Source organism: Natator depressus, chromosome 14 (assembly GCF_965152275.1).
Source record: "Natator depressus isolate rNatDep1 chromosome 14, rNatDep2.hap1, whole genome shotgun sequence".
Taxonomy (NCBI): domain Eukaryota; kingdom Metazoa; phylum Chordata; order Testudines; family Cheloniidae; genus Natator; species Natator depressus.
Genome location: NC_134247.1, coordinates 32804838 through 32875612, shown reverse-complemented (window position 1 = coordinate 32875612; position 70775 = coordinate 32804838). Strand labels below are relative to the sequence as shown.

At 49.7% G+C, this 70775-nt stretch overlaps 2 protein-coding genes across 10 annotated transcripts; one reads left to right on the top strand and one right to left on the bottom strand.

The window, feature by feature from the left end:
- The first annotated feature begins 16078 nt into the window (after window positions 1-16078).
- Window positions 16079-24970, top strand: LOC141998712 (uncharacterized). Its single transcript, XM_074971676.1, has 4 exons — window positions 16079-16327; window positions 20104-20230; window positions 20840-20953; window positions 22049-24970. The coding sequence occupies exons 2-4, from the start codon at window positions 20104-20106 to the stop codon at window positions 23419-23421; spliced, it is 1614 nt and encodes a 537-aa protein (XP_074827777.1). The 5' UTR covers window positions 16079-16327; the 3' UTR covers window positions 23422-24970.
- An 18296-nt stretch (window positions 24971-43266) lies between these two features.
- On the bottom strand, window positions 43267-64565 carry LOC141998720 (zinc finger protein RFP-like). 9 transcript variants are annotated; one of them, XM_074971696.1, is made up of 11 exons: window positions 64282-64565; window positions 63588-63774; window positions 63027-63086; window positions 61014-61691; window positions 58298-58393; window positions 51454-51684; window positions 51200-51222; window positions 50308-50423; window positions 47747-47818; window positions 46213-46388; window positions 43272-45100 (listed from the first exon to the last, which is right to left on the bottom strand). In XM_074971696.1, the coding sequence occupies exons 4-11, from the start codon at window positions 61428-61430 to the stop codon at window positions 45071-45073; spliced, it is 1161 nt and encodes a 386-aa protein (XP_074827797.1). In that variant the 5' UTR covers window positions 61431-61691; window positions 63027-63086; window positions 63588-63774; window positions 64282-64565; the 3' UTR covers window positions 43272-45070. The 9 variants fall into 9 exon arrangements, with proteins under 9 accessions (XP_074827788.1, XP_074827796.1, XP_074827790.1 ...); XM_074971687.1 differs by having other exon boundaries at window positions 43267-46388; XM_074971695.1 differs by having other exon boundaries at window positions 43267-46388; window positions 47759-47818.
- Between the last annotated feature and the right edge of the window lie 6210 nt (window positions 64566-70775).

Sequence of the window (70775 nt, the reverse complement as noted above, 5' to 3'; positions counted from 1 at the left end):
TTTAGGCTGAGTGGTACAAATTCAATTCCCAGTCCATTGGTTGAATTTAGCAAGGTGCACATCCAGCAATTTGTAGCACCAGCAGCTGAGGCGATGGTTTGGATTGCTCCCCGAAGAGGATGTTCTGGTATTGCCAAGGTGACTGGAGCCAACAGAAGGATCATGAGGGCTTGCAGGAACACATCTCTGGTGGGTCGTGTTCTAGCAAAAAAACTTATTTTAAAACCAAAAGCAAAAATTACACCTGCTATTATAAGTAATGGCAAATATATCAACAGTCCATAGTAGTCTCTGGTGATCAAACAGGTCTGCTGCATGGTCCATTTTGCTGACAGGTTAGCTGGCAGGTTGCTCGGAACCATGGGACCATTCCTGCAATAAATCACATGGTCAGCCGGTCTTGGATACGATCCAAGCCTCTGTAATGGTTATTAGCCTTTTATCAGCATTTAAGGCACTCCATACACCTTTCTCTTTATAGGCGTGCAAAACGCAGGTAAAGGTTCCCAGGGCTGGGTGTTTAATCACAACAGTGTCTCCGGGAGCATACTTGGAACTGTGCAGTGGTATTCTGGCAGGGGAGATAGCTTTCCCTGTAGGGAAGAATCCCCTGCTGATTGGACTTCCTGTAGGAGTCTGTCTGTTGTTTAATCTCTGCACCACTTCGTCCAGTCTGTCTCCCCATGTGCCATCAGTAGGCTTCAAGTGATTCTTTAGCAACCCATTCCAGCGCTCGACCATGCCATTAGATTGAGGTCGATATGGAAGGTGGAAGGTCCATTGGACTCCATGGTTAAGGGTCCATTCCCTTACAAGTTTATTCTTAAAATGCGAACCATTATCTGATTGGATTTTTTGAGGCATTGGGACAATTGCTGTTAAGCGGTTTAGTCCCATAACTGTGGACAACCCTGTTGCCAATCGGGTTGGATATGCAAAACCAATCCCTGAAACAATTTCTACCCCAGTCAAGATGTATTTCCACCTCTGCCTTGTAGTGGGCAGTGGTCCGACATAGTCGACCTGCCAGGTTGCCCATAGTGTTTTCCCATCTCTTAGCCTGGCAAACCTTTGTCCTTCTGCTATATGTTTTCTAGTCTCAGCACAAATAGCGCAGGCTTGCACCAGGTCTCTAGCCTGTCTGTGGGTGATAGGCCACCCTCTGATATGTGCTTGCCGCACTAACTCATCACTTCCTGTGTGTCCTAAATTATCATGTAACCATGAATATAAGCGTTCCCATTCTACTTGTGTGGTAAAGAGCTGGGCAGCTGCATCGGCTAAATTGTTTAACTGTGCAGCTGGGGTATTATTCCTCTGATGAGCTGAGACATGTCCTATAGACAGGGGTTGTTGCAGGGCATGCTGATATAACCACTTCCAGTATTCCAGTCCCCATACTGGTTTACCTCCTATTTCCCAGTGATTATTTTTCCAGTTAGTGATCCACTGAGTGGCACCTGCCCATACCGCATAGGAGTCCGTATATACTGCGGTGGCTCCTGCTTCACAGGCCAGTTTAATTGCAGCCAGTTCTGCAAGTTGTGCTGACCCATCAATTTCAGCAGTTAGGGGTGCTGCAGAGGTGTCTGCAGGCACTGCTGCAGCTTTTCCCTTCCATTTTCCTTTAACCAGCCTGGCACTGCCATCAGTGAACCATACTCCCTCAGGCTTAGAAGGATCAAATGGGGCAGCATCCTTAATGGGAGACTGCTGTGGAGGTAGGCGGTATTCATCAGGCATTCCTACTTTCCATAGGGATTCCTGAATCATAGTGGGGTTTTGTTCAGTGTCTGCACTACCTACCCTGTGGTGTCTGTAAAGTGCCCATCTTTGGATAGTCATTTTTTGTGCTACACCAGGTGGTAACTCTTTCCCTTCCAATATAGGTTTAATGATTGGAAGAGGAGTGTGAATTGTGATGTCCTTATCCTGAGTTAATTCCTCAGTTTCTCTCAAGGCTGTGTAAGCTGCCAGAAGCACCTTCTCATAAGGCGTGGAGTTAGCCTGTGACCCTTGCCATGACTTGGAACCAAACTGAATTGGTCGTCTGGGAGCAGTGTCACTTTCTTGCCAGAGAGCATAAGACATTCCAGTGGCTCCCACAGTTAGGTACAAATGGAATGGGGCTTCAGGATGTATGGGACCCAGAGCCTGATAGGTGTGTATCTCCCCTATCAGTTGCCTGAGGGCTTCCTCATGGGCAGGAGCCCATTCCCAGGCAGCACTTTTCTTTAACAAATTGTACAATGATCTGGCTATAATGGCAAAGCCAGGTACATGTTTTCTCCAAAACCCCAGGGTTCCCAAAGTCTGTCTCAATTGATCTTTACTTTCAGGGGAGGGTGCCTGATTTAGCTCTTGCACAGTGTCATTAGGCACAGACCTCCTACCTCCCATCCATACAGTACCTAAGAATTTTATCTCTTGGGAGGGACCTTGGCACTTCTCAGCTGGTAACTCTAAATTAAGGGCTTCTAGTGCTCCTTTGATTTGATTCATAGCCTCCTGTACCTCTTCTGAGGTTTTCCCACCTATTAAGATGTCATCAATGTATTGCACAGTTTGTACATTGGGTGGCAGTATAAGGTCATCTAGGACCTTTGCCAGTGCCCCATGGCAAATAGTGGGTGAGTGTTTAAACCCTTGTGGCATTCAGGTAAAAGTATATTGTACACCTCTCCAAGTAAAAGCAAATCTTTCCTGGTCAGCTGGTTGCAAAGGGACCATGAAGAACATGTCCTTTACATCTAATACTGCTAGCCAGGGTTTATCCCAGGTTTGTATGGTGTTTACAATATCTGTTATGCTAGGGCCTGCTGCAGTTAATAGAGCTGTTTTTACCTCATCTATGTTGGTCCAGTGCATTACTGTGGGTTCATCTCGGTCTGCTGGGTAAATTCCTCTTGCCCATCGACAAGCCAGAGACCAAAGTGTTTTAGGGGTGTTCCCCTCTGAATGTTCCAGGAATATTCCTGCACCTAAGTTAAGGCGCTCAGTTTCTTGGGCTGTCAGGCGTATATATCCACCCCCAGTGTCCCAGAGGCGGACCAGCCACTCTATTATACCTTCCTCAGGCTTTTTAGCAAAATCTCCCTGGATTGTTTTTAACTCCATGGGAGTATATTGGCGGGTGGTAATTTTGGTAAAGTGTGTTGGAGCTTTACTCCCTTTTCCCTTTTTACCTCCCTTCTTTGTTTTTGAAGAGGTGGATGGATCATTGTCATCCCCTTCTTCATCCAGCTCTGCCCTACTCAAATTTCCCTCATGTTCTTCTGATTTGTGATGTGTGATAGCTGCTCTTAATTTTACAGAGGGACCTTCCTCCTCAGAGGAGGGGGACTCATCTGCTGAATCCCAAATGTCTCCATCCCATTCCTCAGGGTCTAGCCAGAGAGCAGTCTCAACTTTAGCCCGGTTGATTCTGCGTGTTTTAGTCTCCAGCTTTTCCCTTCATTCTATCCCTTCTTTCTCAATTAAGGGAAGTAATCTTTTCTGAAGATGTTCCATATCCCTATTCAGTGTTCTTACTCTGGTATCTAAATTCTGGCATTCCTTGCGCAGTGTGTCCCTTTCCTGTTGTAGCCTATTTAATTCTATTGCCAGACTATGATAATCCTTAGAGGCAGCTTGCCAAATGTTAGTAAGCAGCCATATACAAGCACCTTTTCCTTTCCCTTTCTTCATCTTGCAGGCAGTTCTCCAGTTACAGAAATGCTGCCAGATCTCTGCTGGTTTTCCCCAATATTTCTCCAGCAGTTCTTTGCTCCACAGAGGATTTCCCCATCCCTCTTGGGTCAAACTTTTCTCTAGCTCAGGGAATTCTGTGGTGTTTATCATGACTGGTTTCATTGTGTTACTGTAGTGCAGCCTATATCACAATCCTGTTCGTGACGCCAAATCTGTTAGCCGATGGCCAGGGATGTTTGGTGAGGTGCCAGCTATGCCCGTTTTATACCATCCGTGACTTTAACCGCTAGGACGCACTGTCCCTTTGCGGCGGGCAGCCCGGGCTAGGCTGACGGATGCCCCAAGGTCCTAAACACCCGTGACTTTAACTGCTAGAGCTCAGAGCTCCTTCGCAGTGGGCAGTCAACACTGACTGACAGGTGCCCCAATGGCAGCACTAAGAGCCTCTCCACACCCGTGACTTTAACTGCTAGAGCTCAGAGCTCCTTCGCAGCGGGCAGTCAGGATTGACTGACAGGCTCCCCAAGAGTTTGCCCCGTGGAGGCGGCACAACTCAACGCTAGGGTCTTAGTACTCTCACCTAATGGCCAGGCTTTATAGCCAAAACGGCTGAGGTTCTTTAATTGTGTTGGCTGCTTTACAGTAAACCAGAGAAACAAGTCAGGTTTATGCATAAATGGTTACCAAAATTTATTAAACTAGATTCTAATCATGTGGTTACAAAATTGCTAGTGCCTACTTATTTAAATGTAGAGATGTTACACACACAAACAAGTTACAAAACTGAAGCCACAATCCCAAAGTATAGAGCTCTATTTCAAAATATGTGTACACTAAAGATAGGAGATCAGGTGTGGGTGCTTCTTACCCTCCTTGCATCTCTCGATTCCAGCGGTGCCAAGCCAGGATCGGTCACTCTATTCCGCGGAAAGACGAATAAGGGACAAGGCTTAGGGACCCTCTTAGCTGCAGAAGCCTTGGGAGGCTGTCACTTATCTGACCAGCAGATAGATAGTGAAAAGCACTCAAAAATCATGGTGCTGTAGGTCCCCTACTTATACCTCTGTACTCCTTTATTCTCTTTCTCCTTTCTTATGCCAAATTGGGGCTGGTCTGTCTGGGCGACGCCAGCTCTCGCAAGAGTAGTTTACACTTGCAAGGGAGAGAAACAATAAATTTCGACTACTGGACATTCCTTTTATTAGGGTAAATATTTTCCCACCTAGGATGTTGGGGTGTGTGCATCACGCTATTTAGTAGGGGCTAAGAGCCATGTCTGTCACAGGTTCTCTGTCTGCTGTGAGCCTAATCATTGTATATGTTCCCAGAGGCACATTGTAGCAGCACACCTGTGCTTCTCTCAGCTTCAAAGGCTGTGCTGGAATTTATGTTAAGTGCCCTGTTGTTTTGGCTCCCCTGTGTTCCCAGCCATGCTGGTCTGAGCGGGGGAGGGGGGGGGGGCTGGCTGGCTGGCTGCAATGTCCCAGCTGCATTTGTTGGGGGCAGAGTCATGGGATTTGCTTCCTGACTTGGTTGTGTCTCTCCAGCACCCAAAGGGAATATTGTGCCTCTAGGAAGCCTCTGGGTTTTACTGTGATGTTTCACTAGCCAACCTGTGCTCTGTCTTTTGCCCTGTACATCAGAAATTCCTCAGCTGTGCTCTGCAGAGAGCTGACTGGTTACACAGGGTGCAATCCATGAAGGGACTTAGGCATTGCAATGCTGAGCATCATGGGGCCTAATTTTTAGGCAGCTAGAAAATCACAGGAACAACAGTGTGATCCGCAATGCTGAGCAAGGTGTCTAAACTCCCCATACAATGCATGGGCGACATAGGCACCTTACAATGAGATTCATAAAAGCCAACTCAGTAGGCAGGGAGACATCTAAACTAGTCAATGGGAGTGGCTGACAAGGGGAGAGGGGTATCCTAATCCCTTTCCTCGCTCACACAGAGGTGCCTAAATTTGGCCTGCAAAGGAGCATCAATCTCCACTTAGCAATTCAATACTAACACACAGGTGACCCAGACTGATATCCGGCCATGCATTTGTCAGTGAGGCCTATGGGTCTGGGCATGAGCTGGTGCTGGGTCTGCCAGCATCACATCCAGCATTGCTTGTGAGGGAGAAAGGATCAGAAGAAGTGCCCCCTGCTCCCCTTCAGGCAAGCATGCTGTCATTAAACTTTGGAATATTCTGATGTGAGGTTCCTTCCATCTCTCCTTTTGTAGTTGTTCCACTGTGGCTAAATAATGAAAGACTGATTGAAGCAGTGGTTTGGATGTCCGCGGTGTCCTGCCTCCGAGATGGGTTCCCTAACCACTGGACACTCATAAAAATAACATTATTACAAATAAATAATTAAAAGGTGTGGAATTACATTTCCAGGGGATTTCATGAAACAGAGGCCAATTCAGGCAAGCAGAGCAGATAAGACAAATTTGTGAGCTGCTATTGATACCAAAGAAACTCCATTTTAAAGTCCCAGATTCCATTTTGTATCCCTGGCTTCCATCTGAGAGAAAGATATTAGCAGAAGTGACTAGAAAGTTCTGACAGAACAGTATAAAGGTCTATGTGTCAGCTGACAGTTGAGAGAGGGGCAGTTGAGAGAAGACAGACAGCTGAGAACCAATGGTTGAGAGTGCTCACAGAGAGAGAAGAACAGCAGCAGAGGGAGCCCTGCCCTGTCACTTGAGCAGAGGGAGAAGAGACAGAGAGAGTGCGTGCACAGGAGAGACAGTACAGCGTGGTCAGTACAGCGTAGTCTGTCTGACAAAGTTATAGTTATAGTGTTTGTGTATATGTGTGTGCATGTGTTACTAAAGATGTGTGTGTGTGTTGATTGTGAATGGAATTTATACATGTAGGACCTCAAGAATATTTAAAAACTGCTGTGGGCAACCTGTGAATGACTGATCACCGTAAGCAGGACGTACCACTTTAAATTGTAAGGCAATATGGTTTGGGGTGCTCTCAAACTTGTTGTAAGGGATTTGTGCTTTACATCAATAAGGGATTTGTGTCTTATAACATCAGGATCTTTAGTTTGCTGTGAGGGATAATATCAATAAAAGGTGCCTTGTTTTGAAACTCTGCTTGTGTCAATCATTTATCAGAAGGCTGTATCCATATCCTTAATACCCTGAAAAATGGATTTTGAATCATAGAATCATGGTTGGAAGGGACCTTAGGAGGTCATCTAGTCCAACCCCCTGCTCAAAGCAGGACCAATCCCCAATTTTTGCCCCAGATCCCTAAATGGCCCCCTCAAGGATTGAACTCACAACCCTGGGTTTAGCAGGCCAATGCTCAAACCACTGAGCTATTCCTCCCCCCATTTTGGGATGTCCCTAAAATGGTTTACAGTGATGTTGACCCACACAGGGTGTCTGGAAATGGGGATCAGACTTGGGACCTTTGGAACCCTGAATGTTGACCCACACAGGGCATTGACACTGACCTATACAAAGGCGTCAGCAACAGGGAACCTCATTGATTACCCATCTAATATCCTGTCCACCATTCCCTAGTAATAACTTGTGTATCACCTCCTTAGTCTGTTCTTCCGAAGTCATGAGTTTCCGGGGTTGTTAAGGAAACACTAAAGGACACAGATATAACCTTCTGATAAAGTGATTCATAGAATCATAGAAGATTAGGGTCAGAAGAGACTTCAGAAGTTCATCGAGTCCAACCCCCTACTCAAAGCAAGACCAGTATATTGACACAGGCAGTATATTTTAACAAAAAACCCAAAGTGTATTTTTATTAAAGTAACTAATAACCCCTACTACAATATAATCTAAAAATAGTAATTAGACATGAATCTCTTATTGTAAGTTAACTACAATAGCATACAGTTTAAATTATTCAAAGTGAGTCATTTTGCTACAAATAGCCAGTTTGTAACAATTTGCTGACAGCAGTTCTTAACATACTCTAAATTTTACATACATAAATTGCAATTAACACACACACACAATTCAAGCATACACATATTTAATACTAGACTAGACTACACTACATTAAAGCTATATTTGAAAACTGGCAGGCTTACTTTATAAATGCTGTAGTATCTTTCTTTTAATCGCCTGCTGCTGCTGCTGCTCAGCTACTGTTGCCGTCTATTTTCAGTCAGCTCTATTCACAGTTTCTACAGTTACAGCTCCCTCCTGGAAGCTCCTTTTGTCGGTTGGTTATTTTGTTTCACCATTGCTGATATTATGGCTGCTGCTGAAGCTGCTTTAAGTGCTTTTCTTCGGCAGAGCTCTCCTCGGAAGTCTAATCTGTCTCTCCAGCAGGTCTTCCAGCAGCTCTTCTTTCTGACTTCCAATCTCTTCATCTGTCTTCTCCTGATTACTGCTTTAAGCTGCTGAGTGTCTAGCTTTATATACTGTGCGGAGGCTGCTTGACCTTTCTCTCACCCCATTGAGAACACATTGGTCTGTTCTCGGGGTAACGCTATGAGATGAAAGGCAGACACATTACAGCAAAGAAAACTGACCAGGAATTCTTTGAAACAGCGAAAACACTTATAAAAAGTATCAGTTTGTTTTATGATGGGGAGTGCATGTGTAAACTATTTCCCTGAATCAAGCCTCCTTTGGCAGATCTATCACTTCATCCAGAGAAGGGCATTGGACCACACCGGGCCTTTTAACACCACAGCCCTGGAGAGGGGGTGCTGGAATGGACCATCCAGTGAGGAACACAAGTCCTTCTACCACCTACACCCTATTTTGGAGCTGCTGCCAATTGCTCACCCTATCTGTGGTAACTTTTATCCCTTCTGCCTCTCCCTATCTCCTTATTCCCTTCTGCCCCTACCTGGCAGTGCAGCTCCCCTTTTCAGAACTGCAGATCCTGCAGCCTGTCCCAAGTTTTGTCCCTCTGCCCCTGTCCTTCCCCTCCCAGAATCTGTTGTACCCTCCTCTGGACACATTTTGGCCCTTGCACAAATTCTGCCCATCCCATGCTCTGATTCCCCCCTTAAGCCACCTATGATTGCAGGGAGCAGATTCTGATGGTGAGCAAGGGCAGTGGCTTGGGGATGTTACCGAGCATGTCATCATGGGAGCCCTCTCAGGAACAGTGACGTAGCAAATTCTAATGGGAAGCAGCTTCCGATACAAGGGGAGCTCCTCTTCCTCCTCCCCTCCTACGACTATGAGCAGCACAGCTCCTCTGCTCCTCCCTATCCCTCCAACACCCAGCCTGTGAATGGGGAGAGGACTCCCCTACAGCAGCCTATCCCAGGCCTGGGATAAGGGAGAGTAAAGAACCTCAGGAACTGCAGAGGTGAAGCTGGGGTCAGGGTGGAATTGATGGCAGTGATGGGTGCAGAACTGAGGTGGGGACTAGGAGTTTGGGGCCCTGCAGGTGTTGTGGCTGGGAGTAGAAATTGACAGAGCCCTTTGGTGCAATCTTCTTTGTTTACAAGTGTGACGTTATCTGAGGCCCTGTCTACACTGGCAAGTTTCTGCGCAGAAAAGCAGCTTTCTGCGGTGTAACTCCTGAGGTGCACACACGGCCAAGCCACTTAGTGTGCAGAAACAGCGCAGTTGCAGCGCTTTAAAAAAACCACCCCAACGAGAGGCGTAGAGCTTTCTGCACCGGGGCTGCAGCGCTGCGGTGCCAATGTAGACATCATGGTCGATTACAGCGCTGCGATTAGCCTCCGGGAGGTGTCCCACAATGCCAGTTCTTGCCTCTCTGGTCATCGGTTTGAACTCTACTGCCCCGCCCTCAGGTGACCAACCACCATCTCCACCCCATAAATTCCTTTAAAATTTTGAAAGTCCCCTTCCTGTTTGCTCGGTTATGCATGCAGTGGTCTCAGTGCATCTTCCCAGGTGACCATGCCTGCTCCACGCACCGGGCAATCCCCCGTTTGGACCAATGCCAAGCTACTGGAGAGAGGAGGCTGTCCAGTCCCAGCGGCACTTCAGCCGTAGGAATTATTATACATACGGACAGATTTCACGATGCAAGACAGAAAGGGGCCATGACCAGGACACACTGCAGTGTAGGGTTAAAATGAGGAGCTGCAGAACACCTACCACAAGGCGTGGGAGGCAAACTGCTGCTCCGGTGCTGCGACCACGAGCTGCCAGTTCTACGAAGAGCTGGATGCGATACTTGGTGGTGACCCCACCTCCACTGCAAAGACCACTGTGGATACTTTGGTGGCTCACATGACAGTCAAGAGTGGAACGAGCCAGGACGAGGAAATCTTGGACGAGGAGTGGGAGGGAGACCCGGAGGCAGAGGATGACTTGGAGGCCAGAGATGCATGCAGCCAGGAGCTCTTTTCTACCCTGGAGGAGGATAGCTAGTCACAGCCAGGGATTTCCCTACAACCCCCGCCCCCGAATTTCTCCAACACCCATTCACCCCCAGTTTTGTGAACTAGTTGCATGCAGTGTTGCCAATGTAATGATTGTTTGGACATTTGAATTGAAATTTAAACACTAATACACACTTTAAAAGCATACACAGTGTATGATAAAATACGTGTATCTAAAAAAGTAGAATACATTTGAAAAGTATGAACATAGACTAGCTTCCTTATACAGCTGTTGTTTTTTACGACAATGTCAGTGCATTCATTTCGGTGATGTTGGCCAACTTAATAATTTCAAATTATGATTTGTAAGCAAAGTCTAAATGAGCTCTCCCTGACAGCTAGTGATGAGCTGGAGGCTGGGGGGAAAGGCTTCAGGAGCAGATTGTATTTACATCCACACCTAATCTACCTAGGTATCCAGCAAACAGAGCTGTGTTGCCCAAGCAATAGATTTTGGCTGGGGTTGGGTTACAAATCACTTGAATGGAGAGGGTTATGAAATGTTATTATTCTTATTGTACGAGTAAAGGGCAGTAGAACTGTACTTAGCCTGTGCTGATTGAGGGTATCAAGAGAGAGGGTGGGGACAGGTGTTTTGCTTGATGGTCTGCCTGAGTCACAAGTACGATCTGACCTGCCCCTCTCCACTGTTTAAAGACAGAGCTGAGTAGGTTCCATAGATAGTCTTTTGTTTTGTTAAGTGACCACTACAGTTGAAATCACTGATAATCAGGTCTAAGTGCTTAGAACTTTTGTGGGACAGTGTTTCTGTGGAAGAGATGGCCCAGTCTGCACTAGCAGCGAGGTTCCCCCACTGAGAGCTCAGCTGAAATCACTGAGAGCTGGATGGAACCTGAAGAGACCAACTTGTAGAGGTCACAGTGGCAGGTGACGGCGCAGGGCCATTGGCAACAGAGCGATGGAGTGAACGGTGGCACAACAAACAACAGTGGACAGAGCGAACAGTGAGCAGCTGGAGGAATGAGCAAGGTGCTTTTTGCCCCCCACCTCGGAGGTGAACTCATGTGAAAGCACCTCTGAACTCGGAGTCTCCACTGACCAAGGACAACACCGGTGAGTGTTAATGAGGCTGTTAAGAATGCTGGAGGCACACCACAGTTCATGTGAAAACACATGGCTGTGGCACCATACTTTCTATTTAGGCAAGAGATACCACACACTACAAACTGGAGGCCAATGTTAAGTTCATTATCACTTGTTCAGTTGGACCCCAAACAAATGGCTGCTTGTGCATTTGATGGAGCTGCACACTCCTCTGAAAGACACGACGGAGTACAAGCTTTGCTCAGAGAAAAGTGTAACGCTAATCTCTCCTATACACACTGCGGAGGCCATCTACTCCAACTAGTGCTAGTACAAGCTGCAGACTCCGCAAAAGACATTTAAAAAGCTAAAAATTTAATGTCTTCATTATATTCTTTTTTCAGCAAGAGTCTAAAAAGACTGAATATCTTGGAAAATATAGAAGAGACACTGGGACTGATGTTTAAATTAGTCCAACCTGGAAAAACCCTCTGGCTTTCTCATGAGAGATCCTTGGCTGTTGTCTTAAAATTACTCCAGCCGTTATTACTGACTTTGGAAAGTATCTACCAAGACGGGATGGATCTAAGTAGTGAGGCTGGTGGATTACTTTTGCTACTAAGTTCAGAGAAGACTATTGCCATTCTCTCTCTTGTAAGTCTACTGTTGAAACCACTTGGATCATTAAACAATGCCATCCAGGCATCTGCTGCAACAGGAGTAGATCTTTGTCTAGCAATAGAAGCTACATTTGGATCAATCAGAGAGTTATCCATTGAAAAAGTACTGAAAGAAGCAAGGGCTTCAGTCCAGAAGTTGACTAATGAAGGCATTTATATTGAATCCTTAAGTGATGAGGACAAGAAGTGTTTGTTAAGACAACTGAAAAAGTACACAGACTTGATTCTTAAAAATCTACAACAGCGACTTCTAGATTCTACTCAACCTCTATGTAGCTTTTACAGATCCCTGTCCTATAAAACACCAACAGTTGAGTGGAGTGAGGTACTACCAGCAATGGGCTTGCCATGTACTCAGGACAGAATGGAGAATTTGAACACAGAGTGGAATATCATACGACGAATGAATGAAGATTTGACTTCAACTTCTTTTTTATCATCACTAGTGGCACAACATGATCTTTGTGTTCTGTTTCCTGGGCTGAAAGAAGTAGGAATTCATCTCTTGCTACTCCCAGTCACAACAGCTACAGTTGAGTGTTCTTTTTCATCATTGAATAGAATTTTGGGTTCTGAAAGAAGTCGCCTTCTGCCTGATCATGTGAATGAACTAGTGAGCACATGAATGGAAGGAATGGAAGTACCAGACATATGAGAAGCCACTGAAGATGAATGCATTGCATTCAAGAAGTTCAGTAACAGAGTTGTGCAAAATTATAACAAGAAATCAAGAAGGATGTAGATGTAGTGCTTCACAGAAGGCTTGAGTACCAACTTTAATTTGTGTGATGATTTTAAAACATGAGTTAAATCTAATAAAATGGCCATGAAACATTTTTCAGATTTTACTATGGTGCCATATAGTCCACCTTCACCCTCACGGTCTCACCCCTCATCGGCCCTCACCCCCCCCGCCCCATAAATTCAAACACCCCCCTAATTTCAATTCCCGGGGAAAACACTGGTCACAGCTGTCGGATGTTGGCGAAGCGCAAACAGGAGAGGAGGCCCATGGTAAGTGGATTTGATTTTGGGAATCACTGAAGTGAGTTGTTGGGGGCAGAAGGGTTGTAGAAAGCAGGCTTGTATCCCACCTCATGCCTAGTCTGAGCATCAGGGGGCAGTGATGTGGAGCACGGCGGAGGGAGGCGTTGGGGCCCGCGGTTGCAGAGGACGCCTGCAGAGGTAGGTGCTAACGCAGCTGCGAATGGCCTGTCCCCCTGCCGAGAGCAATAGTGTAAAAAAAAATTGGGGGGGGGCACCGCTTTTTGGCACCCCCAAATCTTGGCGCCCTAGACGGCTGCCTAGTTCACCTAGTGGTTACATGGCCCTGGTCAGACCAAGGGTCCATCTAGCCCAGTATCCTGTTTTCCAACAGTGGCCAGTGCCAGGTGCCCCAGAGGGAATGAACAGAACAGGTAATCATCAAGTGATCCATCCCCTGTCACCCATTCCCAGCTTCTGGCAAACAGAGGCTAGGGACACCATCCCTGCCCATCCTGGCTAATAGCCATCGATGGACCTATCCTCCATGAATTTATCTAGCTCTTTTCTGAACCCAGTTATGGGCTTGGCCTTCACAACATCCTCTGGCAAGGGGTTCCACAGGTTGACTGTGCGTTGTGTGAAAAAAACCTTCCTTTTGTTTGTTTTAAACCTGCTGTCTATTAATTTCATTTGGTGCCCCCTAGTTCTTGTGTTATTAGAAGTAGTAAACAACACTTCCTTATCTACTTTCTCTATACCAGTCATGATTTTATAGACCTCAATCATATCTCCCCTTAGCCACCTCTTTTCCAAGCTGAAAAGTCCCAGTCTTATTAATCTCTCTTCCTACGGAAGCCGTTCCATACCCTTATCATTTTTGTTGCCCTTTTCTGAACCTTTTCCAATTCCAATATATCTATTTTGAAATGGGGCGACCATATCTGCACACAGTATTCAAGATGTGGGCGTACCATGGATTTATATAGAAGCAACATGATATTTTCTGTCCTATTATCTATCCCTTTCTTAATTATTCCCAGCATTCTGTTCGCTTTTTGACTGTCAGTGCACATCGAGTGGATGTTTTCAAAGAACTATCCATAATGATTCCAAGATCTCTTTCTTGAGTGGTAACAGCTAATTTAAACCCCAACATTTTACATGTGTAGTTGGGATTATGCTTTCCAATGTGCATTACTTTGCATTTATCAACACTGAATTTCATCTGTCATTTTGTTGCCCAGTCATCCAGTTTTGAGAGATCCTTTTGTAGCTCTTTGCAGTCTGCCTGGGTTTCAACTATCTTTAGTAATTTTGTATCATCTGCAGATTTTTCCACCTCACTGTTTACCCCTTTTTCCAGACCATTTATGAATATGCTTAATAGGACTGGTCCCAGAACTGACTCCTGGGGGACACCACGATTTACCTCTCTCGACTCTGAAAACTGACTGTTTATATCTACCCTTTGTTTCCTATCTTTTAACCAGTTACCAATCCATGAGAGCACCTTCCCTCTTATCCCATGACAGCTTACTTTGCGTAAGAGCCTTTGCTGAGGGACCTTGTCAAAGGCTTTCTGAAAATCTAAGTACACTATATCCACTGGATCCCCTTGGTCCACATGCTTGTTGACCCACTCAAAGAATTCTAGTAGATTGGTGAGGTATGATTTCCCTTTACTAAAACCATGTTGACTCTTCCTCAACAAATTATGTTCATCTATATATCTGACAATATTGTTCTTTATTACAGTTTCAACCAGTTTGCCCAAATACAGGATGTGGCCTGCAGGTCCCTTGTGTTACAGCCAAAAATATTCTAATATAAATCTATAAACCTATAATACCTGTTATAATAAAACAAATAGTCAAACTCACAAGAGAATTAGAAACCAGTAAGAAAAGCAAGCAAGCAGGCTAGCCCTATAGGCTGCAATGCCTCATATCCATCACAACTTTCTACCTCTGGATAAGAGATAGGGAAAAGTAGAGGATTGGGAAAGGTGAGAGGCAGCAAATTGTGTTGGGAATGTCCCCATCCATCACAACTTACTGCCCTGGGACTGTAGGTTGGGGAAAGGCAGAAGCAGCAAATTGTGACAGGGCAGCAAAGGAGAGGATACACAGATGTTAATAACTGCTACCAGAGGCAAATTGTACAGGCAATGTTAACTGGCATGGTGAGGAGCAGCGGGTAGCCCTGCGGGAGAAGGAGGGAGAACTGGAGGGTTTTTTCCTACAGCACAGGGATGCGTTAATTTGACTCTTCAAATAACCAGAGGAACCTGGTGGTACAGCACGGATAACTCCATGGTCCGGACTAAGGGAGCAGACTTCACAGCTCAGCCCAGCACGAGCAGACAGTGAACATGCTGTGGAGAAAAATGACCACATCTTACAAATAGCTTCCTGGATCAATCTCTGATCAGAGTGAACCCCACCCAAAGTCTGTGTCACCGTGAAATAGGTCCCCGGCCTCTCTGTAGGACCAGGAACCCATCACCCCCATGTCCCAAGTCTCTGTAGGCATCCAGTCTGCATGTCTCCTCTCTGTCCACTCAGTGACAGGGTGCCTATGCATAATGCCTCCTTAATGCTGAGAGGAGCTGCCTGTTCCTAGCGGAATGTGGTTCCCCGGAGAGGGAGGGTCTGGGCCAGTGCAATCCTTTTTATTTATTTATTTGGTTAATTTGCATAAAGGAAGAAACAATCATCCCATTTATTGATTGATTGATTAATTTGCATGAAGAGAGAAACAGAAAACACAATAAAAATATAAAAAGGAAAATGACTGACAGCTTGACTGAAATTACCGAATACCACCCGTCTCACAGGACAGCCAATAACATTATTCACTCACATAACTTCACAAAGCTGCCAAACTAGACTGTACAAAATCCGACACTATTACACAGACAGAACATGCTGGGGGAAGCCAGGCCCTACAACAGCAATTCCCCGCCCCAGGGCAGGACAGTCAGGGTGCCCCTAGAAAGGGATGGCTGAGGTTTACCATGCTACTTTTTATCCTCTGGGTAACACATTAGAACCCACTCTGAGTACGTTGTGGCGTTGTTTCATCTAGTTAACTTTTTTATCTTAATTTTTATTTAAAAAATACATAATTCTCCCATCTGCCCTGGGACCTTTTAAATCACCGGGCCCCTGGGCAATTGCCCCGCCCGTCCTTGGCGGGCCTGGGGGATGAGGATACAATAAATAATAATAACAGACAGAGACACAGGCCAGACCCAGTGCAAATGTTCTCCCTAGGACCCAGGAGGCGCCGGGAGGAGCCATTCCCGGGGTCACGCAGCCTGGCAGCAGGAAGCGGATTGCTGTCGCTGCAGTGACTCTGTTGCGCTGCAACCCACGTTGCTTGCAAGACCCCAGGACCTCGGCTGCTGCCGCTGGGGCCCCCAGAGCCCTGGCTGCAGACGGGGGAGGAACATTCCCGCTGCTCCCCGAGAGACTCTCTCAGTGCAGAGACCCCAGCCTGTCCCGCCTTCCATCACCCCCACCTTACTGGGACCCAGAGCCCTGCTTCTAGGCAGAGCCCCATGTGGAGAGAAGGTGAGACCGGCGCCCATCCTCCCTCCCCAGGGAGCGCTGCTCCCGGAGCAGCCTGTCTGCAGGGGCAAGGGGATGCCCCAAGCTGCTCCCAGCTGGGCTGGCTGCGAGTCCCTGCACTGGGCAAAGGAAAGCTGGCTGCCAGCTCCCGTGGTTTGCAGTGAGTGTGAGGGACATGTTGGGATCCAGAGGCAGGGTGGGAGCCAGCACCTGAAGGAAACTGAAGACGGGCTGGGCGGTCCGAGAACCGCAGGGCATTGAGGGGTGAACGGGGATGTGTGAGGGGGCAGGATGGGGCCATGGGGATGTGGGGCTGCTGAAGGGACGCTGAGAGAATACACAGGAATCGGGGCGGGGGAGGGTTCAGGGCAACAGAGCTGGAATAGAGGGAAACTCTGAGTGGGGGGATAAAGGGAAGGAAGAGGGGATGTGGGGAGAGGGGACTGTGGGGAGGCTGGAGGTAGAATATGAGAGCAAGTGGAGACAGCTGAGGAAGGGAGAGCTAGAGAGTGGGGAGAAGGGAGAGGGATGGTGAGAGATACAATGGCAGATCCACCAGCCCATGGGGTAGGAGAGGGAGAGGGGGCTGCCCTGCCCAGCAGCCAGTGGGGAATCTTTTCCCCTAGAAATGGTCAAACAAGCATTGGAGATGGCTGGGCAGGGGAATTCCCCTTAAGGGCTCAGAATTTACAAGGCAAATATCCCCCCTCCCCACCATACACACTCTACTCCCAATTTAGTCTTTGATATTTTTAAGACAATGTCGTTATTTGGGGGTCTGACTCCTGAATGTTAAATGTTTAGGGTTGACAGGACTGAACCGGGCCCTGTTCTGATTGCTCTGCAGGATTCTGGGTCATACCAGAGTCACTGAGAGCAACAGCAGGCAAGGAGTCCAACTGGTATTTAATTTGGGGTTTTTTCTGTTCAGTTCGGGTTCAGTCAGTAAAACAAAACTTTGGTTCAGGTTTGGTTCCGGGTCACATACGAAATCCCTGTTTGAACTGGTTCTCTGGTTCCAGCGTGAGTCCAGATAGCAAATGAGATCAGCATTGGCCTGACTGTCTCTGGGGGCTGCAGGGACAGCACAGGGAGGCTCAGTCATTAGCTGCCCCCAGCAGAGAGTTCTGGTAATTGCTAAGGCAGAGGAGGCTGGTGTCAGTCTCTCTTTGTGCTCAGGATACTGGAGCCCTGGAGCTAGCTGGGCTTCCTGGGGTAGATGCTGCTGCCTCCATTGTGATCTGGGAGCTCGGGCTGAGCAGCTGCTGCTGCCCAGCGGCGCCTGTGCTGGGACAGACCATCACTAACACTCCCTCTATGCCCAGCCGAGGGGGGACTTTCTGCTGTGACTGGAACCAGTCCCCTAGGGCAGCCCCGGGCTGTGCTGCCACCAGCTCCTGAGCTGGAGACTCCAGGTGATGAGAGAGAATTTGGAGAAAGTGCTGGGGCCGGACAGGAAAGTGACTCCACAAGCGGCCCCTCCTCACTCCATCTCTGCTCCCTGTGTGTCCTTGACTCCCAGAACTGCTGCCCTCACTGATGCAGCCAGGCTCACATTCCTGTTAGCAGTGGCAGTAGCTAATGGAGAGGAAACACCCACAGGAATGGCAGGACAGTAACCAGTTCTTCCATGCCAAAGGGGGAGTGGAGAGACAGAAAAGGGCAGCAGGAGCAATAGCTGGGGAGGGAAGTTCCCTGGTCCCAGTCTTGCCCAGCCCCATTCCCTGCAGCACCCCGGGGCAGATTGACTTTCCTGGGACAAGGTGAGGAGCAGAGAGAGGAAAAGCCAGTTCCTGCCTCTGCCTAGTCCCCATGATGCTGGGGGAATGTGCTGCCCTGGGAAGGAATCCTTACCCAGCGAGGTCAGGGGAGGTGTCAGGGGAGATCCCACAAAGTTACTCCTTTGATTCTGCTCCTTTCTAGCATTTGGCTCAGAGACTCTGTTCCAGGAAGGTTTAAAAATGTCTTGTAGGTTTAGTCCCGGTGGGAGGGGTCAGGTCTGTGTTGTAATAATGTAGCTGAGGGTTTTCCCAGCATGGCAGAGTCTAGAGTGTCTGTCTGCAAGGAAAGAGCCTGGGAGGAATCAGGATGTGAAATGGACTAACGCTAATTCAGAAACCTCCCCAATTGACCTTCTCACCCTGACAGGCTGCAGAATAACAACCCCGTTTGTTAGGGGGCTTATTCCTTCACCCACTTACTTCCCTGGTCCTTCTCGCATGAACAGAGAGCAACAATACCCGAAGTCCAAAGGTGCGAACAATTCAATGTTTATTGGGGTGAACTTCCAGCAAGCATGATTCCAGTTTCCTTCCTTAGTGTCCCCCTTTCCAGCTCTGACACCACAGAGCCTTATACCTGTGTCCCTGTTCCCATTCCTGCCCTTAGCCAAACATGATTCCAATTTCCCCACCCCCATTCCCTGTTCCCATTTCCCCCTTTAGCAAAACATGATTCCAGTTTCCCCACCCCCATTCCCATTTCCCCCATCCACCCACCCACTTCCTGATTGACTGCAGACTATACAGTAAAACTTGAGTTCTGCTTAGCTATACCTTAACCAATCATTTTCCTGAAATTTAACTAACCAATCCTAACATGTTGTAACATGATTATTTAACCAATTATATCCCACCACCTTAATTAGTTTACACCCAGCAAAATTAATTATATAGCAGACAGAAACAATCACAGAACCAGACAGAGATTATACAGATAAACAATAGGGAAATCGGGACTACAGTGAAAGAACAAACACAGAAGTGAGGATTTCACATCCCAGGTATTGATAAGTGAGTTCTTGCCAGACAGGATGCTATCAAGCTAAGTTTCCTTTTACATCTTCTAGGCACTTCCCTTTCTCTGCAGGCGATAGGCATTATCAGGACCTAACAGCCCAATAGCACCTTCTTTCAATGTGACTAGGTTGGAATGTGAGGATGTGACCTTTCGCTTCCCAGCTTATGGCTGCCTCTGCTGCTTAGCCAAAGGCCTTAGCCTAAGAACAGGGCCTCAGACTGTCACAGTAAGAGAAGGCCCTTACACCCGCAGACAGTGATTTTGATTCTTTCTTTTATACCTCTATAACTAGCCAAGTGATAAGAATACACCTAAATTCTTAGAGTATAGGCCTTTACAGACAGGCCTGAATATCTATATCCTAACACCGTTTTGCTCTAGATCTTCCCATCTTCCTAGGGAACAGGGCAGGGAAATGGCTGTGGTGAATCCTGCTCAGGTGGGGATGTTTGGAGGAGCTGCTGGGGAGGGTTGTTGTAGAGGGGGCAGGGCAGGAAATACACAGGTTGAGGCAGGGAGGGGGACTGGGTGTGTTAAACCTGCTGGGAAACATGAACAGGCCCATTGGGGGATGGGGTGAAAATTCTCCCATTTCTGAAACCGGAAACAAGCCCCTGGACAGGGCTGGGAAAACAGACCAGAGTGCTGAAGCCTGAACCCACTAGTCAGACACTGCGGTGAAATACAAAGGGAAGGTGCTGGGTTTCCTGTTCCCTGTGTGGAGCTCTGTTTCCCACATCAGCCTGTGCCTAATAGTTGGGTGGCAAATGAGATTAAACCCTGCCCTCCTCCGTCTGCTGGGAGGGACAAGGAGCTCTCACCTTCTCTCTGTTCTGTGGAGCCTCCTGGCCACTGTGAGCAGGATGGGGGTGGGATTCTGGTCCTCCCAGAGCTGTTCTATTTTTGTGCTTCTTCCCCCATGAATAGTGGGATTGTGGCTGGGGCAGCAGGTACTGAGTGGGGAGCACCTGTTGTTGCAGATGCCGGTGACCTTTGAGGAGGTGGCTGTGTACTTCACTGCCGGGCAGGGGGCTCTGCTGGACCCCGGTCAGAGAGCCCTCTACAGGGACGTCATGCAGGAGAATTATGAGACGGTGACCTCTCTGGGTAAGGATTCCTGTCCCCTCAGCGATTTGAAGCCATGGGACCTGCATTTCTGAATCTGGTCAGGTTCTTCCCTCGTCAGTTTGATTAGAGGGGAATGGCTTGCACAGTCCACAGCTCCAGTGTGTGAGAGCCGTTCACTCCATACCCCCTTCAGTGGGATAGGGGAGTCATAGACCTAATGGACATGCTAATATATCCCCATCCCTCCATCTGTAATGGGGGCAGAAGCAGCATATCATCCTATCTGTATTAATTCTCACTCACACACAGGATCTCTGTGCACCTCCCTTCCTGGGATGAGCTCCATGTGTGGGGAGGGCTCTGGGCGTTTAGACATAGGGAGGGGTTTAACACCAGAGCTGAACACCTCAGCAAGTCCCCCAGAGCCCACAGATACTGAGAACTCCTAGTGAGGGTGTGACAACTCCCCCTCCCCCAGACATCTGCCTCTCCCAAGGGGAATCCGTGACCACATGCCCATCTGTTCAGATCCCACAACCCCCCAGCAAATTATGGGGTCAGTTTAAACTCAAGATGGTGTCCTTTGCAACAAACACTGCCCCAATCCTCATTGCACTTGGATCATGCCTGATTTCATCCCCTGAGCAGGACTCCCCATTCCCAAACCTGACTTGATCGCCCGTCTGGAAGCAGGGGAAGAGCCGTGGGTCCCAGATCTGCAGGACTCCGAGGAAAGGAAGATCCCAAGAGGCATCCGCACAGGTGGGGAGTCAATGACACTGACACAAACTATAAGGCAAATGAAGGGAAAAGCTGAAAATCCCAAAAATGTGGTGTGAGCCCCCCTCAGTTCTGCCTCATCTCACCCAGGTCTGGTGCGGTCAGCAGCTGTGTTCCCTGTAAGCTGAGCGTTTGGATGGCTGCCCAGGAGAGATTCAAATGCTGCCCAGCTGATTAGCAGAGAGCGCACATCTGGCAGCATGTGTTCAGGTGCCCATCCCCCCACGTTGCTCTGTCCTGCAGCTGCTCCCAGGACCCTCCTGTTGGCTTTGCAGAGTCTGGGAGGGGGGCAAATAGGGTGCTGATGTCAGGGTGTCCCTCTCCCCCCGCCCCTGTACCCCATCTCTGTAGAGCAGGGGACACAGACTGGCTCAGGACTTGGAGCTGCTGCGGTGAACAGTGAGTGCCTTTCTTAAAGAGACAGTGCACTGTTTCTGAGATTTCCCCGGAGGCAGCTCACACAGTCTCTGTCTGTCTCTCACACACTTTCTCACACACACCCCCAACACATACTTGTATTATTGTTGTTGTTACTTTTTGGCACTTCCTGCAATGCACATATATTCTCTGTAATTTTATTCTTTCTAAGTGTGTTATGTTAAGTGTTTTCATAATTTTTATTTCTCGTACACTTACATTTAATTCTTCGAGTAGTGAGTTCTAAAATGCCTAACCTGTTCTGGCTGGAATAATTATCCCTATGGTAACTTTTTAAAAATATACATTACATCTAGGTTTTTTGTTTCTACTGGTGACACACATCCACACATACCTCGGTGCACATAACAAAATTTATTCCGCACATGTATGGAAAAAATTAGAGGGAACATTGGTCAGCAGGTGTCACATCATCATGACAGATATCGCTTATGGCTTCCCACCCATCCTGTTAGCTGTCAGGAGTTTTCTCCCTGACTTCACTTCCCTCTCAGTGTTTGGATGGGATATGGAGACAGAATCCAGTTTCGCAGTCTTCCAACAGTTACTGCATTGTGTTTTCCCTCTTTGCTTTTCACTTTTGTCTTTCTGCTAACCCAGGCAATGAATCCTGTCATGATTCTTTCTCTCTCCCAGCAGATGATGTGAAAATGAGTGAGAATGAGGAGGGGAATCCACAGCAGGAAGGTCCTGAGCAAGTGGACCTGCAGGGGAACTTTTTGAGAAGAGCTGAAGAGAACTTTTCCCAATGCTTGGAACAGAGAAGAGCCTGGAGTAATTGTCACAGGTCAGAGAGGAAGCTGGAAAACCACCCAGGGAAGAAAGTGCATGATTCCTTTGAATGTGGGGGAGGAGACCAGGATTCCAAAGAAACCACAACCCAGCAGACAAATCCCAAAGAAAAGAAACCTTATCAATGCTTAGAATGTGGAAAAAGCTTCAATTGGAGCTCAAATCTTACTGCCCATTGGAGACTGCACATGGGAGAGAAACCGTATAAATGCCTTGAGTGTGGGAAAAGCTTCAGTCAGTGCTCAGGCCTTATTAGGCATGGAAGAATCCATACAGGAGAGGGACCACATAAATGTCTTGAGTGTGGGAAAAGTTTCGGTGCACCATCAGCCCTTATTGTACATCAGAGAACCCATACGGGAGAGAAACCCTATAAATGCCTTGAGTGTGGGAAACACTTCAGTCAGCGCTCAGGCCTTAATAGCCATAGGAGAATCCATACAGGAGAGGGACCACATAAATGCCTTTTGTGTGGGAAAAGTTTCAGTGGACCATCAGTCCTTATAATACATCAGAGAACCCACACAGGAGAGAAACCGTTTAAATGCTCGCACTGTGGGAAAAGTTTCAGTCAGCGCTCACATCTTACTTGCCATGGGAGAATCCACACTGGAGAGGGACCATATAAATGCTTGGACTGTGGGAAAAGTTTCAGTGGACCATCAGCCGTTATTGCACATAAGAGGACCCACACAGGAGAGAAACCCTATAAATGCTTGGATTGTGGAAAAAGCTTCAGTGTGAGCTCAGGTCTTATTATCCATAGGAGAATCCACACGGGAGAGAAACCGTATAAATGTCTTGACTGTGGAAAAAGTTTCAGTGTATCATCAGTCCTTATTACACATCAGAGAACCCACACGGGAGAGAAACCCTATAAATGCTTGGACTGTGGGAAAAGCTTCAGTCAGCGCTCAGGCCTTATTAGCCATGGGAAAATCCATACGGGAGAGGGACCATATAAATGCCTTCAGTGTGGGAAAAGTTGCAGTGCACCATCAGCCCTTATTACACATCAGAGAACCCACATGGGAGAGAAACCCTATAAATGCTTTCAGTGTGGGAAAAGTTTCAGTGCACCATCAGCCCTTATTGTACATCAGAGAACCCACACAGGAGAGAAACCTTATAAATGCTTGGACTGTGAGAAAAGCTTCAGTCAGAGCTCAAATCTTACTGCCCATCGGAGACTGCACACAGGAGAGAGACCCTGTAAATGATTGGACTGTGGGTAGAATTTCAATGGGCCATCAGCCCTTATTTCATATCAGAAAACCCACACAGGAGAGAAACCCATATAAATGCCTCCACTGTAGGAAAAGTTTTATTCAAAGATCAAACCTTGCTTCACATCAGACGATCCACATAAGAGAGAGAACCCATAAATGTTTGATTGTGGGGAAAAGCTTCAATAAGTGCAGGGAAAGATTCAACCTGAGCTCACACATTATTCCCCATCGCATAATTCACAGAAGAAAGAGCTTGAATGTGGGGGAAGCTTTATTTGGTGCTCACACGGCATCAAGCATCAGCAAATCCACACAGGGAGGAGCCCTCTCAGATGTCTTTAGCATGGAAAAAGCGTCCGTTGGAGCTAACACCACATTGGACATCAGAGACTCCTCCACACAGGAGAGAAATTCTCTCAGTGCCCTGACTAGGGTTGGCCTTAGTAAAAACTCCATTTCCTAATTCCCACACACATCAGAGGCATTTGGCTCTCAGGTATCCATCTGCCCATCTTTGGGGGCAGGTTCCAGCAGCAGCTGACCCTGAGCTGATCAGCGACACTCTGGCTTTGTCTGGTCTAAGCAAACCACAGGTAGAGAAGGAGAAGTCCCAATTAGCCCTGTGATGGGTTGCCCCCCCGATCTGGGGATGCCACCTGATGTACTGGGGTTCCACTGAGCCCCCCTGTTCCACCAGACAGGTCCCCCTCACTCTGCCCTGCCAAGCCATGCTTTCCAGCCTACACTGGCAAACACACAGGTAGGGCCACATCCTCCTGCAGAAAGACACTGACACTGAGATAATGTCTGCACAGGAAGACCCAGCTCGGGAAGTGCCCAGCACTCGTGTGCACATCACCATAGGAGTTCAAACCCAAAGTTTGCATTGTCTTGCGCTGCACAGCAAACTGTGCAATGTAAGCTCATTGATCGCCCCCTCCCTCGATGTGGAGGAAGATATGCACAGATTCTTGCCCCCCCCAGTTATGGATTCCACAAACTGGGTTTAAGGTAAACAAAATGAGTTTATTAACTATAAACATAGATTTTAAGTAATAATAAGGGATAGCAAACAGATCAAAGCAGATTACTGAGCAAATAAAACAAACACACAAACTAATTATTCGCAGGCCAGACCCCTTTCCACCCTGGGCCCAATCCTTTCTCCCTGAGCCTAGTTTCAGGTGTTCACTGCAGTCATCTTGGGTGGGGATCTCCTCTAGAGAAACAGAGATGGACTGACTTTGATTACCTCACTCCCCAGCCATAAATAGGATTTACATAAGGTGGGAAAGCTTTTTTTCCCAGTCTTATACCCAACCTCTTTTTGTGGAAAAATACAAGCATTCCAACATGGGGTTTAGTACCAGGTGACATGACCACATGACCCTGCAGTGTTAAAACAGACTTGAACCAAAGTTATCCCAGGAAACTTCTCAGGAAGGTGAGAGATCAGCATTTTCAAAGTTCCATTTTTCCTCCTAATCGCCCATTGATTAGCCAGCCAGGCTGGTTGCATTTTGTTTGATAGGCGTTTCCCAGGTGCAAACACTTCTGTAAATGATACATAGTCAATATTCCTAACTTCAAATACAGAAATAATGTGATTACATGCATACAAATTAGATAATCGTAATCAGTACATCATAACCTTTCCGATGATACCTTACATGATCCATTTTGCTTAAACATATTTTAGTTATGCCATATTCATATCATAGCAATATCTTTATGAAGATTATTAGGGCGTAGTGCCACAAGCCCCTTCTCCCTGCTGCAGCCCTGGCTGCTGAATGGATGGGCCTTCCTGCCTCCTGCTAACCTGCTGGAGGAAGAAAGAGAAACTTCTCCAGAAGCTCCCTCTGCCTGGATGAATTCCCACCCACTCCCTTCCCTTCCCTTCTCAGATGTGATGTCCTTTCCATGAAGACTAGGAGAGTGATATCTGGGCCAGGCCCCACAATCACTGTGGACACCTGTCCCCATCTTCCAGCAACCATTGGGCTGGGCTCCCCCACTTACCCTGCGGGGGCCAGCTCCAGGTAAGTGTCCCTGGGGCTGACAACTTCCCTTCCCTATATCCCCTGAGGTGGTGCATTCCAGGGATCAAATGTGAAGGGACCAAGAGGGATGGGTTTGGAGGAGGAAACTGGGGGATTCAATGCTTGGGTCTGGTGGATGTGAGAAGCAGAGTGTGCTGGGGAAATCAGATGTTGGGGATTGTGGGATAAGAGGAGAGTACAGGGAAGATAGGTGCTGCCTCTTATCACTCATCCCCTCTGCCCCTTTTCCCTGCCAACTCTGCATTCAGAGAGCACCACTGAGAGGGACTGATTTCCATAGGGTCTTTTTTCATGGGCCTAAAGGCCTCTGATCCCACCTCTGCCTCTGCCGCATCAGCTTCCATAGAATCATAGAATATCAGGGTTGGAAGGGACCTCAGGAGGTCATCTAGTCCAACCCCCTGCTCAAAGCAGGACCGATCCCCGACTAAATCATTCCAGCCAGGGCTTTGTCAAGCCTGACCTTAAAAACTTCTAGGGAAGGAGATTCCACCACCTCTCTAGGTAACGCATTCCAGTGTTTCACCACCCTCGTAGTGAAAAAGTTTTTCCTAATATCCAACCTAAATCTCCCCCACTGCAACTTGAAACCATTACTCCTTGTTCTGTCATCTGCTACCACTAAGAACAGTCTAGAGCCATCCTCTTTGGAGCCCCCTTTCAGCTAGTTGAAAGCAGCTATCAAATCCCCCCTCATTCTTCTCTTCTGCAGACTAAACAATCCCAGTTCCCTCGGCCTCTCCTCATAAGTCATGTGTTCCATTCCCCTAATCATTTTTGTTGCCCTCCGCTGGACTCTTTCCAATTTTTCCACATCCTTCTTGTAGTGTGGGGCCCAAAACTGGACACAGTACTCCAGATGAGGCCTCACCAATGTCGAATAGAGGGGAACGATCACGTCCCTCGATCTCCTGGCAATGCCCCTACTTATACATCCCAAAATGCCATTGGCCTTCTTGGCAACAAGGGCACACTGTTGACTCATATCCAGCTTCTCGTCCACCGTAACCCCTAGGTCCTTTTCTGCAGAACTGCTGCCGAGCCATTCAGTCCCTAGTCTGTAGCGGTGCATTGGACTCTACACTTGTCCTTGTTGAACCTCATCAGGTTTCTTTTGGCCCAATCCTCCAATTTGTCTAGGTCCCTCTGTATCCTATCCCTACCCTCCAGCATATCTACCACTCCTCCCAGGCCTGCCTGTGGGGGAAAAGTGGTTGGGATTAGCTAGCAAATCTCCTCTGATCCTCCCCCACTTTTCCTAGTCTAGACGGACCTCAACCATCTTATATAGTCTGATATCTCCTTTGGCAGAGTGATTATTAGAGTCACTGAGTTGCCCCTTTGGGGAGAGGTTGTCTCATTCCCACATAGTCTCACATTGCTCCAGGTTATGCCAAAAACATTCATTTTTTGTACATTGACTCCCTTGGAGACCAGAATTAAATAGATTCTAAAAGTGCTGGAGCAGGGATAAGAAAATGTGGTGTTTTGGGTTCTGTGTTACTTGAAGGTGATGGGGAGAGTTGGAGGGATTCCCTCCTCCCCTCTTCCCTGTCATGCTCCACCCTGACACAGCAGCCTCTGTCCGAGCCTTGGAGAGTTTATCCTCTCCCCATTCTACCCCCGCCCCCCCCAGCATGGTACTTACCACAGTGTTCTTTGCTCTCCATACTTAGGTATCTCACTTTGATTTTTTTTTTTTTTATCCTGACTCAGACTCCTAAGGCTAGAGATGAAAATGTCCCAGACCTGGTGGGGGGATTCAAATGAATCCCAAAGCTCTGGCTGACCTTTCTGAGCTAAAGTCCCTGCTTTCATCTTTCGGTGAAGTAGCTTCTGTGCTTTGTAGATGTTCAGATTTTGGCTTTGGTTTACTTTTATTTCTTTTTTTCATTGTGATGATGCTAAAACTTTTGTAACTGACACAACCAAATAAAGAGGAGGTGCTGAGTAAAGCAGGTTAGCCAGGTCAGAAGAAAATGGATACATTTGTTTTCCTTCTTTTGGAAGTTAGGATTCTGGGGGAGTTCACTTTATGAACCTGAAAGTGTTTTGTAGCACACCTTGTAGTGTTGTTTTTTCTCTCTTCCTGCAGGCTGGTTGGTCACATAGTCTGATATTAGCTTAGTTTGACAGGATTAGTTTAGTTTGACCCAGCTTTATTGAGGACTTTATGAGACAAATGATCATTTGCCAGAACAGTCCTTTTTTATTATTTTAAATGTTCTTTCCCATTATCATGAGATTTTTGTGTTTGAACAATGAAAATTATCAATATCTCTTGGTACCAACACTGAGGGTGAGAGCTAGATTCACACTCCAAGAGGCTGAGACTGAATGGGGCATGGAGTTACTTCCTGATCCCTGCAGAGATGTGAAATGCGGTCAGAAGGGGGAGAGGGCAGGGAAACAGAGTTGGGAAACTGCAGACTTATTTTGCAAGCCATTTACAACAAACACTTTGCTTCTCTACAAAAGAAAAAGGACACTAAACTATCTAAATTACTACATGCCACAAGAGGCCAAAGTAATGGTTCCCTTAACCCACCCAGCAATATTGTTAATCTATCCAACTATACTCTTAGGACAGATTCTTCTGCTGGGCTATCTCGGGGCCTCTCCTTCTGCCCCTCCACCCCCACGAACATGATACAGTTCTGTGGTGACCTAGAATCCTATTTTCGACGTCTCCCACTCAAGGAATATTTCCAACACTCCTCTGAACAACATACTAATCCACAGAGACCTTCCTACCAACACTACAAAAAGAAGGATTCTAGGTGGACTTCTCCTGAAGGTCGAAACAACAGACTGGACTTCTACATAGAGTGCTTCTGCTGACGTGCACGGGCTGAAATTGTGGAAAAGCAACATCACTTGCCCCATAACCTCAGCCGTGCAGAACACAATGCCATCCACAGCCTCAGAAACAACTCTGACATCATAATCAAAAAGGCTGACAAAGGAGGTGCTGTCATCACCATGAATAGGTCGGAATATGAACAAGAGGCTGCTAGGCAGCTCTCCAGCACCACTTTCTAGAAGTCATTATCCTCTGATCCCACTGAGGGTTACCAAAAGAAACTACAGCATTTGCTCAAGAAGCTCCCTGAAAAAGCACAAGAACAAATCCGCACAGACACACCCCTGGAACCCCGACCTGGAGTATTCTATCTGCTACCCAAGATCCATAAACCTGGAAATCCTGGACACCCCATCATCTCAGGCATTGGCACCCTGACAGCAGGATTGTCTGGCTACGTAGACTCCCTCCTCAGGCCCTACGCTACCAGCTCTCCCAGCTATCTTCGAGACACCACTGATTTCCTGAGGAAACTACAGTCCATCAGTGATCTTCCTGAAAACACCATCCTGGCCACTATGGATGTAGAAGCCCTCTACACCAACATTCCACACAAAGATAGACTACAAGCCGTCAGGAAGAGTATCCCCGATAATGTCACGGCAAACCTGATGGCTGAACTTTGACTTTGTCCTCACCCATAACTCTTTCACATTTGGGGACAATGTATACCTTCAAATCAGCGGCACTGCTATGGGTACCCGCATGGCCCCACAGTATGCCAACATTTTTATGGTTGACTTAGAACAACGCTTCCTCAGCTCTCGTCCCCTAATGCCCCTACTCTACTTGCGCTATATTGATGACATCTTCATCATCTGGACCTATGGAAAAGAAGCCCTTGAGGAATTCCACCATGGTTTCAACAATTTCTATCCCACCATCAACCTCAGCCTGGACCAGTCCACACAAGAGATCCACTTCCTGGACACTATGGTGCTAATAAGCGATGGTCACATAACCACCACCCTATACCGGAAACCTACTGACCGCTATTCCTACCTACATGCTTCCAGCTTTCACCCAGACCGCACCACACGATCCATCTACGATACAACCGCATTTGTTCCAACCCCTCAGACAGAGACAAACAGCTACAAGATCTCTATCAAGCATTCTTACAACTACAATACCCACCTGCTGAAGTGAAGAAACAGATTGACAGAGCCAGAAGAGTACCCAGAAGTCACCTACTACAGGACAGGCCCAACAAAGAAAATATCAGAACGCCACTAGCCATCACCTTCAGCCCCCAACTAAAACCTCTCCAGTGCATCATCAAGGATCTACAACCTATCCTGAAGGACGACCCATCACTCTCACAAATCTTGGGAGACAGGCCAGTCCTTGCCTACAGACAGCCCCCCAACCTGAAGCAAATACTCACCAGCAACCACACACCACACAACAAAAACACTAACCCAGGAACCTATCCTTGCAACAAAGCCCGTTGCCAACTGTGTCCACATATCTATTCAGGGGACACCATCATAGGGCCTAATCACATCAGCCACACTATCAGAGGCTCATTCACCTGCACATCTACCAATGTGATCTATGCCATCATGTGCCAGCAATGCCCCTCTACCATGTACATTGGTCAAACTGGACAGTCTCTACGTAAAAGAATAAATGGACACAAATCAGATGTCAAGAATTATAACATTCAAAAACCAATTGGAGAACACTTCAATCTCTCAGGTCACTCGATTACAGACCTAAAAGTCGCAATATTACAACAAAAAGACTTCAAAAACAGACTCCAAGGAGAGACTGCTGAATTGGAATTAATTTGCAAACTGGATACAATTAACTTAGTCTTGAATAGAGACTGGGAGTGGATGGGTCATTACACAAAGTAAAACTATTTCCCCTTGTTTATTCCCACCCCCCACCCCCCGTTCTTCAGACATTCTTGTTAACTGCTAGAAATAGCCCACCTTGATTATCACTACAAAAGGTTTTCTTCTCTTCCCCCCGCTCTCCCCCCCGCTCTCCTGCTGGTAATAGCTCATCTTAAGTGATCACTCTCCTTACAATGTGTATGATAACACCCATTTTTGCATGTTCTGTGTATATATAAATCTCCTCACTGTATTTCCACTGAATGCATCCGATGAAGTGAGCTGTAGCTCATGAAAGCTTATGCTCAAATAAATTGGTTAGTCTCTAAGGTGCCACAAGTACTCCTTTTCTTTTTGCGAATACAGACTAACACAGCTGCTACTCTGAAACCTGTTATTTTGCAATCAGACAGCTGAGGCTGAGAACTGTGAACTTGCTTCACCAATGGCAGAGAGGGACAGGAATTGCCCTATGAGTCAGGTGAAGCCATCACTGAAATCTAAAGGGCTACAGATGATGCCCCAAGAGGGAAAGGGATGGTGTCCCCCCATTGCTGAGAGGACAAGGCTGGGCAGAGGAAAGAAGGAAGCTGGGGAAGCCAACAGGCTTGGGGCAGCCTTGAAGTCAGGCTGACCCCCATCATTGAGGCCAGAGATAGAGGAGGAGCCTGACAGCCCAGATGGTCACCCCTCTACCAGTGTCCTGTGTGGTGACAACAGCAACTCTCTCTGCCCCACTCACACCACGCTGTATCCGTCCAATCTTACCTCTTTGGATTCCCTGCTCTCGGAGTGTTTGCTTTGTGATTGGGTCCCAGCCAGGGCTGGCTCCAGGCACCAGCGAAGGAAGCCGGTGCCTGGGGCAGCCAATAGAAAGGGGTGGCACTCTGTCCATGATTGGGGCGGAACGTCTGCGTCTTTGGCGGCAATTTGGTGGTGGGCCTTTCGCTCCCTCTCTCCCTCTTCAGTGGCATGTCCTGCTTTTTTTTTTTTTTTCCGTTGCCGCTTAGGGCGGCAAAAATGCCGGAGCCGGCCCTGGTCCCAGCATCTCTCCTGGATTCTCTGCACTTTTCTATCAGTTTGTAAATGTTGCTCTGTTGCTTGTGCTTGGGGGAAATTGGGCACAGCAATGTGGTGTTCTGGGGATAAAAAGTACCATGCTGAGCGGGAGTGGGGAAGGGAGTCTGTCTTTGTTTGTCCTTTGGAATAATAAAGTCAAATTTAGTTTCCTCACAAACCCAGTGTCCTTTGTTTTGCATTAAATACCCACTGGATTCAGAGTGGAGGTTAAAAGTAAAAGCAATACAAACATGGTCTGGTACAGAAATGCACAGTGTGGTCACTCAGACAGCCTCACCTCTGCCCTGTCGTAGGCTCAATTGCAGGCAGTATATTCACAAATTTATATATGTTGTGGCAGAGCTCTGAGCTTGTCCCCATGGGTCCTGCACTTCCAGGCGGTTTATGCTAGCCTCAGAGGCTCACTGCAACCCTCCACATAGCCCTTCTCTCTCTAGGGCCAGGATTACAGTCTACTGAGCCCTTTTCATCACAAGCCAGCAAGGAGGTTGGTGAGAGAACTCCCACAGTCTCTGTTGTCCCTACAGGCTTGTTCCAGAACAGTTTAGCCTCCTGTCCTGAGAGGGGCCTGTCTTCCCCTCCCAGGAGGGGTTTATGTAGTGGCGGGTTGGGGGGAACCCGGACCCGCCCTCTACTCTGGGTTCTGGCCCAGGGACCCTAATGGCAGCGGCTGTTGACAGCCAACCTTTCACTGCCAGAGTTGCTACATTTCCCTGGGCCACTTCCCCACAGCTCCCCCGCTTCTCTCTCTCAATACCTTCTTCACCCTTTCCAGTAGCTTGAGGGTGTCTTCATTACCCAGCCCTTCTGCCCCACTTCCTCTCCTCTGGCTCCCTTTGGCTATACTATCAGAGGGGCCTTAATTAGAGTCGGGTGTTCGCATTAGCTTAACAGCATCACCTGACTCTTTGCAGGTTAATTGGAGTCAGGTGTTCTCATTTGCCTAACGGCTTCAACTGACTCTTTCAAGGCTAATTGGAGTCACATGTCCACCCTTGCCCAGAGCAGCCTCTGCTCTGGTCAGTCAGGGAACAGAACCCTACAGCTTCTCCAGTGGCCAGTAGCTCTGCCCTCGCTCCTCTCCTATAGCCCTCTGGCTTGGAGGAAGGTGGGAGACTACTGCTTTTGCTGCTGGGGGGAGGCCACTTGCCTCACTACAAGGATAGGTCAGTCTTGCTCTGGTTGCCCTGCTGGCTGGAGCTCTCCCTTCCTGGGCCGCTGCTGCTGGCTGGAGCTCCCCCACTCCCTAAAGGACTACTGCTGGCTGGCTGGTGGAAGCTCCCCTCTCTGGAGAACTGTGGCTGTCTGTCGCTGCTGGTGTGGGGAATGGGGGGGCCCTGCTGGCCTGCCCCCCCCCCATCCCTCTGGAGGGAGAGCTGAGGACCCAAATACCACTGCCACCACTCCCACCTTCCTTGCCTGGCTGGCTGCCGCCTACTTCCAGCTGCTGACTGCTGCTCCTGAGCCTGCTGCCTCGTGGAGGAGGAGGAAGATTGCTGTGGGACGCTGCGGGGGGGGGTTGGTTGGCATTATTGGACTGAGTGACTCTAACAACTGTGCTCCTGGGGTGGTGGTAGCCTTGGCTGCTGTGGAGGGCCGGGGGAGAGGCATGGAGCCCTCCCCCTAGCCCAGCTGCCCCCCTCCTCACTTTCCGTCACCACCACTGCTGCCCCCTCCACCAACCCAGCTGACCATTGACAGCTGCTGCTCGCCCCTCAACGGGGCCGTTTGCTCCTCCCCTCACCATCACTGGGGACTGTACCTAGCAGCAAGCAAGGACTGGAGCGAGTCTCACAAGCGCTCGTGGGTGCACTCCCCCACCCACTTGGACTTGGCTCCCCTGCCCCAGTTGCATTGGGCTGGGGTCCTCCCCACTACTCCCCCTTCAGCCCAGTTTTCCCTCCCTCCCTCCCATAGCCCCAAGAAGTGTTCCCTCACTCCCGCCCTGTTGTTTGCCTGCCCTACCCTAACCCAGCCCTAGGTTCCTGAGTTTGTCGCTTTGCCTGCCCCACCCTTTCCAGCAGTTAGTTTTTCCCATTCTACCTGCCCCGCCCACAGCTATTTCACCAAATGTTCCTACTCCCCTGCCTCCCGTTGGCCCCTCCACCCGACCGCACTGTGTGCCCGTGTCCTTGCCCTGAGCATTTGTGCCCCCACCCCTTTAAATTGTATGCCCTGATCACCGCACCCCCTGATACCACTGTAGCCCTTCCCCACCCAGCTGGTACCCTGCCCTGCGCCTGTGATTGTGACCCCCTTTTGCCCCTATGTCCCCCCCACTACTGGCGCCCTCCTCCCCTACCCGCAGCCTAGCGGGGAGGAGCAGTTGCTTCTTCCCTTTCTTCCGGTGCCCCCTGTTGTCGTTCCACCCTCCCCCCCTCCCCCGGCCGGTACCCTCCTTCCCTGCGTATAGCCTAGCAGGGAGGAGTGGTTAGCCTAGTTCCCTCTCCCCCATCCTCCTGCCCCTCCCACTGGACCCTCCTTCCCTGCATGTTGCTTAGTGGTGAGGAGTGGTTCCCTGTCGCTCCACCCCCATACTAGAGCCTCCTCCTGCCTCTTGCTACCATGGAGGAGGACCCTGCTCCTGCTGACCCTGTGGCCCCCACTTTGCCACCGTCCCTGCCTGCCCCTGCAGCTCACCTCTCCACCCTCACTGGTCTGAACTCCGCCGCTGCCGTGCCCCCCCCCCCCCCATAAGCAAAAAGAGCGAGAGGAACAAGAAGGGCAAGGGCCCCACCCGGAAAACAAAATCTCCTGGGGGCAGGGCCGCCCTCCCTGCTATGGCTCCTGCACCTGCCACAGCCCCTCCTTCCCCTCCTGTTCCTTCCACCAGCTCTGGGGGCACTCCATCTCAGGCCCCCAGAGCGTACGCCCAGGGGGCTGCCACCCCCACCCCCACGTGCCACCACCCCGACTGCTGCCTCCGGTACCATCCCTGGCAGCCGGGGTCCCTTCCCCTCACTGACCAGGAGGCACAGCGTCCATTGCCTCTTGGCACCCGCCTTGCCCCACGTCGAAATGTACGTTTGGGCATTGGCACGGGTGGTGGGTCCCACGGCCGTCGTGGCAGCCTCCAAAATGTATGGGAAGGTCGCGTTCTTCCTGGCGTCAGAGGCCGCTGCTCAGGAGGCGGCGGAGAAGGGCCTGGTGGTGGGGGGCGTGTTCGTCCCCCTAGGACCCTGGAGGACATGGGCGTACGGGTGGTGTTGACCTCCGTCCCGCCCTTCCTGCCCAACGCTGCCCTGTTACCTGCGGTCTCCACCCTGGGGAAGCCCATTTTGATCATCAGCTCTCTCCTGCTGGGCTGTAAGGATCCCGCCCTCTGTCACGTCCTATCCTTCCGCTGGCAAGTCGAACTCCAACCGCCGCCGGCGGTGCATGACGGAGTGGCGCTCGAGGGGTCCTTCCTGGTGCCTTACCAGGGGGCCCACTACCGGGTCCACTACATGACAGGGGAGGCCTGGTGCTTCCTCTACTGGGTGATGGGGCATGTTCGGAGGGACTGCCCCCTGGCCAGGCAAGGAGAGGTGCCCGGGACCCCCAAGACCTGGGAGGGCGCCGGCCCTGTCATCGCCAGTGACCCTGGTGGCCCGGCTACCTCTGCAGCCGCCCCTCCTGCTCCTGCCATAGCCCCCGCTCGGGCCGCGGGGACAGACCCCCCTACCATTGTGCCCAGGGGTGGGGGTGGGCCTCACCTCCATCAGCTGAAGTTCAGTGGGGCATGTGGAGGAGTGGGCGGCAAGACCCTCACTGGCCAAGGGAGAGGGCCCGCCCCAGGGGGAGGTTTCCCTTTCCCCCGCCCCCGCTGTCCCACTCTTGCCACCCCAAGCCCCGGAACCATCGCCCTTGCCCCCTGGCCCTACCCCTTCTGACTGGCCCTCCACCTCGGGGCCTGCAAATCACGGGCCCTGTCATAAATATAAAGGGAAGGGTAAACCCCTTTAAAATCCCTCCTGGCCAGAGGAAATCTCCTCTCACCTGTAAAGGGTTAAGAAGCTAAAGGTAACCTCGCTGGCACCTGACCAAAATGACCAATGAGGAGACAAGATACTTTCAAAAGCTGGGAGGAGGGAGAGAAACAAAGGGTCTGTGTGTCTGTCTATATTCTGTCTTTGCCGGGGATAGACGAGGAATGGAGTCTTAGAACTTTTAGTAAGTAATCTAGCTAGGTACGTGTTAGATTATGATTTCTTTAAATGGCTGAGAAAAGAATTGTGCTGAATAGAATAACTATTTCTGTCTGTGTATCTTTTTTGTAACTTAAGGTTTTGCCTAGAGGGGTTCTCTATGTTTCGAATCTAATTACCCTGTAAGGTATCTACCATCGTGATTTCACAGGGGGGATTTCTTATTTCTAATTACTTCTATTTTTATTAAAAGTCTTCTTGTAAGAAAATTGAATGCTTTTTCATTGTTCTCAGATCCAAGGGTTTGGGTCTGTGGTCACCTATGCAAATTGGTGAGGCTTTCTATCCAACATTTCCCAGGAAAGGGGGGGTGCAAGTGTTGGGAGGATTGTTCACTGTTCTTAGGATCCAAGGGTCTGGGTCTGTAGTCACCTAGGCAAATTGGTGAGGCTTTTTCCCAAACCTTGTCCAGAAAGTGGGGTGCAAGGTTTTGGGAAGTATTTTGGGGGGAAAGAAGTATCCAAACAGCTCTTCCCCAGTAACCAGTATTTGTTTGGTGGTGGTAGCGGCCAATCCAAGGACAAAGGGTGGAATATTTTGTACCTTGGGGAAGTTTTGACCTAAGCTGGTAAAGATAAGCTTAGGAGGTTTTTCATGCAGGTCCCCACATCTGTACCCTAGAGTTCAGAGTGGGGGAGGAACCTTGACAGGCCCAATCCCTCCTCTCCAACAAGGAGGGAGTCGAGGCCCCCGAAAGATGCTGCGGCGGGCTGATGCTGCTAAATCTTCAGTCGTGCCCCCGGATGGAGCCCAGCAGGAGGCGTGGACCATGGAAGCTGTGGCAGCGGATGGAGGCAATCCTGCCCCCTTGTTGAGTCCCCCCCAAGGAAGCCTCTGCAGGAGTTCCCCCAGCCCCTGTGCCACCTGCCGCTGCTGATGCCGGGGCAATTGTTGCCCCGGTTACTGGCAGGGAGGACTCTGGGGCTGTGGGGATTGATTTTACTTCCATCTTTGAGGAGATCGAGGCCTTGGGTCTGACCCCAGTCACCCAGGGGGAGGACGACCCCCCACCAGCGGGCCTCAATCTGGGCAGCAGCTTAGTCCCGCCGTCCCCTCCTCCTATCGATAAATCTCTCCATTAAGCATTTTCACATAACTTTCATATGACTTTGTCTTATGCCTCTATTTTCATGCAACTTTGTATATAGAAAACTTTGTATTGAGCCTTGGTATAATGTTAAAAAAAAAATGTCTTTTTGCTAGGAGTAGCATAAAGTGGGGGGAGGGATAGCTCAGTGGTTTGAGCTTTGGCCTGCTAAACCCAGGGTTGTGAGTTCAATCCTTGAGGGGGCCATTTAGGGATATGGGGCAAAAATTGGGGATTGGTCCTGCTTTGAGCAGGGGGTTGGACTAGATGACCTCCTGAGGTCCCTTCCAACCCTGATATTCTATGATTCTAGAAAATTTCCACTGCCCCCCTTTTAATCAATTGCCCTGTTGAATGAACGAGGCGTGAATGAGTAAAGGCTTGGAAGGCAAGCACCTCCAGACAGCTGCAACAGTTGGAGAGGGGATGGAAGCCAGACCCAAGAACAATAAAACTTGTCAAGTGGGCTCACTAAAGAAGAGCAGACATATTGACGGCCTTGGGGGTTAGAAGCAAGCACCTTCTTTTGAAAACACCCTCTTTGAACAGCATTGGGACCACACCCAGAAGGAAGCAACACAAAGGACCAATGGACACAGATACAGATTTTGAATCTGGTATAGATTTGCATGAGACGGAAGCTGCTATAAATGTGAGGTGTCTTGCAGAGGACCCTGGGTCTCATCTTGTCAACATGGGAGCATCGATCTGGATCGGCAGAAACCCGGCTCCACCCTTCCCCCATCTAACTCACCTGGCCAGTGAAGTTAAGGGGAGCAACTAATTGGTAACAACAACATGACAGAGTGTGTTTGTGTATGTGAGTGCATGAGTATAAAATATATCATACGATACAGTGTTGATTGATACATGTATTACCAATAAATATGGTGCTTTGCCTTATTCCCCCTGAAAAGATCCTGTGCAGTACTTTAAGTACAACTCTCCTCCCTGCCCCTCACCCCAAGCTGTTGCCCCTGCTCTGGTCCTTGGGGCACCCCTGGCCTTACCTATCTACCCAGCCAAAGATGGCATTATATCTGAGGCCGCCAAGCCCCTCGGGGCAACGGCCGAGTGGCCAGGCCCCAAGCCTGTGGGCGCACCCTCTACCACCCGGACAGAGCGGCTAGCCTCCCTCAGGAGGGTGGCCCCACTGTTGACTCCAGTGTGCCTACCGTTGTGGCTGCCGGTGACGCACTTCCCACAACCGCTGTGCCCGGCGTAGGTGAAGGCCCCGCTCCCGCCCCCTTGGCTCTGAGCCCTGGTCGAGAGGAGCCTCACCCCAGCAGCCGAGCTGCTGGGGACCAAGAACCCACCTCTGACCCTGCTCCCACTCCTATCCCTGCCCTGCTCCTGGCCCCTCTCCTGCCCCAGCCTCAGTCCCCGTTCCTGCTTTAGTCCCTGTTCATGACCCTGTTCCTGCTTCTGGCCCCGATCCTGCCCCCAAAGCATCGCCCACCCCTCTCCCCTCCATCTCCCGTGCTATTGCCACCCCCGAAGTTGTCTCATTTCCGCTACCCACGGACAACCCTCAGGGGGGCGGTTTGCATCTCTCCTTTTTCTGACACCATGGGGGCTGCAATATTCCCTCCACTGCTTCCTCCCTTGCCGGGAATGGGGACGGGCTGTGCCAGGGCTTGGCCCCCTGTTTGCCCGTCTCCACAGGCCCCGAGGATCTCTCAGGGGCCCCACCGGAGGACAGCAGCGGGTTGGCTGCCACATCCCCCTCTGCACTGAGGGAAGAGCTGTGCTGTTTCCTAACGGAAACCCGTGGCTCAAAGGGCAAGGTGCAGCTCACCCGCCAGTGCTGAGGGGACTTCCATTGTGTCCTCCGGGCCATGAAGGCCCTTTTGGGGGAGGGGAGCAGGACCAGGAGGCAGGACATTGTGGCCTACCAGTGGGCCCGCAAGTTCTGTGACTCCCTATTGACCTTTGGGGTCGAGACCAGGTTATTGTGGGGCCCGCTGGAAGCTCTCAATCACCCTGCTCGTGAGGATCCACCCCAGCCCTCACTATGACAATTACCATCTTTGCCACATTAAACACCTGAGGCTGTAGGGTGGGTCTCCGCAGGAGCTGGGTGCTCTCCTTCCTTTGGGAGGGGAGGTACTCTGTGATCTTCCTGCAGGAGACCCACACGGCTCCAGCCACCGAGGCTAGCTGGCAGCTGGATTGGGTGGACGGGGTTTATTTTAGCCACCTCAGCACCCATTCGGCTGGGGTGGCTACCCTGTTCTCCCCAGAGCTATGGCCCGAGGTGCTGGGGGTCACTGAGGTCATGCCAGGCCGCCTGCTGCACGTCCAGGCCTGTGTGGAGGGGCTGATCTTAAACCTAGTCAACCTTTACGCCCCAAAAACGGGCCCGGACCGGGTGCGCTTTTACTGGCAGGCGTCGGCCTTCCTCGGCACCCTGGATCCTCACGAGTGCCTGGTCGTGGGCGGAGACTTCAACACCACCCTTGAGGACCAGGACCGCTCAGGACTCAAGAGTTCCCTGGCCGCCATGGGCATCCTCGGGAGATCGTGGACCATCACTCCCTGGTAGACATCTGGCGCGACCACCACCCGGACGACGATACTGCCTTCATCTATGTCTGGATGGAGGATGATCGGTCGCACCACTCCCAGTTGGACCGCATTTACTTCTCACGTTTCCATCTGGCACGGGCCCACGCCTCCGGCATCTGGCCGGCCCCATTCATGGATCACCACTTGGTGACTGTGACAGCCTGTCTCAGTTCAGAGAGGTCGGGGCAGGCCTATTGGCGTTTTAATAACAACTTGCTGGAAGATGTGGGCTTTGTGGCATCCTTCCGGGAGTTCTGGCTGGCCTGGCGGGGGCAGTGATGTGCCTTTCCCTTGGCACGGTGGTGGTGGGATGTGGGGAAGGTACATGTTTTGGCTTTTCTGCCAAGACTACACCTGGGGTACCAACTGGCGGAGGGATGCGGTGATAGGGCAGTTGGAGTGGGAGGTCTTAGAGCTAGAGAGGCGTCTGGCCTCCGGCCCCAAGGATCCACCCCTCTGTGCAGTATTCCAGGAGAAGCGCGGGGAGCTCCGGGCCTTGGAGGACCATTGGGCCCAAGGTGCCTTTGTTTGATCCAGCATCCATCTCTTTCGGGAGATGGATCACGGCTCCCACTTCTTCCATGCCCTGGAGAAAAAGAGGGGAGCCAAAAATCTTGTCACCTACCTCCTGGCGGAGGACGGCGCCCCCCTCACGGATCCGGAGGAGATGCATGGAAGGGCTGGGGCCTTCTACACTAGCCTTTTCTCCCCGGATCTGACTGACGCCGAAGCATCTAGGGTGCTCTGGACCGAACTCCTGACAGTCAGCGCGGGTGAACGAGACCAGCTGGAGCTGGCTCTCTGGCCAAGTTCTCGGAAGCCGTCCGTCTCATGCCCACCAACAAATCTCTGGGCATAGACGGGCTGACCGTGGAGTTCTACCATGTGTTCTGGGACATCCTTGGCCCAGACTTCATCACCCTCTGGGCCGAGTCCTTGAAAAGCGAGGTCCTCCCTCTCTCATGCAGATGAGCTGTGCCTTATTGCCGAAGAAGGGGGACCTCTGCGACTTACGGAACTGGTATTTCATCTCGCTCCTCAGCACGGCACGGACTACAAGGTCGTAGCGAATGCCATCTCGCTGTGGCTGGGGAACGTGCTGGTGGACGTGGTCCATTCCGATCAGACCTACACTGTTCTGGGCTGGACCATCTTCGATAACTTATACTTGGTCCGGGACCTCTTAGAGCTGGGGCGTAGGGATGGTCTGTCGTTCGCCCTCCTGTCCCTGGACCAGGAGAAGGCATTCGACAGTATGGACCACAGGTATCTCCTGGGCACCCTGCGGGCGTTCGGCTTTGAGCCCCAGTTTGTGGGCTTTCTCTAGGTGCTGTACGCCGAGGTGGAATGTCTGGTCAGGCTCAACTGGACCCTGACCGAGCCAGTCAGCTTCGGGCGGGGAGTACGGCAGGGGTGCCCCCTCTCGGGCCAGCTGTATGCTCTGGCAATTGAGCCCTTCCTCTGTCTCCTCCGCCAGAGGTTGACGGGGTTGGTGCTTCGGGAGCCGGAGCTGTGGCTGGTCCTGTCGGCGTACGCCGATGACGTGCTCCTCATGGTCCAGGACCCAGGTGACCTGGTGTGGGTGGAGGCCTGCCAGGCCGTTTACATCAGCGGCCAGGGTCAACTGGGTCAAGAGCTCTGGTCTGGTGGTAGGGGATGGGTGGCAGGCGAGCTCTCTCCCACCTGTGCTTCAAGCCATCCGGTGGAGCGTGGGTCCGCTGCTCTATCTCGGCGTTTACCTTTCTGCCATGCATCCTTCTCCACCAGAGAACTGGCAGGATGTGGAGGCCAAGGTGGGTGAGTGGCTGCGGAGATTGACAGGACTGCTCCTGTGTCTCTCCCTGCTAGGGAGGGCGCTGGTGCTGAACCAGCTAGTCTTGTCCATGCTCTGGCACCGGCCTAACACCCTGAGCCCGGCCCTGGGGATCCTGGCCAGGCTCCAGAGGACAGCCCTGGAGTTTTACTGGCCAGGACTGCACTGGGTCTCTGCAGGGGTTCTGAGTCTTCTCCTGGAGGAGGGAGGACAGGGCCTGGTCTGCCTTTTTAGCCAGGTCCATGTCTTCTGCCTCCAGGCCCTGCAGAGACTCCTTTATGGTGCAGGTAGTCTGGCATGGAGCACGCTGGTGCACGCCTTCCTCCGCCGCTTCCGAGGGCTCCAATACAACTGGCAGCTCTTTTTTCTTCACCCGAGAGGTCTTCCGCGAGACCTCTCAGAGCTGCCGGTCTTCTACCAGGACGTCCTTCAGACCTGGAAGCTCTTTTCGGCAACCAGGTCCGTTGTGGCCACCAAGGAGGCAAACCTCCTTGTGGAGCCCCTGCTACACAACCCCGAGCTACATGTACAGGTGGTGGAGTCTCCCTCAGTGCACCGGAGGTTGGTCCTGGCAGAAATCACGAGGGTCGGAGACCTCCTGGACTACGACAGGGGGGATTGGGTGGATCCCCTTCATTTGGTCAGCGCATGGGGATCTCCACCCTTCTGACCCCCCTGTGCATACTCCAAGAGGTGGGCACTGCCTTGTCATCCCTTCTCTTGTCTTCCTGCGGCAGGCCCTGCGAGAGGATGCTCCCTGCCCACCCCTCACCCCAGGCCCTCTGGACCTTTTTATCAGGCCTAGCAGCACCACCTATTGGAGAACCTGGGAGGTGGGTGGGCACAAGCCCGCCCACTTCTAAAGGCCCCTCCCCCAGCCTAGCGGGAGGGACCACTGGACCCAGGAACCAGTGCAAGCGGAAGGCTTGATCTCTGCTCCTTCCATCCGATGCAGAGGCCCCCTGGAAAACCAGGAAGGGGGCCACCGACACCGAGCCTTCCATCTTGCCCTCGGGTGTACTCCATCCACCGGTGCCGGCTGGGGAAGACATGGCATCACCGGAGGGTAGCCCGACTGAGAAGGGCCATCTCCCAGCGGCCCGGCTACTGCGGCCCAGGATCCTGCCTCTGCCCCTCTCCCCGACCCTACTCCTGACCCCTGCCCTTCCCCTGATGCCAACCCTGTCCCTATCCCCTCCACCTCCCGCGATGCTATTGCTGCCCCTGGGGCTATCTCCTTCCCTTTCCCAGAGGATGACCACCAGGGAGTGATCTTCGTGTTTCCCTGTCCTGACCCACTAGGGGCTGCTATTTTCCCTCCACTCCCCCCTACTGAGCCAGGGTCTGAGGTGGGCCGTGTGGTGCCAGTCCATCAGGGGCCACGTCGGGGGTCCACCCCTTGCCTGCCCATCTCGGTGGGCCACGGGGCTGTGCCAGGGGCCCCGCCGGAGGACGGCCAGGGGCCAGTGACCCCGTCCCCCCATACGCTGCGAGAAGAGCTGCAGGAGTTTCTCGAAGACGTCCGTGGCTCCCGCAATAAGGTGCAGCTCGCTCTCCAGCGATGGGGGGATTTTCATTAAATCCTCCGGGCCGCAAGGGCCCTCATGGGGGAGGGTAAAAGGACCAGGAAACAGGCTGCCTCAGCCTACCAGCGGGTCCGTGGCTTCTGTGTCTCCTTGCTCACCTATGGGGTAGGTGAGCTTCCTTCTGCCAGTTGTGTGCATCCTCACCAGCAGTGCTTCCATTGACTTGAGAGGGGAGCGCGGCTACACGGCACTGAGAGCCTGGGCTCCCAGCTCTCTGCGGACCTTGCAGCTGGGAGCTTCATGAATAGAGACAGAGAGGCCTCCCCGCATCAGACCATCCCCTAGCCCAGTGGGTAGGGCACTCACCTGTCAGGTGGTCGATCCCTCCTCCCCCTCAGGTGAAGGAGGGACTTGAACTGGGGGTCTCCTACTATGAGGCCTCCTGTGGGAGCCCAGCGTTGTGAGGCAACTCACTATCCGCTGCCCTTGGTGTGAGGCACTCTTGGCTGTGCCTGCCGGGGGTCAGCTCCCTGACTCAGCCAGCCTCTGACAGTACAAGCAATTCCTCACAAGCCCTGCTCTCTCGGTACAGGCTAGCGATAGGCACACTCCAAGCATCTGCTGCAGCCTCCAGCCCCTGGTCGGCTGGGCACCCACAAAATTCCCAGATCCTCTGTTCCGAAATGAACACACACCCCAGCTTGCCAATTTCACCTCAGGATGATCACTCTGCTCCACACACAGCACTTAGATTTGTTTATAGGGAAAGCAAGCACAAGTTTATTTACCAAAGAACAGAGACTCCAATGACAGCAAGCAGAAATACTGGAAACAAAGGGTTACATATAAAATAAAATTAAAACACTCTGTCTAAAACAACCAACAAGACATGGTCATGTCATATAGAGCAAAAGCTCTCCCCAGATCCTTCCAGCGTATTACAGCCAGGCTTGGCTGTGATCTTCCATTCATGAGACAAGTCCTGCTGCCCTCATGCCACCCCAGTGGAAAGATGCAGAGTTTGTCTCTGTCCCTATAGCTATGGTCCCCAAATCCACTGTCTTCCCTTGCAGACAGCATAACCCCTGCTGCTTGTGATCCCCTGTCTAGGGTCTCGCCTGGAGACTTACAATCACTTGGTTAGCATTTGGCTCAGACTGGGAATGGGCATTGAGTGAGAAGTATACATCAGTGTACAGGAAGACAGACTGACAGGAAAACATCCTCTGCCTGAAAGACACTTGGTTATTAACTTCTCATGACTGGCCCCAACTCACAGACCTTAAGAACATAATTTTTGGTAACTATACACATAACTTCTCACTTATTTTCCATACATACATCTCACAAGGATCATGAGGACCAGCATGACACAGGCTTTCAGTGGAGACCTTGCGTGAAGCTCTTTGGTGAACTAATCCATAGATACCAGACCCTGCGGGTCCCTCTAACACTTATGCAACTTTGTGTCCTCTGCCAGCTGGCACCAAGAGGTCCCTGGGTCATACCCACATCCCAGGCGAGTACCTTAATCACTGGGTGAACAGTTAAGAGCAGGGGGTCTTCCCCACAAGAGTGTGCTGGGCTTTGTGAATCCCATTCTTAGGTACTCATCTCCCTCCATTCATTGTACAGGAAACCTGAGCATGTAACTCAGGCTTTACGAGTCCCAGGGATTTTCTAGGAGCCAATGAGCATCCCAACATCTGTGTCCATTTATGAATCTAGCCCCGGGGAAGAGCTGCTGTACATTCTCTACCATTTAAATTAGTTAGCAGAAAGTTTATGCCAGATCACTGGAGGGCAAGGACCTAGGTGTTTAATGTGACAAATGCTGAATGCGCTGTGGCAGGACCCTCCCAATCCACCCAAAACTTTGAAAGCAGGGAAATAAGAATTTAAGGGGAAAGTCTCCTACGTTTACATTGTTTACAGGACTTTTGATAACACCCTCCAACACTCCAGAGACTTTCACTAATATCTGACACAGATCACAAAACACACTGCACACCCAAACTTCACCATATCAACCCTCTCATGCAAAGTCTTAACACGGATCTCATGGGCTTTTACATCACTTGTATCAACAGGTCGCAAACCTAGCCATCCCCCATTCCACGCATTTGGGGATGTATCCAGTCATACCCCTGCTGAAGTCACTGTCATTACCAGATTGGAGTCCATACTAATATCACCCCCTCAGACTTTTTCATTCACATGCAAGGGCTCACTCACACCAGCTCCTCTTTCCATTGTGTCCCTTGAAGGAGAATGGATACAGCTGCCTGGACTGGTGCTGGGGAAGTGATGTTACCAGTGGCAGCCACTCCCCTCCTCCCCTGGTTCTGGTCTGTGCACGGCCCTGTGTTCTAATCCCACATCACTGCATGACTGGTAGGTCTGTCAATGAGTCACAGCCAGGGACTCAAAGCAACCAGAGACTCTTTGGTTGTCCATCTTCCTCTGCTCCCATCACTTTAAGTGTCCATTTCACCTTTTCTCTTCTTCTTCTTAACCAGGAGACCCATCCACTGGTCTTTCACTTCCCCAGAGCTCTTCGCTGTGTCTGCCAATCCCATCCTCATGGCCAGGGCTTGCACAGCATTGTCCTAATTCACCAAGAACATCAGGGACTTGTTCTTAAATAAAGGCCAAGAGATGACAACAGTAAAGTCGTTGTAAAAGCTGCACACTGGGCCCTCTGTGTCTAACCAGACACAAGAAGGTGGTAGCCCTCCAGCAGGAAGCAGAGGCCTTGACAGCAAGGGCACACAGAAAACAGAAGCGCAGCACTGACACCAGCAGATCTCAATGGTTCCCCACAGTGTACACCCACCCCAATAGATATAGTGACTCACAGACCATCTCCTCTCCCAGACATGACTGCAGGGCCCGCTTCCCCTCACCTCAACATCCCTGGGAAAACCACAGCAATCCCTCACCTGGGGAAGGAATCCTAAGAAGATGCCTAAGGCTATTTTAAAGCAACACAGGAGCTGAAAACAAGAGGGAGGAGCCAGACAGCTCTCTGCAGGCCACAGTCTGAGCAATGAATTACAGCCATGACTAGGTTCCCTTCACATGATAAGCATGTTCTCTTTTGTGGGACCATGGAGTCATACAAGTCCTGGGGACCATGGAAACCCTCCTGCCCCCTTCAGAGACAGGCAGGCTGTGGACCCCCATTTTCCAGTCCTTGTGGGCGGTCATGGTCCCTCAGAAGAAGAGAAACAGAGACAAGCAGGAGAGACCCACGATGGGGCAGAGACAGTGGCTTCTCTGGTCTGTTCACTTTGCATTTAAACGTCTCTGCAGGAATATGGGAGTCATGCAGGGTCAAAGAGACTAGGATATCAGAGGCCGGAGAAGCTCATTTCATGAGACCCGAAGCCATGTGCCACCTGGAGTCTCAGGAATACAGAGTGAGTTGGGAACCTACACCCCAGACCCAGAAGAAAGGGTAGATTCTCTCCCCCGTGAATGAGGTTGGTGGGAAAGTGAAGATCGGGGCCTCGCTACCAGCATTGAAAAATGCCACCTGCCCCTGTTCACAGTCCAGAGACACCCGGATCCTGCTGGGCACGCAGCTCAGAGAGAGGGGGGTTGGAGGGGAGGTGAGAGCCTGGAACTGGAACCCCCACCTCTGCACAGCCCAGATCCCCCGCTCAGGTGCCGCACTGAGCTCCTCCTTTCTCTTTACAGACTCTCGGGCCACCCCCACAGCCCAAGCTGTCCCATTCCCCACCTCTACCTCCCAGCAATGTCTCCCTGTGGTGAATCCCTCACAGCCTAGCACACAAGGAGACGAATCAAATCTCTGAGGATGTTCAGGACGGTTCAGCCGTATGACGTTCCAGGTCAAAATTTTCCGATCCACAGACAGGAGGAGCCGGGGATGAGCCGTGTCTCGATCCAGAGTCACACTCGCTGGGGAGAGAAGCAGAGCACTTCAGGCAGAGCTCAGCTCCCCCAGGAGAGCCCAGCCCAGAGGAAAGGTTCTGGGGGGACAGCCCCTCAAACCAGGGGAAGGAGAAAAGGTGAGACAGTTCTGAGCGGCCCGTCCGCTCCATTTTTTCTCATTAAATATGAAAAAGGAACCTGGGGTGGGATTTTCAGGAACACCTAAGGAAGTTAGGAGCACAAGGCCCATTGGCACTTGACTTGTGCTCCTGACTCCCTTAGATGCTCCTGACAATCCCACCCAGAAATATCCATGAGCACTGCCGGGGCAGAGTAAAGGGTGTTTGGGGGCCAGTCGGTGAGACTGTTTCTGTGTATTGGGTGTGTGTGAACTGGCTGCTCAGGCTGATGTCAGGATCTGTGGGGCACAAGGAAGCCAGGCCCCCACTCAACTCGATGAGGTATTTCTGCCCTGTCACTCAACGGCTTTGGACAACACCTGATCGGTTCCAGACCAGATGGGCCTGGTTGAGTCACAAATGGGCAGAATCCTGCTGACTTTGGGGACAATCAGAAAACTGGAAAAGTCCAATTTCCACTAAAATCAGGCCCTCAGAGGCCCAGGGTGATGTGGGCAGAGGAATCTCTCTGGCTCCCCCTGCTGCCACCTATGACAGGTAGCTGCTAGGGGGTTGCACACTGCATTGCTTATGTAGGCTGAGCTGTATGCCCAGCTGGGCCCCTCTCCCCCAATACAGCCCATTCCCACAGGGAGGCCCCTTACCCTCACTCTACCCAGCCCCCAAGAAGGACCTCCTGCCTGCCCAGTCCAGTCAGTCCCCCCATGACCCCCAAGCTGGTACCCTCACCCCCCATCCCATCCCAAATTTCCATCCATGCCCTTCACTCCCACTCTGACCAGCCACCCCAGCCATGCCCCTAACTCTCCACTCCAATCAACACCCACCACATAGGTGGGTCTCACCTCACACTGTCCAGGCCCCCTAGCTGGAGTCTTCATTCCCTCCCCACGCTGGCCAGACCCCACTAGCTGGGCCCCTAACCTCCTCTGCACCCCAGCCAGCCCTCCTAGCCATTCTGGCTAGCCCCAATAGCCAAGCCTCCATCTGCACGGAAAAACTGGATAAAAAACAGAGCTCAGCGTACATGAGCAAACGTGACAAACTAGTGATGTAATCGTACCTTGTGGTTTCCTTAGAATCTAATCATTTTTATATTTTTTTAGTGTGCTGTGTAATTTTCTCTCTCTTTCTTTCTTTTCTTTCTTTCTACTTTAACAAGTAAACAAAGATATTTTGGGGGGAAAGTGTCTTTCCTTCTAATTTAGTAATAAATAAATAAATAAATAATAATAGCAACTCCACCTGGAAACGTACCCTTTCCATCTGATCCCATGGATTTCCCCTTTCCTGTCTTCAGTTCCAATGGCAGAGAGTCTAATGGAAGGAACAGGTGAAAGAGACAAGACTTCAAGCTGTCGTGTTTATGGGCCGTCCCTGCTCTTTGTTAACATAACTGCATTTTGGTTATGAGAGAAAAACTGATGGAGCCAGACATAAAGACAGACAAAGCAGTGAAGAAAGAGCCACATTCATTTTTCCAGTGTGGCTAAGTTAAAACTGATCAGAAACTTTGCCTTCTCCCTCTGATGGCAGTGTAACCCAGCGGTCAGTGTGTTTTGTCTCTGTATGTGCCCAATCGACAGAGAATGCAAGTCTGCGACAGCCGCACCAAGTTCCTTAGTTCAAGCTGTCGAGGCTCCTGTGCTCAGCTGGGAGGGTGCTTGGTTCCATCCCTATGTCCTTGGTTTGATTCCTAGGGTTGGCCATAATAGTGGCTTTCACGTAAGAAGGGACTTATCTGGGTTTGAAGCATTGGGGACCTCAGCTGTTTGGGATGCGCTTTGTCTGTCAGCAGAAGTATATAACCCACTGGCAAAAGTGGTGTGTCCCACCTCTGATCTACAGATGATGTGAGTTTGTTACAACACTCAGGTAGGAAGCTTGGCTCCAGGTAAAGTTCTCGACACTCATGATTTTAGCTCTGAAGCCCTAGTTCAATCCCTGCTGTGTTGGCCAAGCTAGCAGCTGTCACAACAGCATGTCAGTGCACTTTACTGTCACTCAGCAAGTTACATCACCATCCAGAGAGACAGCATCTATGTTTGTAAAGACAGGGAAAGTGAGGCTCACAGAGATCAAGGACTAGATTTTTTTCTTCAAGCATGGCTGCTTCTTTATGGTGTAGAAAGAACTGATATTTTCTTTTATAAATTCCCTCAATTGTTTCATCTCACTCCTGTCCCCACTGTGGGATAGAATTATCCCTAGGACTGAGCAGAGACTAGTTTTCCCATCTCTTAAATATTTTAGAAAGTTCAAAATTTTTCTCCATCTTAAACTGGGACAAAAAATTGAAGTCTTAAAAATATTTGGTAACTCAAAACAGGGGAAAAAAATCAGTTCAGGTGAATGAAAATGTTTCATTTTGAAAGTTCCCAAACAATTCCTTTTTAATTTTCACCTTCTAACTTTTTTTAAAGTCTAATCAGCTGAAATTTTACAACAAAAAGGTCATTTCAAATTTTCCTTTAAAAAATGTCAACATGAAACATTTTGACAACTATGATACTTATTTTCCCCCACAACTTTTATTTGTGTTGGGACATTTGTTGAAACTGATCCTGACTCATGAACAGTTTCAGTTTTGACATAGCAGCATTTTTCAATGAAAAAATGTTTGATCAAAACCTTCCCTATCAGTTCTAATGATCCCCATTTTCAAGATGGGGAAACTGAGGCACAATGCATGACACATTTTTCAAAAGTGAATACTTAAAGTTAGGAGATGAGCCTTTAAATGCAGGGGTATTGGACAGATACATTCACTCCCCAATATCCATTACCACTGTGGAAGGAACCAGGATTTGCCCAGTTAGTTCATAGTTAGCTTCTGTCTGTTACTATTGCCCAAGGAGTTAGCAGTGGACTCACAGCCCTTTGGACCATCCCAGAGTGGGGCCTGCTGGCCCTGGGGAACACAGGGCTGTTTGGGAACAGTGGGAAACCCATCTCTGAAGGGATTCTCCTTTCCACTGGGGCCCATATACACTGCATTGTAAATAGGCCAAGAACTGCCTCAGTGCAGGCACTGGCTGAGACAGTCACACACATAGGCGCCAACTTCTGCTCACACCGGCGGGTGCTCGACCCCCCTCTGCCCCTGGCCCCGCCCTGACTCCACCCCTGCCCCGCCCCCATACCAACCCCTTCCCCGAAGTCCCTGCCCCAACTCCGCCCCCATTCCGACTTCTTCTCCAAATCCCAGCCCCAGCCCCACATCTTCCCCTTCCCCGCTTCCTCACCTGAGTGCACCACGTTCCCGCTCCTCCCTCTCCCTCCCAGACCTTGCTACGCCACCAAACAGCTGTTTGGCGGCGGAAAGCGCTGGGAGGTAGGCGAAGGAGCAGGGACATGGCATGCTCAGGGGAGGGGGAGGAGGCAGAGGTGAGGTGGGGAGGTGAGGGGAGCTTGGCTGCTGGTGGGTGCAGAGCACCCACAAATTTTTCCCCATGGGTGCTCCAGCCCTGGAGAATCCACGGAGTCAGCACCTATGGTCACACAGCCCAGCAGAAGGGGCAGGCCCAGGCCAAAGGGAACTCTGCTGCACTGACTCTGGCCAGGGCTGCTACCCATAGGCAGCAGCTCTTTAGACAGCCCCCCGTCCACTGGGGGATTCTCTTAGCCCTGATCCAGGAGGCACAGCAACCTCAGCCTGTAGTTTTGACCTGCGGGAGAAGGGCTAAGCGTCCCTCTCCATAGAATGTGGCTGAGTAACTCATTTGGGGTTATTCTGCTGGCTGCTGTCTCCTCCTCCAGTCACAGAGACTCCTCTCAATGTCCCCTCCTAGCTCCCTTCTTGGTACCTTTCAGTTTGTTCAGGGTCAGCTTTACAGCAATATTTTTCTGACAGAAATGGCTGAGGCTCCTTTCCAGATCAGAAGAAGCCTCTAACCGCTGCTGGAACTTCTCCTCCTCAGACCTAGAGAGAAAAGAAACATTTCTTTGTGCGATTTAGTGACAGCAGCTGGCCTGAGGACCTGGAGTCTAAGGGCCTGTATTTGTGGGGAATTTTCTAGCAAAAGTATATGCGTATGGTTATATCACTGGAGCTCTGCCAGGAAACCCCCTGGGTTGACAATCTTATCCAGCCTCTGAGCAGGCACAGCCCAGGCAATGGCAGCACAAGCTTTCTACATAGTGGCCACTGATGTGCTTCAGCACTGACCTGGAGACCAGCTCTAGGGACAAGAAGGGAGTTGTCTCCATGGCTAGTTCAGTCCTTGGCCTTCATCTTCTATGAGCCAGGATGTTCCCATGTTCTTGTATTTATTACATGGTGGGCATCTGCCCCCTAGGAACTGGTCTGAGAGCCCCACTTGCCCATTCCTGAAATGACTTCACCCGTGTCACCAAACAATAAATTAGGTGGTAAGTGTTCTGACCTGGGCAAAAGAGAAGCCAATGACTGTGAAAGGTGGTGAAAGACCCATATTCCATCCCCAGACTCCTGAGGCAGCCAGTCCCCTAGAGATGGATGTTACCATGTTTAGGGTAATAAACCTTCCCCTAGGACTCCAGTCCTGTATAAAAGGATAACACCCCAGGGTTAAGGGTCAACACAGGGAGATTGGTCTCTGAAATGTGACCCTGCCCCACACATTGTGCTGTTGTGCCCTGGGAAGATGCACTAATAAGATTCCCGAGCCCCCTTCCAGTGCTGAGAAGCATGAGGGGGAGTGAGAAGGAGCCACTTACCTGTTCATGGTGCTTCTGATATCCTAGAGGGGAGAGAGAGAAAAAAGGGAGCTCAGTCCCACTTGCCCCACACTGGGCATCCCTCCTGCTCTGCAGGGGACTCACTGTACCATTACCACTTCTGTTCCAGAGGGAATTTTTAGGAGAAAGTTTGCAGCTTTAAACAATTTGATACATTTATTTTCCAAGGCTCATGATTCAGGAACCTGCCTCTCCCTGTTTAGGGATCTGAGGGGGGTTTATAATGTCCTCACCTGCAGGAATTCACTGGCTGGTTGCCTGCACTTCCCCTCCAGCTCACTGATCTGCTCACTGAGACGGGAAATCTCCTTGGAGAGTTTGGTGACATTTTCATCCTGCAGCTTCACAATCTCCTGGTCCAGCTCTGCCAGCCGGGCCAGCAGGAGTCGCTCTTGTTCCCTCAGGAATTGATGCAGCTGCTCAAACTCAGACATAATCTTCAGTCTCTCAGCTTCTGTCTGTTTCTGTAATAGACAAAAAGAAACAGAGAGAGGCTGGTCAGGGTCCTAGAGAGGAGTCATGGGTCAGGTCATAAAGCCCTGGGTGTGAGGGAAGGAGCATTTCACTGCAACCCCTGAGATTTCAATACCTAACACTTGAATGTGCCCTGTGGTCACAAGGGAGAAGATTTTCCCACAGGTTCCCATTTGGACCCTATCTCCCTTCAAAGGGAGGTTTTTGTGTCTCACATGAGGAGGAATTTCTGTGTCCATTGCCTTCTGGCGATCCAGGTCCATGGCAGCAAGGAGTGCGGTTCAGCCAATATTGGCAGGGACTTCGGAGAGAGGCCAGGGGAGAAAGAAAAACCAATAGAACAGACAGATGAAAAAGCAGCAATATTGTAACTGGGAAGACAGGATCTCCACAAACTGTATTGAGACACAAAGAGAGAGAATTCCACCAAACACACAGCAATTGATTCTCTCCCCCCCACACAGAAAAACCCACAAAGAACAGAGAGCTGGTCTACATTTCTCTTATCTTTCTCTCTGCTGCAACTGCGGGGTGGACAGCAGGGGAAGGTGCTTGGTCCTCACTCTGCTCTCTGGCCCCCTGGAGCTGTGTGGGTCCCAGGCCAAAATGCACTTTCACAGTGGTGAGCCCCAAAACTTCCACACAGCCTCCCGGGGATTGTAGAACTGATCAATGAAATTGTTTCTAATTGTTCACTTTATTAATATAACTTCATAAGTAAAGTTTTATGAATGAAACTACATTCATTCATAAAACCAGGTACCCCAATAACTGGCTAATTGAGTTTCACTTTCAATCCAATTGCTGCTTAAATCGCTGAAACTTACACTGTTTCAACATTGTAACTTCTGCTCACTGTTTGTCATTCCTTACACTTGTCCATGTTGTAACCCAAACTCCATTTTAAAATGCTCACTTCATTTTTGCAAAACCCTGCTGTAATCTTATTAGTGTAGTTTAGATGTGTGAATGAGGTATGTATGGATGATGGAATCAATCTCCAGCCCCAGACTGTCCTGATGAAATAAAGTGTAAACACCAATGGCTGAAGATGCAGACAACAGCCCTGACAAAGTAAGGGGAGTCCATCCTCCAAAGAAAAGAACAAAAGTACAATTGAAGAAACATCAAAGCCAGGTCCTAGGCTGAAAGTCATGGCTGCAGTTGACAGGTGATCAATCACACCGAACCCAGAGGCAGCATGACACAGCAAGACCTATAGACTCTGGATTTAAACTAAAGCCTACAAAAAGGATGGGTGAGATGGAAGACTTTGGAGGGTAACATTCTGCTGCCAACATGGAAGGGCATCGGTGTATGCCCACCAGAGACCCAGCTCTTCCTTGTGTCCGGCTTTCCTGGCCAGTTAGCAGCCACAAGCTACGAACCAAAGCCATGAACTCAAAGCTACATTCAGGACTGGTAACTATACAGCAGCTGCAGAACATTTGGGGGGTGTGTGTGTGTATGTGCATGTGTGTGTGTATATACATATGTGTTAGATATGAGTTATTGGTCTTAAATCAAATTGTGTTATTCTAATAAACATGACGTCTTGTCCCCTGAAACGATCCTGTGCAGTTTTGTCTGTATAACAGGATCCCTTATCCCTGCATCCCACGGTGCAGCGGGGCAGGGATAAGGGGTTCCTGAGGTGCTGGAGTATACTGCACCCGAAGCCCTGGGGATGTACTTCACTGCTCTGCAGCCAGCAGCAGCCAGGCTGGGGCGGGGGTGTGTGTGTTTTTCCTCAGATACCTTCATTTTATGTCAAACTTCAAAACAAAAAGAGAAAAATAAATAAAAACCCAACCAAACAAAAACCCCTTCACTGGACAGCCCACTTTAAACATTAAGAATTGCAAAGTTTCATGTTACTAGTTTGACGGCCCTGGAGCCTGATGTCCTAATTAGCCTCAGAACAGGGGCACATGGGCATTTTCCTGCCAGCATGACTCTGCCTAGAGCTGGGGAGCCCAATTCTCAGATTAGATGGTAGTCAGTACTGGATTTGCCATAGCGCTGGGCCCAAGCTCAGAAGGGGGCCTATAGCACTTGCTTCCTCCCCTCTCGCAGCGCTGCAGAAGTGGAGGCTCTGAGGGCGAGCCTTGGAGCAGCAGGGATCCAGCATGGGAACTGAGAACCCAAGGGGCCCTGGGAGCTGTAGTTCCTTGGCCAGCTCCCTGCCTAGAGAGCCAGCCCTGGAGCAGGGAGGGAACTACATTTCCCAGCATTCCCTTGGCTGCTATCAACAGGAAAGGGAGGGGGAAAGAGTGGGGAAGCTGTGAGACCCCATGCGCTGCAGCTTGCTGTAGCTGGGGAGCTGGCTGCTAGAAGGGGGCGGCATTGTGCATGGGGAACAAATATGCCCAAGGAGTAGAAGGTTTTGGCCCAGATATCACCCTTAGAAGACTTCCCCAGACTGGCTTAGGGATGCTGGTGTGACCTCACCTTGCAGCCCCCAAAGAAGGAACTGGGTGGAATGAATGGACAGTGCACCTCTCTATCTGAAGCCTAGCAGAGGAGGTCTGTGGACCCCACCAGGAGAAGTTAAAATGAAAAGTAAGGGAGGGGAGGCTCTACTAGAGGACCTGGGCAGCTTTAGGTACAGTACCAGGCACGCAGGAGGATCTCCACTTCTGAGCCATGAAAGTAGAAATTGACTTTTCCTTTCCAGATTTATCCAATATTCAGAAAAGGAATCTAGCACATGCCTTCCAGATTTGAATACCGTCAAAATTCAGGAGTGCTCAATCTCAATCTGGGCAGCTGTTACTTCATTTCTCCCAAATCAAACGTACTGATCCGCTGTAATTTGCTGTACAAAAAGTAGGATAAAATTGAGCAACAAATGCTGGGATCTTCCCAGTGCTAACTAGGACTGGAATTGCTATTTTCAATAGCCATTGCCATTTTTTTTAGTTTTTGTTTGTTTAAACAGAAGACCGTGATATTGCATAGGCAAATTCCCCACTGAAATGAAGAGTGGAAGAAAAGAATAACAAAGGCACCTCAGCTTTTCCTCATTTACGCAGGACAGGCTTACAATATGGATCAGATATCCTCCAATCACACAAGCCGAAAATTGTTCCACTTGACTGCAGTTCTGTAACCATGCGGGAACCAGTCCTGTCTGTGTTCTGTGCACATCCAAAATTCCTGCTGAATTCGGAAGGGCCTGGCTTTGGTGACCACACGTCCTGATGTTTTTAGCCCTGGTAAGCTAAGCAGGAGGCCTCTCAGCAAAAGTTAGGTGCTGTAGGAAGTGTTGCTTATTCACTAGGTAACGTGAGACCTTCCTGTTACAATAGTAAACCAGTGCAGCACAGAATGCACTTTGCTCCTGGAGTCTAGAACGGGGTCCTTTGCTTCTATACACAGCCCATTAAAGACAATGAAAAGACTCCCACTTACTTCAACAGGCTTTGGACAGAACTGGTTATACACAGGGTAACTCCACTGTCTTCACAGGGTCCTGGTCCCACAGCAGAGGGGGGCCATGTGAGCTTGTTGCAGAGCTGCTGCTCAGGGATGGGAACCTCCTGGCACTCCAGCCTCCAAAATCATTCAGGCTGCACTTTCTGCATGACTATGTGCTAACTGAGAGGTGCGTGGGAATTGGTGGCCTCTGCTGCAGGTGATGGGCATCTCAGGTACTTAAAGCCATGGCCTAGAGGAGGGAAGCGCCTAACTCCAGATTCTGCAGCTGCCTAGGGCCAGCGCTGAGAATTTAGAACCCCTAGTGCTGCCATTGCAAGGTTCAAGCATGCTCAGCCTTGGAATTGTCACCCCTCCCTTGCTAGCAGCTGCAGCTATCTAGACAAGGAGTAATGGTCTCAAGTTGCAGTGGGGGAGATTTAGGTTGGATATTAGGAAAAACTTTTTCACTAGGAGGGTGGTGAAACATTGGAAAGCGTTACTTAGGGAGGTGGTGGAATCCCCTTCCTTAGAAGTTTTTAAGGCCAGGCTTGACAAAGCCCTGGCTGGGATGATTTAGTTGGGGATTGGTCCTGCTCTGGGCAGGGGGTTGGACTAGATGACCTCCAGAGGTCCCTTCCAACTCTGATATTCTATGATTCTAAGGCTGGCCTCTGGCAATTGGCCCCATGGCTGTAGCCAGAGAAGCTGCAGGTGGCTCTGTGACTACTGGGGGCCATTAAGCTAGGAGCAGATAAAGAAACTGGAGTTAACCTCAAGGAAAAGAGGTCACCAGTAGGAAAGGAATGTCAAGGGGGTGGTGGTGACCAAGTAGTAGACTAGCATGTAGATGGGAGCAGAGGGAGAAAGGCTGGTGACTTCAGGTTCCCAGGGGCTAAGTCCTCACTTTGGGGAAATGGTGTTTGCAATGGACAGTGCCCCTCTCTATTGGAAGCCTAGCAGGGGAGGTCTGTGGTCTGGCAGGATGAGTGCTGAGGGAGGGATTTGTCAGAATTGATCAGGTTGTGAAACTGGCTGTGAAACTTTTTTGAGCTGAGACCAGAACCACGTACAGTGACAGGTGACACAGGGTGGTACTGGAGACGTGGCTATAGAAGGTCTGAATGAGGAAGGAGACAAATCTGTGGGGGTTTGCCCCGCTCACTGTGGACACTGGTAAATCCACACGGGTGTACAGCTTAATGAGAAAAACTGGGGGCTGAGGGAGCTGTGTATGGCAATGCATATAGTCATGCAGAGGTGTGTGATCAAAATGAAAAATGTCTCTGAGATTCAGTATTGGGTATACTGTGGCACCAATGGCACTGCCACACCAGGCCCACACTCGGGGCCCACAAATATGTTTTGGCTCCAGGGCCCACAAAAGGTTAATCCGGCCCTGATGGTAGTTCAGTATAAAACCTTCTCCCACTGCAGCCATTCTACTGAGACAGCCACCAAAGGAGCCAATTATGCCATGTATGTCCTCATGAGCTCCTTGTGGGGAGTCCCCAGCACTGCCACACCTAGGAAATAGGATGGGCAGGAGAGTTTTCCCAACATGCACCACGTTCCTAGGCTAGAGTGACGACACAGGGAGGGGGTGCTAGGCACTCTGGGATAGGGTTACTTTGACTCGGGTCTATGCACAGCAGTGCGGATGCCAGAGCCCTACATTCAAGCATGAGTCAGAAAATCGTTAGCCTAGGGGTAAAGTGCCATGTAGACACTTGTTGGGCTATGTTAGGGTTAACTAACAGACATGGGAAGCTGCTAATGTGCTGACATGGCATTAGGGGACAAAGGCAAAAGAAGGCAGTATTTCTTTGTTTAATACATAAGTTGCCATATTTTCCCCTTCCCTGTTGCTTGTAAGAATTAATAAGAATGCAGCTGCATGAGAAATGTAGCTATTGAATATTGCCTTGTGTGTGAAAGAAGGTAAAAGAAATGTTATCTCCCCCTCCCTTCCTTTCCCAGCAACATAAACAAGCCCTGGCTTATGGCCCCTCCCTCCCCTGAGAATTGCTCATGGCCCCTTCCTCCCTCCCCTGAGAATTGCTGACCAGGGAGATTTGTGGCAACAAATTGTTGCAAAGAAATATATTTTCAAGGTAAAAATGCCTGTGTGATATGCATAATGCTGTGCACAACAGATAGGGTGGGTTTACTCACAGACTGGGTGTTTTTATTACTTAATAAGGGGTTTTGGGGTGTTGTAATGGATATAGGCATGTACATACTAACTTAGACAAAAAGAAGTGTGCTGTAACTAATTCGGTGCTTACTGGATAATTGGTTCCAGGGGAACAAGTATCGCAATAAAGAAGCCTGTACTCATATCTGGCTCTCGGTCAACCTGCTTCATTTCTTCTAACATTCAAGCATGTGGTTAGAATCATAGAATATCAGGGTTGGAAGGGACCTCAGGAGGTCATCTAGTCCAACCCCTGCTCAAAGCACTGATACACTGCCTGATACAGGTCAGCTGACTCGAGTCTCACTAACCCTTGGCCTACATTGCTGCATAGACATACCCTTTGGGGTTATGCCAGCATATCTGGCATATGCATATGCCAGCTGCTATAGTATACTTTCAGTTCAGGTTGATATTCCAGTGGACAGGGCACTGGATAGGGAGTCAGAAAAACTGGGTTCTGTTCCTAGCTCTGCTCCTTGGTGACCTTGGCAAGTCACTTACCCGCCTCATGCCAAAATGAAGATAATGATATTGACCTCCTTTGTAAAGAGCTTTGAGAGCTATTGATGAAAAATGCTATATAAGACCTAGGTATTAACTATTAATATTGGGGTGCATCTCCCCTGCTGCACTGTGGTCTCCCCTCTGGCTGAGCTGTAGTGTATCTAGGGAGATAAACGTTGGCCTGTAAGAGAGACTGGAGACATGACACACAACTCCCTTGGGGCTCTGTGGTAGCTCAAGTGGATACAGATTAATTTGGAACTGACCCAGAACTAAACATTTTCATTCAGTTTGATAAACTGAATTGAAACATTTCAGTATTTCTGAATCAAACCTTTTCTGAACTATCTCCAAGAGAAGTTTTGATATTTTGATGTTTTGTCCTGGATCCAAATGAAAATAAATATTGAAATATCAGAATTTCCCATGGAATGGAAATTCCATTTTCCAGTCAGATCCATTAAATAACTATTGGCACCTACCAGATGTTCCCAGCTTCTCTGTGTATCCGTCACTTTAATTTCCTGTAGTTTTTCTCTCTCTTTCTTCAGAGACATCAAATGGGTCTGAATTTTTTTCTGAGTAGAAAAAAAAAGTTTTAATTATTTGAGAGTTTATTTACTGTGGGAGGGCTGATTTGAGGAACAAAATCTATGTGTATTGTCATACTGGAGGGGGGTGGTAGCTGCCAGCAAGTGTGTTTTGATCTATGGGTATTTGTAGAGTTTTTTGAAGTTTATGGCTGTGCTAGCCCACTTTCATTCATACTAAACAAGGGAGCAGTTCAGTGTCCATTTGTTTAGTGATAGCTGAAACAATAGATGCTACCACCCAAGTCGTGGGCCAGCATGGCGGTAGGAGGCTGGAGTAGAAGCTGACCCCACATGGACTGAGGAGTTTCCTGGGACTGACTGCAACCACAGGGGCTGTGGATTGATTGGATGGCAGCTTTGTCAGTGTGTGTGTAGCAGATGCAGGTGGGGGGAACAGGAGAAAAGTAGCCAGAATAGCCAGGAGACAACCAAAGAAACATGGATAGTGTGGCCCAGAGTGGAAGACAAAAGAGGGATTTTGTTTTGGGGAGAGTGCTGGCTGGAAAAATCAGGCTTGGACTTCTGAGCAAGGAAACTGCCTTCTGTTGTTTGTGTCTGGTGTGTTCAGGGAAACAGAACTTTGTGTACATTGTTAAAAAATGAACATGATTGCACGCATCTAATACTCCATCATCAATTTCTCCTCCTAATGGAAATGACCTGCAAGGCCCTAAATTTTGTCTAATAGCTCAGGCCAAAAGGGATGACATTTTAAACAATTGTTGATCAGACAGACATTGAATGGAACCAAGTTCCTTTTCCGTAACCTATTGGCATTACTGTAACTATCAGAATAATATAGAGCAAGATGGATACATTGGAGAAAGGTCTGATGTGTGAATTAAAGCTGGGTGACATTTTCTTCAGTAAATAATTTATTCATTGAAAAATTCAGTTTGGGGCCAACTGAAACCGTTTGTGAATTTGGGTCACATTTGGCGAACAGTTTCAGGGCAGAGGAGGGGAGGGAAAATACAGAAAGTCAAAATGTTACAAGTTTTTCATTTTAAAATTATGTTTGTTTTAAATTTAGTTAGATTTAACTTTTTTTTTTTTTTTTAAAAGGGGGAGAAGAAAAGGGGAAAGAGAGCTCAAAAATTAATTGAAACATTTAGTTTCAGATTGAACAAAATATTTCATTTCAGATTAAACAAAATATTTTGTTTGACCCAAAATGATTTGTTTTCCCAGTTTTCATTTTGGTGAAGGGAAAAATGCTGTTCTGTGTCAATCTAAAACTATTACTTTTTCCAGTTTCTCAGGTCAGTCACTGAACTGCAAAATCAATTATTTCCCCAGCTCTAGTGTAGTTGTCATTTAAAACTTTCTGTTCTCCAGAAAACTTCTTTTATTTAATCTTTCATGCAATCAGTATGTTACAGAGTTGGGAAATTCTGTTACAATAACAGCAGATAGAGAGGAATTAAGTGTTACCAACAAATTGCAATGAAATTTCATTTTAAAGACAATTCAAAGGAGGACTTGTGGCACCTTAGAGACTAACCAATTTATTTGAGCATAAGCTTCCCTGAGCTACAGCTCACTTCATCGGATGCATTCAGTGGAAAATACAGTGAGGAGATTTATATACACACAGAACATGAAAAAATGGGTGTTTATCGTGCACACTGTAAGGAGAGTGATCACTTAAGATGAGCTATTACCAGCGGGGGGGGGGGGGAAGAGAGGGGAGAAAACCCTTTGTAGTGATAATCAAGGTGGGCCATTTCCAGCAGTTAACAAGAACGTCTGAGGAACGAGGGGGGGGGGAATAAACAAGGGGAAATAGTTTTACTTTGTGTAATGACTCAAAACACTCCCAGTCTCTATTCAAGCCTAAGTTAATTTTATCCAATTTGCAAATTAATTCCAATTCAGCAGTCTCCCGTTGGAGTCTGTTTTTGAAGTCTTTTTGTTGAAGAATTGCCACTTTTAGGTCTGAGATTGAGTGACCAGAGAGTCAACAAAAAGACTTCAAAAAACAGACTCCAACGAGAGACTGCTGAATTGGAGTTAATTTGCAAAATGGATACAATTAATTTAGGCTTGAATAGAGACTGGGAGTGGTTGAGTCATTACACAAAGTAAAACTATTTCCCCTTGTTTATTCCCCTGCCCACTGTTCCTCAGATGTTCTTGTTAACTGCTGGAAATAGCCCACCTTAATTATCACCACAAAGGGTTTTCTCACCCCCCCCCCCACTCTCTTGCTGGTAATAGCTCATCTTAAGTGATCACTCTCTTTACAGTGTGCATGATAAACACCCATTTTTTCATGTTCTGTGTGTATATAAATCCCCTCACTGTATTTTCCACTGAATGCATCCGATGAAGTGAGCTGTAGCTCACGAAAGCTTATGCTCAAATAAATTGGTTAGTCTCTATGGTGCCACAAGTACTTCTTTTCTTTTTGCGAATACAGACTAACATGGCTGCTACTCTGAAACCGGTCTTTAAAATCTAGACCTGAAGAAGAGCTCTGTGTAAGCTTGGAAGCTTGTCTTTTTCACAAACATAAGTTGGTCCAATAAAAGATATTACCTCACTCACTTGTCTCTTTAAAATCCAAAGCTGTTAACTATAACACTACATGATGGTGTCCTACCTTGTACTCCTGGGCAGCCTCCTCTATGGGAACCACAGTGTGAGCTCTGTGCTCCTTGGATCTGTCACACACCAAGCAGATGGGGGTCTGATCCTCCTCACAGAACAGTTTCAGTTCCTCCCCATGTATCTCACACACTCTCTCCCCTTCGACTCCTTTTGCTGCCTGTAATCTCAGCTGTTTGGCAAGTTCTACAACATTTGCCAGCTGCCTATTGGGCCTGAAGTTTCTGTGTTGAAGGATTTCTCTGCACTGAGGGCAGGAGAAGTTTGCATCGGATCCCTGCCAGCACTGGGTGACACAGAGCCGGCAGAAATTGTGCCCACAGTCTAGAATCACTGGGGCTTTAAAATACTCCAGGCAGATGGGACAAGTAGCTTCCTCCTGAAGGCTTTCTACAGGGTTCTCTGTAGCCATGACTCTCTGTGGGGGCGTGTGACTGGGTAGCTGTGCAGTGCTTTGCTGAGCTCAGTCAGGTTTCCGGCTCCTCCTGCACCAGGAAGTGGGCGGGCTCTCTCGTGAAATTGACTCATGATGTCTTGCTTTGCTGGAAGGAGTCCATTGTTAAAGAGATAGCCCAAGGCAGTGGCTCTCAACCTTTGCAGACTACTGTACCCCTTTCAGGAGTCTGATTTGTCTTAAGTACCCCAAGTTTCACCTCACTTAAAAACTACTTCCCTGCAAAATCAGACATAAAAATACAAAAGTGTCACAGTCTCACTGTTACTGAAAAATTGCTTCCTTTCTCATTTTTATCATATAATTTAAAAGAAATCAGTTGGAATATAAATATTGTACTTACATTTCAGTGTATAGTATTTAGTACATTATAAACAAGTCATAGTTGTATGAAATTTTAGTTTGTACTGACTGTACTAGTTCTTTTTATGCAGCCTGTTGTAAAACTAGGCAAATATCTAGATGAGTTGATGTTCCCCCAGAAGACCTCTGCGTACCCCCAGGGGTATGTGTACGCCTGGTTGAGAACCATTGGCTAGAGGAACACTGATGAGGAATGGAATATTTTCTGTCTAAGGAGTAAAAAGAAAAGGAGTACTTGTGGCACCTTAGAGACTAACCAATTTATTTGAGCATGAGCTTTCGTGAGCTACAGCTCACTTCATCGGATGAAGTGAGCTGTAGCTCACGAAAGCTCATGCTCAAATAAATTGGTTAGTCTCTAAGGTGCCACAAGTACTCCTTTTCTTTTTGCTAATACAGACTAACACGGCTGTTACTCTGAAACCTGTCTAAGGAGTGACACTGCTATTAAGTTCATGGTAAATAAATTGGGAATGTTGTGAATATCTGTCCATTACTTACAGAGATATAGGATGACGTAGTTTTCTCAAACAATTAAACAGTACAATGCAAGGAAATGCACTTAAGGTCCAAAATCCTTATTCCTGTGCCCATCCTCCACCAGATTCCTGGAGCTTTGCATATAATATGAGGCAGAACTTTTGTTTAGGAAACTTTAGATATGAATTATGTTTATTATGGTAGTGTTTAAGGACCAACCAAAAATGGGACATCCATTGTGCTAGGCACACGGACCAACATTTTCTATCTAATTTCAGGGACATTTGTGGTGTTAACTTGCTAATACACTGAATACACACACAATATAAGTTCCTTTATTTTATTTTGCTAAATAATAACATAGAAACACAGATTTACCCTATTAATGATCGTGCTGAAGTACAGTGAACATTGCACTCTTTCCTGTGATTAGCATCCCTTATTCAGACTGAGCTGGCATCAGTCCTGTTGCAGAAACAGATTAACTTTGCTGGAAGTATACCCCTTAGTTTTGCCTCATAGCAATGCTGACTATGACAAGATTTTCAGCATTTGTGCAAAAATTCACACACAGCAAAGAAGTGCTAGCCAAGACCCCCTTGCCATTTACCAACACATGAAGGAAAGGGTGGGCATATGTTAGTGAATCCCCAGATTGAAAATCTATGGAATAGCAGATCCTCTCTGCTTATTTTTCACTAATGTCCATACCCTGTCAGGTCTTGATCCAGCCCAGCTATAACAGCACCCCTTCTGCCCAGGAGGAGGGACCTGCAATTAAATTCCCGGTCAGTTTCAGCAGAGAGGCAGCTGCCTGGGACACAGAGGTAGAAAATTAGGGGCTATCCCAGCCAGAATGGTGCTGCTGGGGAGTGTGAGAAATGGTCCCTGCCTCCCCAGGGCTGAGCTCTGCCTCTAATGCTCTGATTCTCTGTCTCCCCAGTGAATGTGACTCTGGATCCAGACACAGCAAATCTCCACCTCATCATTTCTGCAAATCACAAGAGTGTGAGATGGGAACATGCAGGGCACAATCTGCCTGACAGTCCTGAGATATCTGATCCTGTTCCCTACCTGCTGGGCTATGAAGAGTTCATTTCAGGGACACATCCCCGGGAGGTGGCAGTCAAGGGCTGTGAATGTTGGTGGACCCTGGGGGGCTGCCAGCAAGTCTGTGAGGAGAAAGGGTGGGGGGGGGGGGCAATTCACCTTTAAACTGGAAGGGGGGATCTGGGCTGTGCAACAATGTCAGGGTCAATATTGGGCTCTCACCTCCCTTGTGACCTCTCCTGCCCTTGACTGCAAGGCCCAGGAAGATCTGGGTCTCTCTGGACTATGAACGGGGAAGGTAACATTTTACAGTGCTGATAAGAAGGTCCCGATCTTCACTTTCACCAAAGCTTCCTTCACTGCTGAGCAAATCATCCCTGCATTCTAGCTCTTTTTTTGCACACACGGCCTGTCAAAAATTAGAGGAACCATTGGTCTCTTCTCATCCCTGCTCTACCCCCAAGCCACCGCACCCCCAATCCACCCCTTTCCCCAAGCCCCTTCCCCGCCTCTTCCCGCCCCAGAGCACACCCCATCCCTGCTCCTCTCCCTCCCAGTCCCTCCCGCAAAACAGCTGTTCACAGCAGGAGGGAGGCGCTGGGAGGGGAGGAGTTGATTAGCAGGGACGCCAGCTAATTAGCCCATTAGCCAAGTAATTAGCACCCACTAATTTTTCTCCATGGGTGTTCCAGCCCCGAGCATCCACGGAGTCAGCGTTTATGCTCCAACTGACTCAATGCCTGACACTGACCGCTCTGGTCACAGTTGTGAACACCACTGCCCAGGGGTCACAGGGACCAGAAGCCCACCCCCCTCTAAAGAGCCACATGAATTTTTGAAATGTCTTTTCCTGATTGTCTAGCTGGGCGAGTGCACCTAGCAGCTCTCCATTGTTGTGTGCAATTGCCCACCTTACCTTGCTGGCTATACACTCCAACCTGCTCCTTCCTGGAGCAGACAGGAGATATTGGATCTCCTGGTCCTGTGGGGAGAAAGGCTGTGCAGGTACAGCTCTGATCCAACAGTCGAAAAGTCGACATCTACAAGCAGATTGCTTGGGGGATACAGGAGAAGGTCGACAACAGAGAACAGCAGCATGGGCTGGGGGAGCTGCCACTGTATCTCTCACCACCCTGCTCCCTTCCCCCGACCTTCTGGCTCTCCCTTCCCCAGCCGATCTCCGCTTGCTCTCATAGTCTCCCTCCAGCCTCCCCACAGCCCCCCCTTAATCCCCCCACTCCCATGTCCCTCTAGTCCAGCTCTGTTCCCCTGAGCTCCAGAATTCTCCCCCTGCCCCTCGATTCCTGTGTATTCTCTCAGCCTCCCTTCGGCGGCCCCGCATCCCCATGGCCCCATCCCGCCCCCTGCATCCCTGTCCCCCCCCTCAATGCCCTCTGGCTCTCAGAGGCCACTGTCCCTCTTCAGCCCCCTTCCGGCTCCCAGCCCCCTCTGGCTCCCCACCTGTCTCTGTCCCACCCACAATCCCTCCCAATCACCGCAAACCATGGGAGCTGGCAGCCAGCTTTCCTCTGCCCAGTGCAGGGGCTCGCAGCCAGCCCAGCAACCCAGGCCCCGGGGTCCTGCAAGGAAGGTGGGTTGCACCCTAACATAGTCACTGCAGCGACTGCAATTCGCTTCCTGCTGCCAGGCTGCGTGATCCCGGGAATGGCTCCTCTCGGCGCCTCCGGGGTCCTAGCGAGACCGAGTGAACCAGTCTGACCTCTGTGTGTCTGTCTGTTACTGTTATTATTTATTGTATCGTCACACACACACACACACACACACACACACAGCATGTTCTGTCTGTGTGATAGTGTCTGAGTTCGCATACTCTGGTTTGGCAGCTTTGCAAAGTCGTAAAGTTGTGTGAGTGGATAAGGTTACTGGCTATTCTGTGAGACGTGTGGTTTTGGTAACAGTCAAACTCTCAGTTATTTCTTTTTGTGTGTTTATTGTTTCTTTCTTTATGAAAATTAATCAAGTAAATAAAAAGGATTTCACAGCCCCAGGCCCTCCCTCTCCAAGGATCCACATTCCCTAGGAGCAGGCAGCTCCTCTCAGCATTAAGGAGGCATCAGGCATAGAGGGCAGCCTGTCAATGGGAGGACAGAAAGGGGACATCCAGATTGCACGTCTATAGAGACTTCACTTGGAGGTTTTCCTGAGAGTTCCCAGTATTAACCGAGACATGGGGGTGACGGGTCCTGGTCCACAGAAGCTGCGGGGGACATGTTTCCCGGTGACACTGACTGTGGTGGAATTCACTCTGGTAAGAGATTGATCCAGGGAGCAATTTGTAAGATGTGGTGTCTTTTCTCCACAGCATGTTCACTGTCTGCTAGCCCAGGGCTGAGCTGCAAGGTCTGCTCCCCTCGTTCAGGTCATGTAGTTGTCAGTGCTATGCCACCAGGTCAAATTAACCCACCACTGGGCTGTAGGGGGAAAAACTCCAGTTCTTCCCCCACAGGGCTACCTGCTGCTCCTCACCCTGCCAGTGTAACTTTGCCTGCACAATCTGCCGCCGGTAGCAGTTATTAACATCTGTGTATCCTCTCCTTTGCTGCCCTGTCACAATTTGCTGCCTCTGCCTTTCCCCATCCTACAGTCCCAGGGCAGTAAGTTGTGATGGATGGAGGCATTCCCACCACAGTTTGGTACCTCTCACCTTTCCCCACTTTCTGGTCTAGGGGTAACACACTGTGATGGATGGGGTTCGTCTATCATAGTTTTCCCACCTCTGTCTTCCTCCATCCTTTGGTCCAGAGCTGGTAAATTCTGATGGATGGGGACATTCCCAGCACAATTTTCTGCCTCTTCTATTTCCCTTCCTCTCTGCCTTTCGCTGTCTCCTCATCCAGGAGCAGAAAGTTGTGATGGATACAGGGCATGTCTGTCACACTGTGCGGCCTCTACCTTTGCCCGTCAATGCAGTATTGCCAACTTCGGGAGAGCAAAAATCCTGAGCCCGATCCCAAAAAATCATGAGATTGGCCCCCAAATCATGATATTTTAATAAAAGATTATGGTGTGTTTGTAGGCCAGTCTTGTGGTGTTTCAACTCCCCCTGCCTGTCACTGGTGTCAGTCACTCTCCTGTGTACTGGGTAGGGAGATCCTGGCCCTTGTTACAGGAGCTCTCAGCCCCATATCTGCCCACCTCCGCTCAGCAATTAATCCCGTCCCTCAGTCCCTCATCAGTTCTGTCCCCACCCAGCCCCCCTCAGTTCAGCCCCCCCAGTGGGTGATGTGTGAGCCCCCCCTTTGGGGAGACTAGCCACACAGCCCAACCCCTTCCACCTGAGCCCCCCTACACCTGCCGGAGCCCCAAACCCTCCCAATGCAACCCCCAGCCCCGAGCCTCCCCAAAATCCCCACTAGCCTCCGCCGGACACTGGAGCCCCGAGCCCTCCCCCCCACGGCTGAAGGAGTCCCAGATGAACAGCCCTAGGCCACCGGCCAGCTCACCTGCCGGCCAGCCTCAGTGCCTGCCTGCCTGCTGGCCCCAGCACTGGGCTGCCCACTGCCCCCAGCATCAGATTGCTGGCTAGCCCCAGTGCCGGCCCCAGTACTGACCGGGTCACTGGCTGGCCCAGTCCCAGTGCCAGGTCACCCGCTGACTGCAGCACCGGACTGCCCACTGACCCCAGAGCTGGGTCGCTAGCCAGCCTCAGCACCAGCCCCAGCCCCAGGTCACCGGCTGGGAGCTGAGCTGCTGCTGGATTGGAGAAGAGGGTGCAGCATGGGCAGGGTCAGGCCTTGGCTTTGGGGATTGTTTGCCATTGCTTTCGGGGAGGGAGGGAAGGAGGGAGGGAGGGGAGACTGATAACGTACCCAAAACCACCTGCGACAATGTTTTTGCCCCATCAGGAATTGGGAGCTTAACCCAGAATTCCAATGGGCACAGTACACCACTCCATGAGTCAATGCTAGCCATGGTATTGAGGACGCACTCCACCGACCTACTGTGCTTAGTGGGGAAATACACAATCAACTGTATAAAATCGCTTTCTAAAGAGTGACTTCTGTGGAACTTGGGAAGGAGGGCAGGCAGTTATACAATGGATGCAGCGGGGGTCTGTGCTCTAGTTGCTTTTCCTGCAGCTCCACCAGATGCCTGATCATGTCCATTTGTTCCCCCATTAGCCTCAGGATCTCCTCCTGTGTGTTCTGATCACACTCACTGTATGCTTTCTTGGCCTCTGCCACCGAATGCCTCCATGCATTCAGCTGTGCCCTATCAGTGTGGGAGGACTGCATGAGCTCAGAAAACATGTCATCGCAAGTGCGTTTTTTTTGCCTTCTAATGTGCAATAACCTCAGGGATGGAGTTGATACGGGGAACACAGAAACATTTGCACCTACAGGAGGGATAAAAAGGGAGAGTAAAATTTAAGAAGATACATTTCTGAGAACAAAAGGGAGACTCTTTCACAGTGAATCGAGCGATTCACAGCAGACAGCACATGTGTTTTAGGTACAAGGTCGCATTTTGCCTTTTATATTGAGCGCCTGCCAGAATGGTGACACATCACACATGGCTGGGAAACAGAATTCGGTTTCCAGGCAGCCATGGTAAGCCAAAGGGTATGTGGGATTGGCTTCTTCTGCCTTCGTAACATGTGGGAATGGTTTCAAACTGCAGCACCCTCCTTTCCCATAGCAAGCAATGCTGGTTGAGTTTACCGTTTGAAAGGAGGGGCTGCAGCTTTGGGGTGGATGTGCAGCACACCCCTCCTCCCACCACATGGCTATTCTCCAGGATGATCGCTTTTAGCCAAGCGCAAACAGCCCAGCATGAACGGGGTTCTTTTACTGTTCCCTTACAAAAATTCCCCTATTTCAACCAGGCGACCATGAATGATATCTCTCTCCTGAGGCTGACACAGAAAGATAAAGACTGAATGTTGCATGAATGCAACCAAAACCCAGGACTACTTGCTACTGGCTTGGCGAGGTAAAGTATCCTACCGTAGAGGACAAAATAAGGCAGCCCTCCCCAGAAACCTTCTGCAAAGGCTTTCAGAGTACCTCCAGGAGAGCTTCATGGAGATGTCCCTGGAGGATTCCCGCTCCATCCCCAGATACTTTAATAGACTTTTCCCATTGCTGTGCTGGCCGCGAATGCATCCAAATTCTTCAGGGCAAATCAAACGTTAAACACAATTGCTTTTAACCTCTGTTGTGTAGTTACAAATGTCCACTCACCAAGGTGCCTTCTCTGCCTTCAGGGTCCAGGAACCTGCCTTGGGGGGTATTGGCTCTAGGGTGATGGAAAGGTCTTGGCTGCCGGGGAGAACAGATTCTCCACTTGCCTGCTGCACATTGTCCTCCTCCTCTTCCTCATCCACAAAATCCTCCTCCGTGTTGCGTGAGACTCCCCCCTTGCAGGTGTCCTTGGACAGTAGTGGGGTAGTGGTAGGGTCCCCCCCTAGAATGGCATGCAGCAAAGGTGCTGACTCCGTGGGTGCTCCGGGGCTGGAGCACCCACGGGGAAAAATTGGTGGGTGCTGTCCACCCACTGGCATCTCCCCGTCCTGCCCCCCCGCCCCAGCTCACCTCTGCCTCCGCTCCACCTCTGCCTCCTCCCCTGAGTGTGCCACCATGTCCTGCTTCTCCCCCTGGCTCCCAGCACTTGCACCATGAAACAGCTGTTTCGTGGCGGCAAGTGCTGGGAGGGAGGGAGGGCGGAGGAAGAGGAACGTGGCACACTCAGGGGAGGAGGCAGGAATTTGGGGAGGGGTCCAATAGGGGCATGGAGGGAGCGGAGTTAGGGCAGGGACTTTGGGGAAGGGGTTGGAATGGGGGCAGGGCAGGGGAGGGGGCAGGGGTGGAGTTGGGGCGAGGCCGGGGGGGTGGGGGCGCAAGCACCCACCAGCGCTGGGAAAGTTGGCGCCTGTGGCATGCAGCTGATCGTAGAAGCGGCATGTCTGGGGCTCTGATCCAGAGCGACTGTTTGCCTCCTTTGTCTTTTGGTAGGCTTGCCTGAGCTCCTTAACTTTCATGCGGCAGTGCTGTGTGTCCCTGGTGTAGCCTCTCTCCACCATGCCCTCTGCGATTTTGGCATATCTATCAGCATTTCTTCTGCTGGTTTGTAGTTCTGCCTGCACAGATTCTTCTCCCCGCACAGCAATCAGATCCAGTGTCTCCTGTTCGCTCCGTGCTGGAGCTCGTTTGCGATTCTGGGACTGCACAGTCGCCTGTGCTGCTGAGCTCGCCACGCTGACCGAACAGGATATCAAATTCAAAAGTTCCCGGGGCTTTTCCTGTGTACCTGGCTAGTGCATTGGAGTTGAAAATGCTGTCCAGTGCAGTTACATTGGAGCACTCTGGGATAGCTCCCAGAGGCCAATACCATCGAATTGCACAGCGCTGCGTCTGCACTACCCCAAATTTGACCCAGGAAGGTTGATTTTAGCACTAATCCCCTCATCGGGGAGGAGTACAGCAGTCGATTTTAAGAGCCCTTTAGGTCGGCGGAGCGGGGTTGGTTGTGTAGCCGCATTGCTTATAAAATCGACCTAACGCTGCTAAATTCAACCTAACCTCATAATGTAGACCAGACCTTAGTTGTATTACTTACAAAAGTTTTAGCATAATTATACTAAAAGAAAGAGAAAGAAAGACACCCACCCCACCCCATCCCCCTAAAAAAACCCTTTCCATTTACAAATGATCTGGTCTAGCCTAGAAAGAGCCTGGAAACAATTTTACCAATAGATGGAAACTGGACTATAAGATTGGACAGGCCATACTGTGCTTTGAGGTTCATTGAGATTTCTCTGCCCACTCCCAGGTCTGTGACACTTTCTTCTCCAGCCCTTAGGAGACCGACCTAGAATCATAGAAACCAAACTGTGGTACCTAAGCATGGAGAGCCAAGGCCACTGTGGTAAGTGACCCTTTGGGAGCTGGAGGGGTAGAATGGGGAGAGGATAAAACTCTCCATTGCTGCGGCAGAGGTTACTGTGTCAAGGATGGAGTGTGACTGTGATGGGGGAAGGAGGGAATCCCTAAGACTCACCCCATTGCCCTCCAATAGCACAGGAGGTAAAACACCACATTTTACTGTCCCTGCTCCCACTTTTTTTAGCACTTAGTTAATTCTGGCCCATAGAGGAGAAAACGTACAAACAGTAAATGGCTTTCACCATGGCCTGGAATAATGTGAGAGTATCTGGGAATGAGACAATCCAGCCCCAAAGGGGGAAACTCAGGGACTAGCAATCACTCTGCTAATGGGGGGGATCAGAACATTTAAGATGCTCAGGATCAGTTTACACTAGGAAATCTGGTGGAGGGTCAAAGGGGTGTGCTGGCTAATCCCAACCACATTTCCTACCATAGAGAGAACCTCCGAGGCTGATGCTGCAGATGCAGAAGTGGGATCTCTGAGCTTCCTACAAAAGGGCCT

Excerpts from the sequence above, each read along its gene's own strand:
- LOC141998720 (XM_074971687.1), bottom strand. The coding sequence starts at position 61,430 with ATGGCTACAGAGAACCCTGTAGAAAGCCTTCAGGAGGAAGCTACTTGT. Across the intron at positions 58,394-61,013 it reads AGGCTGCCCAGGAGTACAAG|AAAAAAATTCAGACCCATTT; the intron begins GTAGGACACCAT and ends TTTTCTACTCAG. Across the intron at positions 50,424-51,199 it reads ATCAGAAGCACCATGAACAG|GTCTGAGGAGGAGAAGTTCC; the intron begins GTAAGTGGCTCC and ends TTTTCTCTCTAG.
- LOC141998712 (XM_074971676.1), top strand. The coding sequence starts at position 20,104 with ATGCCGGTGACCTTTGAGGAGGTGGCTGTGTACTTCACTGCCGGGCAG. Across the intron at positions 20,231-20,839 it reads TGAGACGGTGACCTCTCTGG|GACTCCCCATTCCCAAACCT; the intron begins GTAAGGATTCCT and ends TCCCCTGAGCAG. Across the intron at positions 20,954-22,048 it reads CCCAAGAGGCATCCGCACAG|ATGATGTGAAAATGAGTGAG; the intron begins GTGGGGAGTCAA and ends CTCTCCCAGCAG.